Source organism: Ranitomeya imitator, chromosome 3 (genome assembly GCF_032444005.1).
Source record: "Ranitomeya imitator isolate aRanImi1 chromosome 3, aRanImi1.pri, whole genome shotgun sequence".
Lineage (NCBI taxonomy): Eukaryota > Metazoa > Chordata > Amphibia > Anura > Dendrobatidae > Ranitomeya > Ranitomeya imitator.
The window spans coordinates 725,640,015-725,712,103 of record NC_091284.1 but is presented as its reverse complement, the minus strand read 5'-3'; the positions used below and the strand labels follow the sequence as shown (position 1 = coordinate 725,712,103).

The following is a 72,089-nucleotide window of genomic DNA, read 5'->3' as shown; positions in this document are numbered from 1 at the left end:
TGCCAAACAAAGCTTCGTATTGCCCTTATAAAGTCCTTTGTATCCTTAACAAAGGACGGCATATCAGACAGGAGGGGATTGAGTAACCAATCCAAATAGCAAGAAAGCGGCTCTGTGACAGAGCCTACCCCTGAAACAATAGGGCGGCCGGGCGGCCTGCTCAGGGACTTGTGGATTTTGGGTATCTGATACCAGTGGGGTTGTCTAGGAAATTCTGGTAAAAGCTTTTCAGCCTGTCTCTGGGATAGAATCCCCAATTCCACAAAGCCCCTGAGCAAGGATCGTAGTTCACCCTTTATTTTGTTAGTTGGATCTCCCTTCAAAACTGCATAAGTGTTCCTATCAGAAAGTTGCCTTAGACATTCCGCCACATACAATTCGACCCTTATTTAAAAGAACTAGAGAGCACTTGTATTCTATACGTACCGGGAAGGGGGCTCCCCGTCTGATCACTCATGTCAGGCAGGTACATGCAGGGGACATAAATACGTTACGTTTTGCAGGACTAGAACGAGTAGATACACCACGCCACGGAGGAGACTGGCATCGGCTTCTCTTGAGAAGAGAAGCCAGGTGGATATTACGGACTAATGCCGCTGGACCCGCTGGGCTCAATGATAAAATCAATATGGCGTTTTTTTTGTAAAATGGTGATTATTATGATGGTCTTTTTGTACTCCTGTAATTTGTCTTTTTGTACTGTTGATTTTATTGTTTTTTAAGTCACATGTAAATCGCTCTGTTAGGCGGAGCTTTTGGCTATGATGCAGGACGTGTGGAAGTTCACCTTGAGCCAGCACAGGTGAAAAGGGATCTCCCCGCTTCCTGTTATCAGGACCCGTAGAAGCGCTCGTCAGCGTGAAACGGCCGTCGTCCGTCATCCTCCACTCCCCTCCCTGCTAAATTTGTCCATGCTTGAATAAAGGATTGGATTTTACCTGATCGGTGAGTGCGTTCCTCTCTCTTCTTCTGCATTTGGATATTTATCGTCTTGTTTTCTTGCATACTGCACCACCGAGGTTGTCGGCAGGAACCTCTAGCATTACCTGGCTATCTGACATGGCGATCTAAGTTGTTGCAGCTGTGCGGAGGTGCTTTTTTCTTTTTCTTGGATGCACTGGGGAGATGGCTGTCATTACATCTTCAATAAATGCACAAGTTTATGTTGATATTTTGGACACTTTTCTTATCCCATCAATTGAAAGGATGTTTGGGGATGATTAAATCATTTTTCAAGATTATTATGCATCCTGCCATAGAGCAAAAACTGTGAAAACATTCCTTGTAAAAAGACACATAAGGTCAATGTCATAGCTGCAAATAGTCCGGATCTCAATCCAATTGAAAATCTTAGGTGGAAGTTGAAGAAAATGGTCCATGACAAGGCTCCAATCTGCAAAGCTGATCTGGCAACAGCAATCAGAGAAAGTTGGAGCCAGATTGAGAAAGAGTACTGTTTGACACTCATTAAGTTCATGCCTCAGAGACTGCAAGCTGTTATAAAAGCCAGAGGTGGTGCAACAATATACTAATGATGTTTTGGAGTGTTTTTTTTTTTTTTTTTGTTTTTCATGATTCCATAATTTTTTCCTCAGAATTGAGTGATTCCATAATTTTTTCCCTATGCTTGGTTAAAAAAAAGTAACCATTTCTGACTAACACATTTTTTGTTCTTGATTTCTTTTAGTGCTTCTTACAGCCAGAAAGTTGCCATTTGAAATTACTTTAGTTTTGTGCCATGTCTGATCTGCTTTTTTTTTTCTACAAAATTAAACAACTGAATGAACAGCCTTCAAGGCCGGTGATTCCATAATTTTTGCCAGGGGTTGTACATGCCTCACACCGAGGCGTGTACAGCGCCCCCCGAGGAAGCAACTATTGCGAAACGCGCGTCGGGGCTCCCTCTTCCACGCATGATAGCAGCAGGTTGGTATATGCCTTAACCCCATACTGGCTTAGTCTTCTCCTTTTGCATGGGACTTCCCAGGATTACATGTGGTACCTGATAGATTATTACTTTAGGAGTTTATAGACTCACACGCCATACTTGTTGGATTATATAGACTTTTATATCCTGTGGGATTTACTTTTGTGCACTGTGCTTTTAGGGGATCTTCCCATATAGTAGTCTATACATATGCATGTTCCTCCTGCTGCCTGGCTAGTAATTTGGAGCTTTGTCATTTATCACTACTTATGTAGCTGTCACGTTTACTTATTTTTAGGTCTTATAGCCTACTATTCTTTACTATTTTGTCATCTCGACTACATTTGTATGGCCTTCTGACCTTATAGCTACTAATGACTTGCCCTGGAGTGCACTTTTATATCAGTGCGTGGTACTAGGTTCGCCTCTATTTTTATCTATTGCATCTTTTGTGTCTTACATATGGTATTTTGCATATATTTATTGTTGTTAGTCCTTATTTGTTCTTAATAAAGTTGTTTATCTTGTTACTTTGAGCTCTTGTGTCCATTGTTTTCTCGGTTTTCTTATATTATATTATGGTGGAGCATTTATATTAATTTGTCTGCCCTCCCTGTAGGTTTATTAATGCCTCACACCGAGCCTGTTCTATAGTGGGGGCATCGTCTTTCTCCAGAGTGTTGCTTACTGCTTATGACTGGGCAACGTCAAAATCAGGAAGAAGTACAAACCCCTAGTAAAATCTCTCTGGTAATGCCCACTTAGACAATTAACTGTTTAGTTCAGGGGTGTCAAACTGCATTCCTCGAGGGCTGCAAAGAGGTCATGTTTTCAGGATTTCCTTGCACTGCACAGGTGATAATTTAATCACCAACTCATTATTTGTGTAGATGATTAAATTATCACCTGTGCAGTACAATGAAATCCTGAAAACATGACCTGTTTGCAGCCCTTGAGGAATGTAGTTTGACACTCCTGGTTTAGTTGCTGAATACTTTGATCGCTAATCTCTCTGCAACAAAGAGGCGAAATTATAAAAAAAAAAAACAACAACTAAAAAAACGAAAGTCGCTTTATTCTGGTCAGCAGCCTCTATTACATTGTGTAGTTCAACATGAACAATTTGGTGAAAGGTCCTCTTTAAATGTAATGTCCATACATGGTTCATAAAAACTAATAATAAAATATTTTTCTCTGTAGTGCATCAGTCTTATTTTTATTGGGTGCATTTATCACACCTCCCATTTTACATTTGTTTTGTGTGTAGTTTATAGTATTTCGGCGTGTGCACCTCGTTATACCTTTTAACTAGCCTATTTTTGGTTTCAATTTTCTTTAAAACATTCAATAAGCGGTCAAATGATCATCTAACTTAATGCTATCTCTGACTCCATAATACAGAGAAATGCTCTGCGAGCGCTCCTGTCCTCTTTATGAGAGCAGCTGTCTATAGAAAAGGTTTGCCTTTTAAAATTCAACAGTCGGGAGGCTCCCGATACACATTAGTCTGTCATCGGACTCTGCCGATGTTGTTGGTTTTGTCCAACTTTAGTCTAATGTGTATAGGAACGTGTACACATATCAGCTCACAGTGCCAGAAAAGAGTTTTGAAAACTAAGAAATTTGGTTTTGGGGAAACATAAATGTTTTGACTCCTCTGCATTTCTTTAGCTATTACTTTTCTATGTTTACCTTACTACTGTCCTATTTACATTGTGGAAAAAGGTGCATATAAGTTGGGGTTCTATATGTAATTTTTTTATAATGAAAAAATGTATGAAAAACATTTTAATGCAGTTTATTGTAACTGACCTGATACATTCATTAAAAGGTGTGAAGAGCAGAACAAAAATGATTACCTCAATGAACAAAAATAAAAAAAAAGAATTTGTGATAAATATTGACCTGTCCATTCAAGGACATTTTAGCTATAGTATGAAATCCTGTTTTTCTTGTCTGTGGAATTGCCTTTGTACTGTTTGTTGTGAAACTGCCGCCCACGAAACTGTTTTCTTTTCTTTTCTCTTTCTTTCCTGTTTTGTCTCTTTGTTTAAACATGCAAAACTTGTATAACCACTAAACCTACTGAAACAACTATATAAAGAAGGGATAGCACTTTGAAGGCAGGCGTGCTTCAGAGACTTCCCAGTGATACACTATACAAGACGTGTCTTGTGTAGTGTTGAGCGATACCTTCCGATATCGGAAAGTATCGGTATCGGATAGGATCGGCCGATATTCAAAAAATATCGGATATCGCCGATACCGATACCCGATCCCAATGCAAGTCAATGGGACCAAAATATCGGAATTAAAATAAACCCTTTCTTGCCTTGTAGGTTCATTCTACATGAAGGAAAACAACTAAGAATAATGTAGGATGTATTGTGGGAGGTGGCGGAGACATTAAAGGCAATGAGGTTTAGCCCAATCAAATAGAATAGCATGTTTTTTTTTTTTTTAAGACGTTCAGAGTGAAAAAGATATTGAGTATGTAAATTTTTTTTTATTTTGTCAGATATTGATGTTTCACTATTCCACGCCCTTCCCCTTCTTTTTTTTTCTTTTTTTTTTTTACTTTTCCCACACTTTCATCTTCATCATCATCAGCATCTTTGACATCAACTTCTTCTTCACCTTATTCATCTTCTTCTTCATCTTCTACCTATTTTTTTTTTTTATTACATTCTTCATATTCATTTTATTCAACTATTATTATTCTTCCTATTCTACATATTCTTTTTATTCCACTGTTATTATTCTTCCTATTCTACTTCTTCATCATATTCTCATTTGTGACAGGCATTCCCGTAGTTGTTATCTATAAAAGTTGGAAGATTACACCTTCCGTTCTGCCAGTCACAAAAGTTACATTTGTCCGCATTCAGTTTGGCCTGCAGCATCAGGCTTTATCCAGGGGCACCACGAGGAGGAACGGACTCACCCCCATACACTGCTTAGTCTTCTTCTGCATATAATTTAGATAATATCTTTTGCTCTGATATTAAGTCTTATGCTTAATGTTCTTCTGCTCTTTGTTCTGCAGCCTCTTGTTCTTCTGCTTCTCGGTCTTCCATGTCGTCGTCTCCAGGGTCGTCGTCTCCAGTGTCGTCATCTCCGCCGTCGTCGTCTCAGCCGTCGTCGTCTCCGCCGTCGTCGTCATCGGGGTGGTCTTCCGGGTCGTCGTCGTCGTCATCGGGGTGGTTTTCCGGGTCGTCGACTTTAGGGTCTTCAACTTGGAAATGTAGCAGAAGGTACAAGAAGGCTGAGAAAATGCCAAGAACCAGCTGATGGAACTGGAACTCGGATGGCTACCCGAAGGTTCAAGAGCCTATGGAACTACCGAGGACCAGCTGACGTTACTGGAACCCGGTTACTAAGCAGGAGGTACCCGTGCTAAAAAGCACTACCAAGGATCGCCTGACGTTGGCGGAACTCGGATACCCAGAAGGAGGCACTTAAGCCAAAGGCTCTGCCCGGAACCAGCTGACGGTACTGGAACCAGGATGGGGAGCAGAAGGTACAAGAGCAAAAGACACTGCCGAGAACCAGCTGACGGTGCTGGAACCAGGTGGTGGACCCCAAGGCCCACAGGAGAGGAGAGAACAGCTAGGCCGCGAGGCAGCCGCAGTTACCGAACCCCAACAGTCCTACAGGGGGAGCTGGGCCTACTGGCACTACAGAACCAGCCTTGACTACCAGTTCACGCAGCCCACATAGGAAGCTCCTAAACTGGAGGCACCCTGGAGTTGGCTAACCCGACCGCACCACGACGGGGCAAGCATAGGCGTCTCAGTGAGCTTGACACAACCCGGAAACAGCTGGCGGTGCTGAAACCAGGCTTGGCACGAGGGAGTACCTGTGACAAGAACACTGCCGAGAACCAGCTGGCGGTGCTGGAACCCAGATGCGTTGCCCCAGTGTGCAAGAGCCAATGGCACGACCGAGGACCAGCTGGCGGTGCTGGAATCCGGTTACTAAGCTGTAGGTGCCCGCGCTTAAAAGCACTACCAAGGACCGCCTGACGTTGGCGGAACTCGGATACCCAGGAGGAGGCACCTAAGCCAAAGGCTCGGCCTGGAACCAGCTGACGGTGCTGGAACCAGGTGGTGGACCTGAAGGTCCACAGGAGAGGAGAGAACAGCTAGGCCGCGAGGCAGCCGCAGTTACCAAACCCCAACAGTCCTACAGGGGGAGCTGGGCCTACTGGCACTACAGAACCAGCCTTGACTACCAGTTCACGCAGCCTACATAGGAAGCTCCTAAACTGGAGGCATCCTGGAGTTGGCTAACCCGACCGCACCACGACGGGGCAAGCATAGGCGTCTCAGTGAGCTTGACACAACCCGGAAACAGCTGGCGGTGCTGAAACCAGGCTTGGCACGAGGGAGTACCTGTGTCAAGAACACTGCCGAGAACCAGCTGGCGGTGCTGGAACCCAGATGTGTTGCCCCAGTGTGCAAGAGCCAATGGCACGACCGAGGACCAGCTGGCGGTGCTGGAACCCGGTTACTAAGCTGTAGGTGCCCGCGCTTAAAAGCACTACCAAGGACCGCCTGACGTTGGCTGAACTCGGATACCCAGGAGGAGGCACCTAAGCCAAAGGCTCGGCCCGGAACCAGCTGACGGTGCTGGAACCAGGTGGTGGACCCCAAGGCCCACAGGAGAGGAGAGAACAGCTAGGCCGCGAGGCAGCCGCAGTTACCGAACCCCAACAGTCCTACAGGGGGAGCTGGGCCTACTAGCACTACAGAACCAGCCTTGACTGCCAGTTCACGCAGCCCACATAGGAAGCTCCTAAACTGGAGGCACCCTGGAGTTGGCTAACCCGACCGCACCACGATGGGGCAAGCATAGGCGTCTCAGTGAGCTTGACACAACCCGGAAACAGCTGACGGTGCTGAAACCAGGCTTGGCACGAGGGAGTACCTGTGTCAAGAACACTGCCGAGAACCAGCTGGCGGTGCTGGAACCCAGATGCGTTGCCCCAGTGTGCAAGAGCCAATGGCACGACCGAGGACCAGCTGGCGGTGCTGGAACCCGGTTACTAAGCTGTAGGTGCCCGCGCTTAAAAGCACTACCAAGGACCGCCTGACGTTGGCGGAACTCGGATACCCAGGAGGAGGCACCTAAGCCAAAGGCTCGGCCCGGAACTAGCTGACGGTGCTGGAACCAGGTGGTGGACCCCAAGGCCCACAGGAGAGGAGAGAACAGCTAGGCCGCGAGGCAGCCGCAGTTACCGAACCCCAACAGTCCGACAGGGGGAGCTGGGCCTACTGGCACTACAGAACCAGCCTTGACTACCAGTTCACGCAGCCCACATAGGAAGCTCCTAAACTGGAGGCACCCTGGAGTTGGCTAACCCGACCGCACCACGACGGGGCAAGCATAGGCGTCTCAGTGAGCTTGACACAACCCGGAAACAGCTGACGGTGCTGAAACCAGGCTTGGCACGAGGGAGCACCTGTGACAGGAACACTGCCGAGAACCAGCTGGCGGTGCTGGAACCCAGATGCGTTGCCCCAGTGTGCAAGAGCCAATGGCATGACCGAGGACCAGCTGGCGGTGCTGGAACCCGGTTACTAAGCTGTAGGTGCCCGCGCTTAAAAGCACTGCCAAGGACCGCCTGACGTTGGCGGAACTCGGATACCCAGGAGGAGGCACCTAAGCCAAAGGCTCGGCCCGGAACCAGCTGACGGTGCTGGAACCAGGTGGTGGACCACAAGGCCCACAGGAGAGGAGAGAACAGCTAGGCCGCGAGGCAGCCGCAGTTACCGAACCCCAACAGTCCGACAGGGGGAGCTGGGCCTACTGGCACTACAGAACCAGCCTTGACTACCAGTTCACGCAGCCCACATAGGAAGCTCCTAAACTGGAGGCACCCTGGAGTTGGCTAACCCGACCGCACCACGACGGGGCAAGCATAGGCGTCTCAGTGAGCTTGACACAACCCGGAAACAGCTGACGGTGCTGAAACCAGGCTTGGCACGAGGGAGTACCTGTGACAAGAACACTGCCGAGAACCAGCTGGCGGTGCTGGAACCCAGATGCGTTGCCCCAGTGTGCAAGAGCCAATGGCACGACCGAGGACCAGCTGGCGGTGCTGGAACCTGGTTACTAAGCTGTAGGTGCCCGCGCTTAAAAGCACTACCAAGGACCGCCTGACGTTGGCGGAACTCGGATACCCAGGAGGAGGCACCTAAGCCAAAGGCTCGGCCTGGAACCAGCTGACGGTGCTGGAACCAGGTGGTGGACCACAAGGCCCACAGGAGAGGAGAGAACAGCTAGGCCGCGAGGCAGCCGCAGTTACCGAACCCCAACAGTCCTACAGGGGGAGCTGGGCCTACTGGCACTACAGAACCAGCCTTGACTACCAGTTCACGCAGCCCACATAGGAAGCTCCTAAACTGGAGGCACCCTGGAGTTGGCTAACCCGACCGCACCACGACGGGGCAAGCATAGGCGTCTCAGTGAGCTTGACACAACCCGGAAACAGCTGACGGTGCTGAAACCAGGCTTGGCACGAGGGAGTACCTGTGACAAGAACACTGCCGAGAACCAGCTGGCGGTGCTGGAACCCAGATGCGTTGCCTATTAAAGATTGTCTTCCTAGAGCCCCAACTAGCGGTGTTGGAGCTAAGGGTAAGCAGGGGGAGCAGAGTGTAGGCCGAAGCCTGCACTGGAGGCAGCTTTGTGTCTGCGTTGCGTTTGAAGGACACTTTGCCGGCTACACAGTGGGGGAACAGCTGGCGTTGCTGAACCCCACTAACACATTGACTGGTGTTTTTCTCTGTGCAGCTAGCAGTTCCGGGCAAAAACTAGCGGTGTTTGAGCCCAGGGTCAGCAGGAGGAGTAGAGGAGCAGAGTGTAGGCCGAAGCCTAGTTGAACCAATTTCAAAGGTTACCTTTAACCCCCCCCCCTCAGGTGTTGCAAGGTACAAGAGCCACACCTTGAACAGCATTAATGATGCACAAGTCAAAGGCTGCTCTATTTAATTTTGCTCCTTGCACACGCTGAATAAAACACGTACACTATTTAGCCCATTATACTGTCAAACAGTAGTGGAGGCGTGACTACTAGTCTTTTTAAGGAGATGCAGCACAGGTGTCAAAATTTACACCTAGCTGCTGTGCGCAGATTCCTGAGCGTTGTTATTTGCTGTACAGGAGTCTGCACTATTGGGATCCCTTGGCCATGCGCTGTGAGCGCTTCCTGTCTTCTGACCTCATTTAATGTCGGCCGTTACGGTTAGCGATGGACATGAATACCAGACCCACAGTGTGTTTTCAAAAAATCACACTGCGTGGCTGGGATTCGTGGCCTTGTTCAGTAAATATGTTCGCCGCTCACACATGTCCTTACACGTGCTTCAGACTGGGCGGCCTCAGCTGATCCCTTCTCGCATGCCGCGGCCATGAGGCTGCACAGTCTGAAGAAGGCGGAAGGAGATGAGTTAAGACAGGTGAAGATATGCACTGCTCGTGCCCATCAATCACACCCTCGCAGTCAAAATAAGACAACGAGGAGCATTGTTTCAGGCAGGGCGGACGCACAGGCGCAACAAGCCAACCAATGATGTCAGAAGACGGGAAGCGCTACCAAGGGGGGTGCTGCGTATCATTAGAAACTAAAGTCACACCTCAGGGACAGTGGAATGGTCTCAATGAGACACATTTTGTACGTTTTGAGTTCCACGTGGGCAAGGACAAAAAGTCAGCCACCTTGTACAAATGCAGCAGTACTGCTGTACAAGGTGGCTGTTATACATAGAAACACCTGGGGGTGGGGGGCAGGCTCCCTTCAATTTCAGTTCATGTGCCTGCGTGGCGTTTGCAGGACACGTTGCCAGCTACACAGCAGGGGAACAGCTGGCGGTGCTGAACCCCACTAACACATTGGCTGGTGTTTTTCTCTGTGCAGCTAGCATGTCCGGGCAGAAACTGGCGTTGTTTGATCCCAGGGTCAGCAGGAGGAGGAGAGGAGCAAAGTGTAGGCCGAAGCCTGCACTGGTGGCAGCTTTTGTTCTGTTGTGCCAGCGTGGCTTGTGCTGGACACGTTGCCGACTACACAGCAGGGGAACAGCTGGCGTTGCTGAACCCCACTAACACATTGACTGGTGTTTTTCTCTGTGCAGCTAGCAGTTCCGGGCAAAAACTAGCGGTGTTTGAGCCCAGGGTCAGCAGGAGGAGTAGAGGAGCAGAGTGTAGGCCGAAGCCTAGTTGAACCAATTTCAAAGGTTACCTTTAACCCCCCCCTCAGGTGTTGCAAGGTACAAGAGCCACACCTTGAACAGCATTAATGATGCACAAGTCAAAGGTTGCTCTATTTAATTTTGCTCCTTGCACACGCTGAATAAAACACGTACACTATTTAGCCCAGGGCCGGCGTCAGCACCCGGCACAGCGGGCAAATGCCGGGGCCTTGGGAAGAAAGGGGGGCCCACTAGCAGCTGGGAGAGCAGAGTAGGAGATAACATGCTCTCTCCGCCCACAAAGTCACTGCTGGCTGCGTTCTCTTAACCCCTATGTGCCAGCTCTGACACAAGCATCTTCTCACTCAGTCAGTGCAGCCAGGCAGGCACACATAGGGGTTAAGAGAAGGCAGCCAGTGTGACTGTTTGTGGGCGGAGGGAGCAGTTCTCTGCTCTGGCCCCTGGCTGGCTGCAGACAGTGCTGCTGAGCTGAACTTATCAGGAAGATTCCGGAGGAGCTAGTCCTACCAGAGTGCAAAGGTATCCAGCAATAATTGCAGTTGGTCCTGTGGCTCAGTCTGCTGCTGTCTGTCTCTGCTGCCTAAAAATGTGGGTGATGTCTGGAGGAGCAGCTGGTGGGGTGCAACCTGCAGCCACCCAGCTCTCCCAGAACCCCAGAATACATGCATGCTGCACCAAACCTGCACCAGTGGGGTAGGAAGAAGCTTAACCCCTTCCCATCTGTATGAAGGTTATTGCTAAACCTTAAATATAACAATCTGACCCGCATAAATGGGGTTAACCAGATGCCAGGAGGAAGGGGAGCTGCTGCCATGTGGGCTGTATGTTGGGGCCCCGTGGCCCCAGGCTGGTGACTGGAGGGACTCTGCCCAGTGCTGGCATGTGGGTGATTTCTGCTCCGGAGTCTCAGCTTCTCTCCTCCAGGTCACACTGTGCAGTCACAGCAACATTGGTTGTGTCTGTCCAGGTCCCAGCAGCTGCCACTGCTCCCACCAAGGACATGGCATCACTTAACCCTTCCCCTGCAGCCACCGGCAACAAATCCACATTATTCCTTGATTAAATCAGGTTCCAACCCAATAGAGGAACAGACATTTCCTGCTGCCATTAGGGTCCGGGAGGGGGTGACATTGGCTGCCCTGCTACTCTGTAGTGGGGGGTGACAAGTGTAACATGGGGTAACGATGACGGAGAAATGCACAGGATAATAGTGAGAGCGACAGAGGGCAGTGTATGGTATGGAGCACTCAGGGGGTGGGCTGCAGGATCCCCCCATACTGTACATGACTGCTCGGGACAGGGAGGCGTTTAATGAGCTTCTAATGACAGGGCACTAATTGGGTCATTAGGGTTTGTGGAAACGATTCAGCATCAGGTCCCTCATTAATGCCCGAGCGATGTTACTTTGTAGCACAGATCTGTTAGGGCCGCAAAACCAAACAACGTTGTTTATGTAGAAAAGTCTTTGTTTCATAGAAAAACTCAAAACAGAAAAGATTTTCTGATACAACAACGCCCTGCTCACGACACTGCACAGCACCTCTCCTGTATATATACACTGCACAGCACCTTTCCCCCTGTATATATACACTGCACAGCACCTTTCCTCCTGTATGTATACATTGCACAGCACCTCTCCTGTATATATACACTGCACAGCACCTTTCCTCCTGTATATATACACTGCACAGTACCACTCCTCCTGTCCTGTATATATACACTGCAGAATTTACAATAGCTGTCACTCATGTAAGAAGTGAAATCTGGCATTGTACTATACATTTCTCTGCCGTATCTGTGCATCATAAATCGGGTATGTGTTAAAGGGGGGGGGCCCACTGAGACTCTTTCGCCCGGGGCCCTCAAAAACCTGGAGCCGGCCCTGATTTAGCCCATTATACTCTCAAACAGTAGTGGAGGCGTGACTACTAGTCTTTTTAAGGAGATGCAGCACAGGTGTCAAAATTTACACCTAGCTGCTGTGCGCAGATTCCTGAGCATTGTTATTTGCTGTACAGGAGTCTGCACTAGTGGGATCCCTTGGCCATGCGCTGTGAGCGCTTCCTGTCTTCTGACCTCATTTAATGTCGGCCGTTACGGTTAGCGATGGACATGAATCCCAGACCCACAGTGTGTTTTCAAAAAATCACACTGCGTGGCTGGGATTCGTGGCCTTGTTCAGTAAATATGTTCGCCGCTCACACATGTCCTTACACCTGCTTCAGACTGGGCGGCCTCAGCTGATCCCTTATCGCATGCCGCGGCCATGAGGCCGCACAGTCAGAAGAAGGCGGAAGGAGGGGAGTGAAGACAGGGGAACATATGCACTGCTCGTGCCCATCAATCACACCCTCGCAGTCAAAATATATGAGACAATGGGGGGCGTTGTGTCGGGCAGGGGGGACGCACAGGCACAGCCAGCCAACCAATGATGTCAGGAGACGGGCAGCGCTAACAATGGGGGTGCTGCGTGTCATTAAAAAGGAAAGTCACACCTCAGGGACATTGTAATGGTCTGTAATGAGACACATTTTGTACTTGTTGAGTTCCACGTGTGCAAGGAGAAAAAGTCAGCCACCTTGTACAAATGCAGCAGTACTGCTGTACAAGGTGGCTGTTATACATAGAAACACCTGGGGGGGTGGGGGGCAGGCTCCCTTCAATTTCAGTTCATGTGCCTGCGTGGCGTTTGCAGGACACGTTGCCAGCTACACAGCAGGGGAACAGCTGGTGGTGCTGAACCCTACTAACACATTGGCTGGTGTTTTTCTCTGTGCAGCTAGCATGTCCGGGCAGAAACTGGCGTTGTTTGAGCCCAGGGTCAGCAGGAGGAGGAGAGGAGCAAAGTGTAGGCCGAAGCCTGCACTGGTGGCAGCTTTTGTTCAGTTGTGCCAGCGTGGCTTGTGCTGGACACGATGCCGACTACACAGCAGGGGAACAGCTGGCGGTGCTGAACCCCACTAACACATTGACTGGTGTTTTTCTCTGTGCAGCTAGCATGTCCGGGCAGAAACTGGTGGTGTTTGAGCCCGGGGTCAGCAGGAGGAGGAGAGGAGCAGAGTGTAGGCCGAAGCCTGCACTGGTGGCAGCTTTTGGTCGGTTGTGCCAGCGTGGCTTGTGCTGGACACGATGCCAACTACACAGCAGGGGAACAGCTGGCGGTGCTGAACCCCACGAACACATTGACTGGTGTTTTTCTCTGTGCAGCTAGCAGTTCCGGGCAGAAACTAGCGGTGTTTGAGCCCAGGGTCAGCAGGAGGAGTAGAGGAGCAGAGTGTAGGCCGAAGCCTAGTTGAACCAATTTCAAAGGTTACCTTTAACCCCCCCCTCAGGTGTTGCAAGGTACAAGAGCCACACCTTGAACAGCATTAATGATGCACAAGTCAAAGGTTGCTCTATTTAATTTTGCTCCTTGCACACGCTGAATTAAACACGTACACTATTTAGCCCATTATACTGTCAAACAGTAGTGGAGGCGTGACTAGTCTACTAGTCTTTTTAAGGAGACGCAGCACAGGTGTACAAATTGACACCTAGGTGCTGTGCGCAGATTCCTTACCGTTGTTATTTGCAGTACAGGAAACTGCGCTCTTGTGCTATCCCTTGGCAATACCCTGTTAGTGCAGGCCGTCTCATGACCTCATTTCATGTTGGCCGGTGCGGTTAACGATGGCCATAAATCCCAGACCCACAGTGGCTTTTCCTAAAGTCACACTGCGGTGCTGGGATTCGTGGCCTTGTGCAGTAAATATGTTCGCCGCTCACACATGTCCTTACACCTGCTTCAGACTGGGCGGCCTCAGCTGATCCCTTATCGCATGCCGCGGCCATGAGGCCGCACAGTCAGAAGAAGGCGGAAGGAGGGGAGTGAAGACAGGGGAACATATGCACTGCTCGTGCCCATCAATCACACCCTCGCAGTCAAAATATATGAGACAACGGGGGGCGTTGTGTCGGGCAGGGGGGACGCACAGGCACAGCCAGCCAACCAATGATGTCAGGAGACGGGCAGCGCTAACAATGGGGGTGCTGCGTGTCATTAAAAAGGAAAGTCACACCTCAGGGACATTGTAATGGTCTGTAATGAGACACATTTTGTACTTGTTGAGTTCCACGTGTGCAAGGAGAAAAAGTCAGCCACCTTGTACAAATGCAGCAGTACTGCTGTACAAGGTGGCTGTTATACATAGAAACACCTGGGGGGGTGGGGGGCAGGCTCCCTTCAATTTCAGTTCATGTGCCTGCGTGGCGTTTGCAGGACACGTTGCCAGCTACACAGCAGGGGAACAGCTGGCGGTGCTGAACCCCACTAACACATTGGCTGGTGTTTTTCTCTGTGCAGCTAGCATGTCCGGGCAGAAACTGGCGTTGTTTGAGCCCAGGGTCAGCAGGAGGAGGAGAGGAGCAAAGTGTAGGCCGAAGCCTGCACTGGTGGCAGCTTTTGGTCAGTTGTGCCAGCGTGGCTTGTGCTGGACACGATGCCGACTACACAGCAGGGGAACAGCTGGCGGTGCTGAACCCCACTAACACATTGGCTGGTGTTTTTCTCTGTGCAGCTAGCATGTCCGGGCAGAAACTGGCGTTGTTTGAGCCCAGGGTCAGCAGGAGGAGGAGAGGAGCAAAGTGTAGGCCGAAGCCTGCACTGGTGGCAGCTTTTGGTCAGTTGTGCCAGCGTGGCTTGTGCTGGACACGATGCCGACTACACAGCAGGGGAACAGCTGGCGGTGCTGAACCCCACTAACACATTGGCTGGTGTTTTTCTCTGTGCAGCTAGCATGTCCGGGCAGAAACTGGCGTTGTTTGAGCCCAGGGTCAGCAGGAGGAGTAGAGGAGCAGAGTGTAGGCCGAAGCCTAGTTGAACCAATTTCAAAGGTTACCTTTAACCCCCCCCTCAGGTGTTGCAAGGTACAAGAGCCACACCTTGAACAGCATTAATGATGCACAAGTCAAAGGTTGCTCTATTTAATTTTGCTCCTTGCACACGCTGGATAAAACACGTACACTATTTAGCCCATTATACTGTCAAACAGTAGTGGAGGCGTGACTACTAGTCTTTTTAAGGAGATGCAGCACAGGTGTCAAAATTTACACCTAGCTGCTGTGCGCAGATTCCTGAGCGTTGTTATTTGCTGTACAGGAGTCTGCGCTAGTGGGATCCCTTGGCCATGCGCTGTGAGCGCTTCCTGTCTTCTGACCTCATTTAATGTCGGCCGTTATGGTTAGCGATGGACATGAATCCCAGACCCACAGTGTGTTTTCAAAAAATCACACTGCGTGGCTGGGATTCGTGGCCTTGTTCAGTAAATATGTTTGACGCTCACACATGTCCTTACACCTGCTTCAGACTGGGCGGCCTCATCTGATCCCTTATCGCCTGCCGCGGCCATGAGGACACCCAGTCTGAAGAAGGCGGAAGGAGATGAGTGAACACAGGCAAACATATGCACTGCACATGCCCATCAATCACACCCTCGCTGTTCAAAAAAATAAGACACCGAGGGGCGTTGTTTCGAGCAGGGCAGACGCACAGGCGCAGCCAGCTAACCAATGATGTCAAAAGACGGGCAGCGCTAACAAGGGTGGTGCTGCGTATCATTAGAAAGGAAACTCACACCTCAGGGACAGTGGAATGGTCTCAATGAGACACATTTTGTACGTGTTGAGTTCCACGTGGGCAAGGAGAAAAAGTCAGCCACCTTGTACAAATGCAGCAGTACTGCTGTACAAGGTGGCTGTTTTACATAGAAACACCTGGGGGTGGGGGGCAGGCTCCCTTCAATTTCAGTTCATGTGCCTGCGTGGCGTTTGCAGGTCACGTTGCAAGCTACACAGCAGGGGAACAGCTGCCGGTGCTGAACCCCACTGACACATTGACTGGTGTTTTTCTCTGTGCAGCTCGCATGTCCGGGAAAAAACTGGCGGTGTTAGAGCCCAGGGTCAGCAGGAGGAGGAGAGGAGCAATGTGTAGGCCGAAGCCTGCACTGGTGGCAGCTTTTGGTCAGTTGTGCCAGCGTGGCTTGTGCTGGACACGATGCCGGCTACACAGCGGGGGAACAGCTGGCGGTGCTGAACCCCACTAACACATTGGCTGGTGTTTTTGTCTGTGCAGCTAGCACTTCCGGGCAGAAACTGGCGGTGTTTGAGCCCAGGGTCAGCAGGAGGAGGAGAGGAGCAGAGTGTAGGCCGAAGCCTGCACTGGTGGCAGCTTTTGGTCAGTTGTGCCAGCGTGGCTTGTGCTGGACACGATGCCGACTACACAGCAGGGGAACAGCTGGCGGTGCTGAACCTCACTAACACATTGACTGGGGTTTTTCTCTGTGCAGCTAGCAGTTCCGGGCAAAAACTAGCGGTGTTTGAGCCCAGGGTCAGCAGGAGAGGAGCAGAGTGTAGGCCGAAGCCTAGTTGAACCAATTTCAAAGGTTACCTTTAACCCCCCTCAGGTGTTGCAAGGTACAAGAGCCACACCTTGTGCAGCATTAATGCTGCACAAGTAAAAGGTTGCTCTATTTGTTTTGCTCCTTGCACACGCTGACTAAAACACGTACACTATTTAGCCCATTATACTGTCAAACAGTTGTGGAGGCGTGACTTGTCTTTTTAAGGAGACGCAGCACAGGTGTCAAAATTTGCACCTAGGTACTGGGCGCAGATTCCTGAGCGTTGTTATTTGCTGTACAGGAGTCTGCGCTATTGTGATCCCTTGGCCATGCGCTGTGAGCGCTTCCTGTCTTCTGACCTCATTTCATTTCGGCCGTTGCGGTTAGCGATGGACATGAATCCCAGACCCACAGTGTGTTTTCAAAAAATCACACTGCGTCGCTGTGATTCGTGGCCTTGTGCAGTAAATAGGTTTGCCGCTTACACATGTCCTTACACCTGCTCCAGACTGGGCGGCCTCAGCTGATCCCTTATCGCCTACCACGGCCAGGAGGCCGCACAGTCTGAAGAAGGCGGAAGGAGATGAGTTAAGACAGGCGAACATATGCACTGCTCGTGCCCATAAACCCCACCCTCGCTGACAAAATAAATATGACAACGAGGGGCGTTGTTTCTAGCAGGGCGGATGCACAGGCGCAGCCAGCTAACCATGATGACAAAAGACGGGAAACGCTACCAAGGGGGGTGCTGCGTATCATTAGAAAGGAAAGTCACACCTCAGGGACAGTGGAATGGTCTCAATGAGACACATTTTGTACGTGTTGAGTTCCACGTGGGCAAGGAGAAAAAGTCAGCCACCTTGTACAAATGCAGCAGTACTGCTGTACTAGGTGGCTGTTATACATAGAAACACCTGGGGGAGTGGGGCCAGGTTCCCTTTAATTTCAGTTCATGTGCCTGCGTGGCGTTTGCAGGTCACGTTGCCGGCTACACAGCAGGGGAACAGCTGGCGTTGCTGAACCCCAGTAACACATTGGCTGGTGTTTTTCTCTGTGCAGCTAGCACTTCCGGGCAAAAACTAGCGGTGTTTGAGCCCAGGGTCAGCAGGAGGAGGAGAGGAGCAGAGTGTAGGCCGAAGCCTGCACTGGTGGCAGCTTTTGTTCTGTTGTGCCAGCGTGGCTTGTGCTGGACACGTTGCCGACTACACAGCAGGGGAACAGCTGGCGGTGCTGAACCCCACTGACACATCACCTAGTGTTTTTTCTGTGTAGACAACACTTCCAGGTGGCAACTGACAGTGTTGAAACCCAGGGAATCAAAGAGGAGCAGAGTGTAGGCCGAAGCCTGCAGTGGAGCAAGTTGAAAGGGAACCTTTAACACCCCCCGCCCCCCCCCAGGCATTTGTTGCTGAAAGAGCCATCTTGTACAGCAGTAATACTGCACATGGAAAATGGTGGCTCCGAAAATTATGCTCCTTGCAAACGCTGAAGTACACACTCATATAATGTGTCCCCTCACACCGTCAAACCATCCCGGAAGTGGGACTTTCCTTTGTAATGTGACACAGCACAGCCGTCATTCCAACCCCCTTGGTGCCGGGCGCCACCTCCTCAACGTTGTTTGGTTCTGTCACGGAGCCCGCGCTGTAATGTTATCCCTTGGCCATGCACAGTTAGCGGTGCCCATCTTCTGACATCATGTAGGTGTCAGGCTGGCAGTGCCTGTGCGTCCAAGCTGCCCGAGATCCAACCTTGCAGTGTCATCTAATGTAGTCCCACTGCGGGCCAGGGATCCATGGGCATGCGCAGTGCATATCATCGCCTCTCACTCACCTCCTTCCTGCTTCTTCAGACTGTGCGGCGTCACGGCCGTGGCATGCTATTAGGGATCAGCTGACGCCGCCTAGTCTGAAGAAGCGTGAAGAAGGGGAGTGAGAGGCTAGTATATGCACTGCGCATGGCCATGGATACCAGGCCCACTGTGGGATCACATTAGACGACACTGCGAGGTGTGATTTCGGGCAGCGTGGACGCACAGGCGCAGCCAGGACGACAACAAATGATGTCAGAGGACGGGCAGCGCAAACTGTGCATGGCCAAGGGATAACATAACAGCGCAGGGTCCATGACGGAATCAAACAACGCTAAGGAGGCAGCGCACGGTGCCAAGGGGGTAGCAATGACGGCTGTGCTGCGTCACATTACAAAGGAAAGTCCCACCTCCGGGACGGTTGGACGGTGTGAGGGGACACATTACATGAGTGTGTAGTTCAGCGTTTGCAAGGAGCATAATTTCAAGAGCGACCTTTCCCTTGTGCAGTATTAGTGCTGCACATGGTGGCTCTTTCAGTAACAAACGCCTAGGGGGGGGGGGGGACAGGTCCCCTTACATTTTAGTTGTGCCAGCGTGGCGGTCGCATGACACGTTGCCGGATACACAGCTGGGGATCAGCTGACGTTACTGAACCCCAATAACAGAGGAGCGACTGTTGACTGTGCACACAGCACTTCCAGGCACCAACTGGCGGTGTTAGAGCCCAGGGACAGCAGGAGGAGCAGATTGGAGGTATTGCCGCACACACAGCTGGGGATCAGCTGACGTTACTGAACCCCAATAACAGAGGAGCGACTGTTGACTGTGCACACAGCACTTCCAGGCACCAACTGGCGGTGTTAGAGCCCAGGGACAGCAGGAGGAGCAGATTGGAGGTATTGCCGCACACACAGCTGGGGATCAGCTGACGTTACTGAACCCCAATAACAGAGGAGCGACTGTTGACTGTGCACACAGCACTTCCAGGCACCAACTGGCGGTGTTAGAGCCCAGGGACAGCAGGAGGAGCAGAGGAACAGAGTGTAGGCCGAAGCCTGATTGGAGCAAGTTGAAAGGAAACCTTTAACCCCCCCCCCCAAGACGTTTGTAGCTGAAAGAGCCATCTTGTGCAGCACTAAGGATGCAAAAGGAAAAGGTTGCTCTTTTAATTATGCTCCTTGCAAACACCGAAGTAAACACTAAAAATGTGTCCCTTTATACCGTTAAACCGTTCCGGAGGTGCGAATTTCCCTCGTAATGGGACACAGCACAGCTGTCATTCCTATCCCCTTGATGCCGTGCGTTGCCTCCTCAGCATTGTTTTAAGCTGTCACGGAGCCTGCGCTGTTCTGTTAGCCCTTGGCCATGCCCAATTAGCGCTGCCTGTCTTCTGACATAATTTGGTGTCAGGCTGTCAGTGCCTGTGCGTCCACGCTGCTCCAGATCCCACCTCGCAGTCTCGTCTAACGTAATCCCACTGCGGGCCTTGGAACCATGGGCATGCACAGTGCATAACCTCGACTCTCACTCCCCTCCTTCCCTCTTCTTCAGACTGTGCGGTGTCACGGCCGTGGCATGCTAGGGATCAGCTGACGGCGCACAGTCTAAAGAAGGCGGAGGGAAATGAGCGAGAGCCCGAGGGGAAGATATGCACTGCGCATACCCATGGATCCCAGGCCCGCAGTGTGACTCAATCAGAAGACACTGCGAGGCGGGATCTCGGGCAGCGCGGCCGCACAGGCGCAGCCAGCCTGACACCAAATTATGTCAGAAGACAGGCAGCGCAAATAGGGCATGCCCAAGGGATAACAGAACAGCGCAGGCTCCGTGACAGCTTAAAACAACGCTGAGGAGGCAGCGCATGGCACCAAGGGGGTAGGAATGACGGCTGCGCTGCGTCACATTACGAAGGAAAGTCCCAGCTCCGGGACGGTATAACGGTATCAGTGAACACATTTTATAAGTGTTAAGTTCTGCGTGTGCAAAGAGCTAAAAAAAAAGAGCTACCTTTTCCTTGTGCAGCATTACTGCTGCACAAGATGGCTCTTTCAGTAACAAACGACGGGGGGGGGGGGGACAGGTTCCCTTACATTTAGGTTGTTGTGCCAGCGTGGCGGTCGCAGGACACATTGCCGGCTACACAGCTGGGGATCAGCTGACGTTACTGAAACCCAATAACACTGGGTCGTATGTTTTTACTGTGCAGCCTGCACTTCTGAGCCGCAACTGGCGGTGTTGGAGCCCAGGAATAGCAGTTCATGTGGTAGAAAGATGACCACAGCAGGAGACCTGGATGACACCCAATTACTTAATCAGGCAGAGGAGTGGCAAATTCCTGCGAGATCCAGGCCTGGTTCATTTTCAGGAAAGTAAGCCGGTCAACGTTATCGGAGGATAGTCGCATGCGACGGTCTGTTAGTACACCACCTGCGGCACTAAAGACACGTTCCGATAAGACACTAGCCGCAGGGCAAGCCAGCACCTCCAATGCATACTGGCTTAGCTCTGGCCATGTATCCAGCTTAGAGACCCAAAACTTGAACGGGGAAGAGCCGTCTGGGAGTACAGTAAGAGGGCAAGCCATGTAGTCTGTCACCATCTGACGGAACCGTTGCCTCCTGCTGACTGGAGCCGCCGGTGATGGTGTAGACATTTGGGGCGGGCACACAAAAGTGTGCCAGAGTTGTACCATACTGGGCTTGCCTTGGGCAGAGGCACTGCTTCTGCTCCCTCTTTGGGCAGAGCCTCCCCCACTGCCTCGACGCACTGAGCTGCTTTGTAAAGCACTAGCAGCACTCCTCTCAGTTGGACAGGAGAAGATGATGGAATTCACCAGTGTGTCGTAGTACTCCCGCAATTTACGCTCCCGGGTCAACGCAGGGATGAGGTTTTGGACGTTGTCCCGGTAGCGAGGATCGAGGAGGGTGAACACCCAATAATCAGGCATGTTGAGAATGTGGTCGATGCGGCGGTCGTTTCTCAGGCACTGCAGCATGAAATCCACCATGTGCTGCAGAGTGCCAACTGGCCCAGAAACGCTGTCCCCTGCTTGAGACATGATCTCTGCCCGCTTGTCATCACCCCACCCTCGCTGTACACACTGACCACTGGACAATTGTGTCGCTCCCTCCTCTGGACGGAGCTCTTCCTCCTCCATTGACTCCTCCTCATCCTCCTCACAAATTGGCCCCTGCGTACCCCTTTGTGAGGAACCACGTGGCGCTGACTCTCCAGAAGCTGATGGAAAAGGTGACTCCTCATCCTCCACCTCTTCCACCACATCATCCCTTAACCCTTGCAAAGTTTGCTGAAGCAGGCAGATAAGGGGGACAGTCATGCTGACTAGTGCATCATCTGCACTTGCCATCCGCGTGGAATAATCAAAAGGACGCAAAACCTGGCAGACGTCCTTCATAGTGGCCCACTCTGTGGTTGTGAAGTCTGATCGGCGCTGACTGCGACTTCTTTGCGCCTGATGCAGCTGGTACTCCATAACTGCTTGCTGCTGCTCACACAACCGCTCCAACATATGTAACGTGGAATTCCACCGGGTAGGTAGGTCACATATGATGCGGTGTTCCGGAAGGCGGAATCGGCGCTGCAGAGCAGCAATGCGGGATCTGGCCAAGCTGGAACGCCGCAAGTGAGCACACTCTAGGCGGACCTTGTGCAGCAGGGCATCAAGATCCGGATAGTCCCTCAGAAAACTCTGCACAACCAAATTGAGCACATGTGCCAGACATGGGATGTGAGTGAGGTTGCCAAGGGCCAAAGCTGCCACCAGATTTCGGCCATTGTCACACACTACCATGCCTGGCTGGAGATTCGCTGGCAGTAACCACACATCGCTCTCCTGCTTGATGGCATTCCAGAGCTCCTGCGCTGTGTGGCTTCGATGCCCCAATGAAACTAGTTTCAAGACGGCCTGCTGACGTTTGGCCACGGCTGTGCTCATGTCGGTCATAGGTAAACGTTCACGGGTCCATGTGGAGGTGGACTGTGACGGATCCTGCAGAGAGGAATCAGAGGAACTGGTGTAAGAGGAGGAGTCGATGCGTACAGACTGGATTCCTGCAATCCTTGGAGTGGGCAGGACACGTCCTGCGCCACTCGCACGATCTGTACCTGGCTCAACAACATTAACCCAATGGGCAGTGAGGGAAACATATCGCCCCTGTCCATGCTGACTGGTCCACGCATCGGTGGTGAGGTGGACCTTGCTACTGACGGCGTTCAGTAGCGCATGTTTTATGTTTGCCTCAACATGCCTGTGCAGGGCAGGGACAGCCTGCCTGCTGAAGTAAAAGCGGCTGGGCACCTTGTACTGTGGGACTGCCAATGCCATCAAGTCACGGAAGCTGTCAGTCTCCACCAGCCTGAACGAGAGCATTTCCAGGGACAACAGTTTGGCAATGCCTGCATTCAGAGCCTGTGCTCGGGGGTGGTTGGCCGAGAATGCCCGCCTTTTCTCCCATGCCTGGACTACCGATGGCTGTAGAGTAGACTGGGAGTGTGAGGATGACTGGGAAGATGGTGCTGTGGGTGGAATTACACAAGGTCTCTGGACAACAGTGGAGGAAGAGGCAACACGAGATGAAGAGGTGGTAGCTGCCGCTGTTGGTTGGCCTACGTCTTCACTGTGTTTCTGTAACTCCACCGCGTGCCTGTTCCGCACATGTTTCCACATATTTGTGGTATTGAGGTTGCTGACACTTTTACCTCTTTTTACTTTCTGATGACACAGCTTGCATTTGACAAAACAAATGTCATCTGCAACTGTGTCAAAAAAGGACCAGGCACTGCAAGTCTTGGGAGCGCCCTTTTTGGCTTTGGAAAGAGACAGGCTCCTAACAGGTGCCAAAGTGGAGGCTACAGGCTCCGCAGTCTTCCCCCTCCCTCTCCCTCTTTGGCCCGTAAGGGGAAGCTCTTCCTCAGAGCTGCTCCCACCACCTTCCTGTTCCTCACGCCACGATGGGTCAAGGACCTCATCATCTCCACTACCCTCTGCCACCAACTGCTCCTCCTGGGTAGTCTCGGCAGCACAGTACGCATCAGAAAGCGGCACCTGAGTTTCATCATCAGATGCGTACTGCGCTGTGGTCACCGGAGGCACTGGCCCACCTGCCTCTTCAGAGTCAGAGAGATAAAGCTTTTGGGCATCACTGCACACTGCCTCTTCTTCCATTTCTCCAATGCTGCTTGGCTGGCCCCCTGTTTCCAAGCCAAGAGATTCAGAGAACAGAAGTAGAGACGGCTCCTGTCCTGGGCTCTCTGACTGCCTGGCCAATTTGGCAGGTGGTGAAGAGACAGATGGCTGCTCTCCAGTGCTCTGTGCCTGAGAGGATGTGGCACTAACTGAAGTCGATGCCGAGGCGTTAGCTGCCATCCACCCGACAACGGCTTCAATTTGGTCTTCACGTAGCAGCGGTGCACGGCGCTCTCCGACAAAGCTGCGCATGAAGGACTGTTCCCTGCTGAAACTGAGTGACGACGAGTCACCGGCGCCCGCAGCAGGCACAGAATCACCACGTCCTCTCCCTGCTCCTCTCCCTGCTCCGCGCCCACGCCCACGTGCCTTACTCCCTGCCCTCTTCATCTTGGTTGACAGATAAAGATAAGCAGAAAAGTACTAAGGCCTTAGTGTGCTTATTCCTGAAATGCTCCTCCTAACAGGTGTAAGAAACACTAATGTTGTAAATTGTGGACTAAACTTTATTATTTTTCAAATGTGGCCTACACAAGTGTTAAGTTGTGTTTGGTGAACTTAACTTTTTTTTGGTGCAGATCGGGCTACAGAGCTAGTTTAAATCACACGGAGACCGTGTAGACAGCCGTAAACGGCGCTGCAAGGCCAAAAAACCCTCCTCTCGGTTATCCTATATAGTGTTTTTCCACTATTTAGCTGGATACGAGTGGAAAGACACTAATAGGAATTTTTTTTTTCAAATTTTAAACAGGCTGCACTATTAGAAAAAAAGTAAAATTTTTCTCAAGGTATGAGGCAGTAACGAACCCTGAGCTGAATTCAACCGGCTATGGCTGCACACAGACTACAGGGCGAGCTGGGCTCACACGGAGACCGTGCAGACAGCCGTAAACGGCGCTGCAAGGCCAAAAAAACCTCCTCTAGGTTATCCTATATAGTGTTTTTCCACTATTTAGCTGGATACGAGTGGAAAGACACTAATAGGAATTTTTTTTTTCAAATTTTAAACAGGCTGCACTATTTGAAAAAAAGGAAATTGTTTTTCAAGGTATGAGGCAGTAACGCACCCTGAGCTGAATCCAACCGGCTATGGCTGCACACAGACTACAGGGCGAGCTGCGCTCACACAGAGACCGTGCAGACAGCCGTAAACGGCGCTGCAAGGCCAAAAAACCCTCCTCTAGGTTATCCTATATAGTGTTTTTCCACTATTTAGCTGGATACGAGTGGAAAGACACTAATAGGAATTTTTGTTTTTCAAATTTTAAACAGGCTGCACTATTTGAAAAAAAGTAAAATTTTTCTCAAGGTATGAGCCAGTAACGAACCCTGAGCTGAATCCAACCGGCTATGGCTGCACACAGACTACAGGGCGAGCTGGGCTCACACGGAGACCGTGCAGACAGCCGTAAACGGCGCTGCAAGGCCAAAAAACCCTCCTCTAGGTTATCCTATATAGTGTTTTTCCACTATTTAGCTGGATACGAGTGGAAAGACACTAATAGGAATTTTTTTTTTTCAAATTTTAAACAGGCTGCACTATTTGAAAAAAAGTAAAATTTTTCTCAAGGTATGAGCCAGTAACGAACCCTGAGCTGAATCCAACCGGCTATGGCTGCACACAGACTACAGGGCGAGCTGGGCTCACACGGAGACCGTGCAGACAGCCGTAAACGGCGCTGCAAGGCCCAAAAACCCCCCTCTAGGTTATCCTATGTAGTGTTTTTCCACAATAGAGCTGGAGACTGGTGGAAAAACACTAATAGGAAATTTGAGAAAAAATGTGCAGCAGGCTGCACTAAGAGCAAAAAAGGACAACTGTGTGAGGCAGTGTGAACCCCCCCTGAGCTGAATACAACCGGGTATATGGCTGCACACAGAGACCTTGCAGAATGCTGTTAAAACAGCGCTGCAAGGCAAGAGCAAGGTGAACAGTGAAGAACACACAGCGTTTTGCTAAATTAGCCTTTGGAAAGGAAAATAAAGCAATTAGCTAGCTCGACTGGCCCTCAGTTAGAACACAGCGTCCTGTCCCTAACTGAAATCACAGCAGAGTGACCGCAAAATGGCGGCAGCGTTTTTTATAGTGCAGAGTGACATCATTTCAGCAGCCAATCCAAGCCTTGCCAGTACTTACATGCCCACCATGCTAAACAGGATGTGCCCACACTTCCAATCATTCCTCATTGGCTGCTGCGTTCAGTTTGAATTCTGGGAACTTCCGATTCCGGTATCCGATACGCGGGAAGTATCGGAATTCGGTATCGGAATTCCGATACCGCAAATATCGGCCGATACCCGATACTTGCGGTATCGGAATGCTCAACACTAGTCTTGTGTATTATTTCTGGGGATTCCCCACTTCCAAAGGCTGCTCCGACTGAGTGTGATCCCGACATTTCCTGGCGCCCAAACAGGGAGCCGAGGTCTGTGTATTCCTTCAAGAACACCGGCAGAATACGAACGAAAAGAGAATCTGGGATAATGGACGGCAGATGAACAAAAACCTGGCCAGGTAAGAGACACTGTTAGATCTCTTATATCTGCCCTGCACTGTCCGTAAGATTTTCTGTGTCGTGTTCTTTAGCGGGTAGTTCTAGTAGAGGAGGATACCTATAGCTCGGGTTCTTGAACTATTTAGGAATTGATCACCTCACGGAGTACGGCATTGAATGAGAGTGAATGTGAATAGAAGGTGTGTGGAAGTTGGGAATAGCCCTATAAGCCGCCCAGGGGGTTGAAACAGAAGAAGTGACTGTCCCACTGGGCAACGTGGTTGCGTCCTTTCGGGGAGACCTCCGCGCCTATGTTCAATCTCTGATCCTGTCTTTGACAAAAACCTGGTGACGGATAAGTGTATGATAGTATGAGCCCAGGACAGATAAATTAGCCTGGGACAAGAATACGTTGTATGTGATAGTATAAGCCCAGGACAGATAAATTAGCCTGGGACAAGATACGTTGTATGTTCTTTTTCTTTTTCTGTCTGGTTGCATTTGTGTTGTTTGCTATAGGTGTAGGAATCAGGATTTTCTTACATCAACACAGTTTAAACATCCTAGCTCCTTAGGAAGAAGGTAACAAGGTATTCTCATACCCAAACGCCACCTAGGGCAAGAAAAAGACATCCTAGCTCCTTAGGAAGAAGGTAACGAGGTATTCTCATACCCAAACGCCACCTAGGGCAAGAAAGCTTAGGATAAGAAAATGGGGAATAAGCAAACAAAGTCGGAACCAGAAGAATTAGATATCTATACTATCATAAAGGAGAGAAGTGGTGAAGATGCCACTAAGGGGCTGAAAAAGATTTTTAGTAAGTTTGGAGTTACTAGGGCAGAAGCTTTTAGTAGAAAACTATGGGAAGGAATTCAGGAAAGGAAAAAAGGCATAATCAGAGACAAGAAATGGATAGATCAGATCCAAGCATTGATTGATGTCTCTAGGGTAGCAGAAAATGAGGGATGGACATATAATCAACAGAGTAAAAAGTGGTGTATTAGACCCACAGGTTGTGGAGAAAAACAAAATGTGGAATCTAAAAATACCCCACCCCCATACCTTAACCCACATGCCCCATCTTTTCTCCAAACACCACCTCAAAGTTTAGCCGGACCAGGAGGATGGGTATGTCCGCACTGTGGACAACAAAATCCAGACTGGAGAAATGATTGCCTAGCCTGTGGTACACCTAGACATGGCGCTGTACTTGCCCCTGTTAGGGTAGTACCAAGACCCTTTAGGGAACCTGGTGCTGACGGAGTAATGGGAACTAGATATCACCAAACTCGACAATATTTCCCTTGGTCCCCCGCTGAAGGCATGTCTCTCTTGCATAACGCACCAGATCCCACCCAGTGTCCAGTTAGATTTGCACAATATATACAGCAAATTATGCAGACTCACGCTGGAGTTTGGGCAGATGGAGAAGAATTATGTAGAATGAAAATGACTCCTGGACTCTTCCAGGAGCTATTAGCAAATCTACAGGTACATAGGCCCCAAGCAGGAGATGGTGCCTTACAAACGATAGAATCAGGTACACAATTTGTAGATCACTTAATGGTTTTCATGAGGGAGAGACAGAGGCAGAGAGGAGGAACAACGGGAGTGGTGGCTCAGAAATCTGGACAATCAGTAGACGAATATTATCTAAGTGTAGAAAATAATTTCAGAGATGAAGGCATGGATCTAACCGCTCCAGGAATGATGAGGTTAGTTACAAAAACCTTTATAGATGGATTGTCTCCAAAAGTGAAGGAAAAGCTTAAGGCCACAACCCCTGATTGGAGAACCTTGGAAGACCCACACCTGGCTAGACAGAAAGCTGTAGGGATAGAAATGGACTTAAGAGAAAATTCTAAGCCAGTAAGAATTGCACAGGCTAATACTGGCTCTGCTAATCAAAAGTTTACTTGTCATTACTGTAAGAAGCCAGGACATTTCCAAAGGGAATGTAGGAAGAGAAAAGCAGATATAGATTCAGGAACCTTTGTACCCAAAAATAGGATAAATAACCCAGTGCCTGATCAAACAGACAGCTCAGAATGACTGAAAGTTATGCAGGTCTCTCTTCCTTCTAGAAGACCAATAATACAAGTTGAAGTTGAGGGTAAAAATGTACCTTTTCTGATAGATACGGGAGCAACATCCTCCATTTTAAATTAGGACTTTTTACCATATCCTGACAATATATCCTCAAAGGTTACATATGCAGAAGGGTATGATGGTAAAATTCAGGCGTTGCCCTTTACAAAACCTTTAAATGTGAGCTTTGGCCCTAAAACTTTTGTATCCAAATTTTTATTTGCTAAAGGTGCACCTACCTGCTTGTTGGGTACTGATGTCTTAAGTAAAATGCATGCAAACATCCATTTTAGAGAAGATGGCACAGTTATGCTGACCATCCCTGAAGATGCGGAAACTCTGGAACCATATGTTAGAATACAGGCAATGGAGGATTTTCCCGAAATTTACACTCAACAAGCAAAAATTGACTTGTCTCGGGTTCCTGACAGCCTATGGGCAAAAGGAGACACTGATGTAGGATTTTTATCAGTAGCTCCTATACTGTTAGAAACTGCCCCGGGAACCGTATTACCTCAGCTTAGGCAATACCCCATCAGCGCCCAGCAAGAACAGGCGATTTCTCAACAAATTCAGGATTATGTGTTACAAGGTGTTTTGGTAGAAATCAGGTCACCCGCCAATACACCCTTATATCCTGTTAAAAAGAAAGTGTCCTCCAAAGAAACTATGGTGAAATATCGCATGGTGCACGACTAACGGGAAATCAATAAGGTTTTGGCACCGGTCACCCCTGTGGTACCGAATCCTCATACCTTACTGTCTCAAATTCCCAGCACTGCTGCATATTTTACGGTAATTGACTTATCAAACGCATTTTTTTCTGTGCCACTACATAAGAACTGTTGGCATTTGTTTGCCTTTACATTCAAGGGTAAACAATTAGCATGGACAAGATTGCCACAAGGTATGGTACACTCACCAACTTTGTACTCTGAAGCAATGCAGACCGTGCTAAAAAATTTCATCCCAGAACCAGGAGTAGTCATTCTACAGTATGTAGATGACTTACTTATTTGTTGCCCTGATGAGCAGACGGCAGTTACCTCAACTGTTAATTTCTTAATTTTCCTAGCGCAAGAAGGCTGTAAAGTAAATAGACAGAAACTCCAGGCTTGTCAACAGTCGTGTTTTTAGGTCACTGCATATCACAGGGCATCAGACACCTCACACCTCAACGTACGGAAGCCATACGTAACATGCTTGAACCCAGGAATCACAAACAGCTGCGTGCTTTCCTAGGTATTGTTTCACACTGTAGACAGTGGATCATACATGCAAGTCAACTCATGCAGCCTTTATATGACTGTATTGCCAACACACCATATTCACTCAGTGAAGAGGCTAAACAGTCATTTTCCTCTTTGAAAACAGCACTGGTATCAGCTCCGGCTTTGGGACTCCCAGACTACACTAAACCTTTTCAATTGATGGCAGCTGAGATATCCTCACATGCTACAGGGGTGCTCACACAAAAACATGGAAACAAACAGAGACCTGTGGCATACATATCAGCTCATCTGGACCCTGTAGCTAGAGCCGCACCTTCTTGTGTAAGAGTAGTAGCCGCAATTTCACTGTTATTAGATAAAGCTTCTGAGATTGTTCTTGATCACCCACTTCTAGTTCAGACCACTCATGATGTACATGGCATTCTTAACCAGGTCCAACCTAAACATATTTCAATGGCCAGACACCTCCGTCTCCAATGTTCCCTACTACTGCCGCCCAACATTTCCTTTGCCAGGATTCAGACTCTTAATCTCGCGTCTTTGCTCCCTTTAGAGTCTGAGTGGGGTACCATACCTGAGGAAACTGCACTCTCCAACTCCTTTGAAACTGCACTCTCCAACTCCTTTGACCCATCAAAGTCAATGCATGATTGTGTACAATTAATGGAATAAGAGACTCAGGGCTTATGTAATGTACGTGACAAGCCACTCTGTAATGCTACATTTGAACTTTTCATAGATGGCAGTAGATATGCAGATATGAATGGACAATTTCATACAGGTTATGCGGTAGTAACTCAGCATGAAGTGCTGAAAGCAGAACCTCTCCCTGCTAATCAGTCTGCACAAGAAGCAGAACTTACGGCATTAGTTGAAGCTCTAAAAATAGCCAAAGATCAGACAGCAAACATATACACTGATTCTAGATATGCACATGGCATTATTTTCGATTTTGGCGTAATATGGAGAGCCAGAGGTTATATGACTGCTTCAGGCCAACCTGTTAAACATGCCTCCCTCATTAGACAGATTCTGGAGGCAGCACAAGCAGCAAATTTGGGTTGTTATTTTCCACAACAACTGATGTTGAATACTGAGACTTTAACTGCTTATGTACAAGAATTACAAAAACGTTTAACTAAAGTGCATTCGCAAGTTTTTGCTTCCCTTCCAGATCCAGAAAATCTCGAAGGAGGCCACAAGTTGGAACCTGGTGATCAAGTCTACGTGAAAAGACACACCAGAAAGACTCTGGAACCGAGATTTGACGGACCTTTCCAAGTCCTGTTAACAACTCCAACAGCAGTCAAGCTTGAAGGAAAGGCATCATGGATACATGCAAGCCATTGCAAAAAAGCAGTATAAGACTCATGATATTGATGTTAATAATGTTAACCTCAACGGAGGCATGGGAAAGACTGAATTCTCTAGCCCCTTTGAACAATAGATTCGTACAACATCATAGAAAATTAGTGCATGACTTGTTAAATAATACGCAACCCCTGGCAGATTGTTGGATCTGTACCCATTCACCAGTATCAGCCACAAGTATACCTTTTCTAGCAGTTCCCGTGTCAGCTGAAGAAATATTCGCTTGGCCTAATTGTTCAGACAACCTGGCCAACAACCAACCTGGCAATACTAGACTATGGAATACTACAATCGCCATACCAATTGTGGGATGGGTAGAATTTCCTTGGTGGCAGGGCAATCTTACAGGAAAAATAGACAACTTACAATATTTAGCATTCAAGGGAGGAAAATGGGTACCTAGGAATAAGACTGGATTAACTGATTTAGGACAGGTCCCCACTGAAAATCTACAGCTCAGTTTCAGTACAACCACCCCTTCCTCTGATGCTTTCAAACCTACAGTATTGGAAAGATACATACATAATAGAAAATGGGAACATTCTGAGTTGTTCCCCCAAGGTGATGCAAACAGTTGTACAAGTAAGCCGGGGAACCTGGTTTGTAATGAATCCAATGAGTATGTCAACGGAATGCATGTATGTGGGAATCCCGCAGCCGGGTACTGTAGCCCCTTGGGACAAAAACCCTCTTGGTGTATGCTTCAGAATGTATCTAGTTTTGTGGATTTGGCTCACAGATTGGTATTGCAGCACTCAGCTTTGTGGGATCTGCCTGAGGGTACATTTTGGATATGCGGAGAAGGAGCATATAAATGGCTTCCCGTAGGTATAAAGGGTACTTGTACATTAGGACGCCTAACCCCGGCTACTTTCATAATTTCAAATAAACAAGTGAATATGCAAGCCGTGCCCAAGCACACACTGTATAAAAGAGCTGCAGATAACTCACCACGTCCCTCGGGGAGGCCGCATATAGTACAAATGGGAATTCCCAACAAAATTGCTAGTACCATTTTTATTTATCCTATGTTAACACAAATGTGGGATAAATTAGTTAGAGCCACGGATTATCTAGATGATCAGATTTGGGATATATTGGACATATTAAATACTAGTATAGCTGTACAGAATCAGCGTATAATAGTCACTAACCAACATACCCTGGTATTGGATTACCTAACTGCCTCACAAGGGGGTATGTGTCAAATCATCGGACCCACCTGCTGTCATTATATAGACCCGAATAGTACTATGAGTATGAGATTTAAATTAAAAGACGTACAACGACTCAGGGATCAGTATGACAAAGACAATGACCAAAATAAGGATAGCTGGTGGTCAGATACCTTTTCTTTTCTTAACCCGGCCAATTGGTTCAGAGGGATCGGTGGGTGGGTTACCGGGATTATGCAAAGCCTAATACATACAGTTATGGTTATTGTAATTATATATGCATTATTCAAGGTTGTACTCAAGGGTATCTCGGTATGCACAAATAAATTTTGTGTAATGGATGCGAGAATATAAAGTTTTTTTTTTTTGTAATATCACAAAAAGAATGACTAAAATGATCGACAAGGTTTTGAATGGAATATGTCAAAGGGGGGATTGTGAAGAGCAGAACAAAAATGATTACCTCAATGAACAAAAATTAAAAAAAAGAATTTGTGATAAATATTGACCTGTCCATTCAAGGACATTTTAGCTATAGTATGAAATCCTGTTTTTCTTGTCTGTGGAATTGCCTTTGTACTGTTTGTTGTGAAACTGCCGCCCACGAAACTGTTTTCTTTTCTTTTCTGTTTCTTTCCTGTTTTGTCTCTTTGTTTAAACATGCAAAACTTGTATAACCACTAAACCTACTGAAACAACTATATAAAGAAGGGATAGCACTTTGAAGGCAGGCGTGCTTCAGAGACTTCCCAGTGATACACTATACAAGACGTGTCTTGTGTATTATTTCTGGGGATTCCCCACTTCCAAAGGCTGCTCCGACTGAGTGTGATCCCGACAAAGGATTGTTAGGAATATGAAGATATCAAACTTGTCTGTTTTCCATTATTATTTAAGACAATGTCTTAGCCATGAACTGCGACCCCAAACTACTAAATTGCTTCAAAGCCACAGATTCCAAATGTTTGCCCTGGCTAGTGTTCCCCAACAGTATGCCCACAAACAGTGTGTGATGTATGGAGAGTCATACCCCAGACTTCTAAGCTTGGTTAAACAGTTGAGCGGAAGATGCTTCATTCGCAAACAGAAATGCAAGTAGAGGAGCTGCGTAGACACCATCACGTGTTTCTCAACGCAGGCAGTGAATAGCCAGGCCTTTCACCGGGAAGGAACAACCACGGGAAGGGCAGCATCCAATAAAGGAAAACATCCAATAAAGGAAAACCACCTATGCCAAGCATGGTATCCATCCACAGACAGCTGTTTCGGGATTTTTTCCCCCTCATCAGTGTGGAGTAGGAAACTGGCTATCAGGAGCAGTGCCTAGTAGAAAGTCTATAAAGGCATGGATGATTGACTGCGTTGAGAAACACGTGATGGTGTCTCCGCGGTGTTGGATGTTTCATTCGCAAACAGAGCACGGGCAAACACAAAAACTAAATTTTCAGGATTTGTGTCATTTTAATCTAATAATTGATTGCAGTATTTTAATGTTTTTCCTTTTTCGACCGATTCCATTTCAGCAGCAATTGTGTTTTTATGGTGGTTACCCCAAAACCTCCTATGTGAGCATTTTTTCTCCTCAAGTAGGGTCCCCCTTTTGTGTGCAATTTTCTTTCTACAGCATCTCCTGAATATACACTGATCATGTCAGGTCATGCACTTGATTACTGGATGAAAATTGCCAATTGAAGTCAATGAATACCAAAAAAATTGAATCTGTTAAATGGATAAAAAACCAACCAAACAAAAAAAAATAGAGCCATTTGACAACCCATATATTAAAATGCTACTATGAATGAGGAGAAGAGTGCGTGACATATTGGTGATGAGGCTTCTGAACCCAAAGGTTGGAAGAGCAGCGGATTGAATGGAAAGTCACTGTCAGAAAATAGTGTAGAGATTAAATCGCGTGACCATCAGCAAGATGGTGACTTACAAGCAAGAAAGGTGATAAAAGCTAAATACAAAAATGATCGATTGACTGCAGCTGTTAGGACAAAAGAGGATGTTATAAAGTAGTGGCTAACTCGTTTAAGCGATCTATACACCTAAAAAGGAGTTATTTGCTACATTTATTTAACATAAAATATTCCCATGGTGGCCCTAACATAACAAATCCTACAGAATCAACTGTAGGACAAACCGCTCCTCTGTACTTCTGCTTGTGTCCCCTGTGGGCTTCCTTCTTTTTCTTCTGGTTGGAGCATCAGATGACCGCTGACACAAGTCAGCAACCACTGCTCAGCTGCAATGGTCACATTCTGTTCGAGCCAAAAGAAGATATATTATATTATTACTTCCACCTGATAAAGACGGGGTACCGTTGAAACGCGTTGTGGTTTACACCAATATTTTTGTCCTGGCTTCATTTCAGCGCTCCTGTGACCGTGCTTGGTTTTTCAAGGAAGAAGAAGATAGGTTGCATTGGCCACAATACATCTGGCCCAATCAGTGGCCACTCACTGGCTGCACTGCTCAACTAAGGGAAGAAGAGCCTGGTGGGGTCCACTACTAGTGATTAATCCCTTTATATAGCTGTCGAAAATGGGGGGGACCACACACCGTTTTTTAAATTATTTATTTAAATAATAAAAAAAACCAGCGTTAGGACCCCTCTATTCTTGATAACCATCCTTGCTGAAGCTGACAGATGAGGTTATAGCCCCCAGCTGTGAGTTTTGCCTGGTTGGTTCAAGAAAATAGGGGGGAACTCACGCCGTGTTTTTCATTCATTTATTTAGTTATAGCGCTGGCGTCGGCTGAGGAATACCCCGATCATCCGCTCCTGCTGTCACTGTTATTAGCGGCAGCAGGTGTCGGTTGATGGGAGTAATAGTCCCAAAAGCCCCACCTGCTGTCATTGTTCTGACTTTAATATAACTCTCATCATTCTTCTCTGCTTGCGCTGATCGCCGGCAGAGCAGGGGAGAATGATGATGAAAGCCGTCTTCAGCACCTGCCGCCGGGGATCAGCGCTTACCGTAACGCTTCTTCCCCGGCAGCCTTCCGTGTGGTACTGATGCGGCACACGGTTGCCACACGTGTGCCGCAAGTATTACACACACGGACACGGACATCTCCGGTACCGGTTTTTCTGGTACTGGAAATAAGCGGACGTGTGAAACCGACCTAAAGCAGATTTATCACCATAATTGACAATACAAAACAATAGCTATTCCTCACGATCCCCCTACGTGCATGTGAGCTTGTCCTGGCCAGGTGCATGTTTATTTCAATGGGAACAGAGGAATAAGTGGGGCCAAACATCTTGTCTCACCTCCCATGATGTTCTCCTGACATCTGCTGTCAATGCATTCTGGATAGTGGGCTGGTTTTGCCCCATTCATTTCTTATATTTAAAAAAAACACGACTAGACTCCCACATACCCAACATCTCGCTTCTTGACTATTACAACATAAGCTGTACTTTACCTGTAGCCTCAGACTATGCTGTGATATGGTGGCGATTGTTGGGTTTTTCTTTGCGGATTTGCTATTGGAACAATTTATTCTTCTTGTCTTCCTGCAATGTGTAAAAATAAATGTAAAATAAAGATAATGTGAACTGACAATGAGGCCATGTTCATATTTCACAGTATGATAGTTACATAGGTTGACAAAAGATCTAGGTCCAGCAAGTTCAACCTTTCTCCACCAATACAAGACAAAGCTGCAACAAAATGACACTGCGCACTGCAGAACTGTAAAATAAACAGATGAAGCTCCTTTTCGAAAGGACCTTTTACACTGTAAATATTATCCCAAGAGTCGTGCAGTTGAAACATGCTACTGATTACCCTACAAAAGAGCAACACGCTCGCTCGTCGGGTGAAATGTTTGTTTTGGGGTCTTTTTTAGCTGGCTTTAAAGGAATTGGTCGCAAGATCTTCAGTATCCCATCTGAGAGGAGCATGATGAAAAGACAGAGACTCTGATTCCTGCGATGTGTCACTTACTGGGCTTCTGGCTGCAGTTTAAATTAAATCACTGTTTTCTCTGCTCAGGTCTAGCAGTTCTCTGAATGCAGAGCCTGTGTAACCCCGCCCACGCTACTGATTGACAGCTTCGTGTACACTGTGTGTAGGCAGAAAGCTGCCAATGATCGCTGACTATGAAGCATGTTGCTGGTTGGCAGTTATTTAATGCACGTTCTGCAGTGTGGATGGACCCCAACGCTCTCCGGATCCCGTCAGTCTCTGCACTTCCTCTTCTGCCAATAATTGACTGCGGCGGTCACAAGACTGGGATTTACAGTCTCTGTACTGGAGGACTGGTACGATGCGTTATTTTCCACTATGCAGGAGGGTTCTGAAATGTTTCATGTGTAGATAATTATGTAAATTAGATAAAAATAAGTATGCTTCCATAAGGGCAGAGACAGACGGCCGTATAACTCGTGCGAGGGTCGCATGGTACTGCACGGACTGGCCGCCACCTCTGCTGACCTGAGCCAAACAGTATGATGGATTACTATGCAGCTGTCAAGCTCAGGTCAGGAGAGCGACAGCCAGTACGAGGTTTACGATTCGATTCTCGCAGAGAAATACGGCAGTCTGTCTCTGCCCCAATGTGGAGAGGCGCCTGCCTCATCTCTGCTCGGGAACATCTTATAGACGATGGTTCCGGAAGAATCCGCCGCTCTCCTTCCTGAAGCTGATTCACTGGCGCTTTTTCTGTAGTCTTTGTGGCGGCATCTATTTTCTAGAATTTAGCAATGAATGTGCTGCTTTTGTAACCGTTTCATTGTTTCCAAATCCTGAAGTGGTTAGAACTAAGGAAAGGCCGAACACGTGTGCAGCAATGGCGTTTTTACATTGCGATGTTACTTTTTTGCAGCAGTTTTTTGTCGTTTTCTTAGGCCATGTTCACAGGTTCAGTATTAGGTCAGAATTTTACCTCAGTATTTGTAAGTCAGTATCAGGAGTGGAACAATCAGAGGGAAAGTATCATAGAAACATATGCACCACTTCTGCATTTATCACCCACTCCTGGTTTTGGCTTACAAATACTGATGTAAAATACTGACCAAATACTGATAGTGTGCAGGGACAAATACGCAAGAAAATGTTTACCAAAATCCATAACAGCAGCAAACCCACGACATGACCTTACACAGACCAAAGTGAAACTACATAAAAAAACAGCATAAAAAATAGAAAAGCTTCTTTTTGTAAGTGCAATTACATGACACAATGAGACGAGCATCAGTGGCTGTTTCTGCTGTGTCATCATCACGACAGCCCGGTCATGTGTGCGCCAGAAAGACGCTGCTGGGTGACGACTGTCACTCCTTCCACGGGAGGGGAGAGGTTAATGCTGCTCACACTGCGGTACAGATAACCTGGGTGTGTCACGAGGTCAGGGGGCGGCACCTACTGCTGGGGCGGGGCTTCTCAGGGAGTGACGAGACACAGAGTCCAATCAGAGGCAGAGCTGCCGAGTGGGCGTGATCGTAAATAAAAAATAGTCCAAAGTCTCCCGGAAGAAGACAAAATAAGCGACGAGCGAGAGAAGCTTCTACCTGACAGGTGCGTATCCCTGCGCTCCCGTGTCCTGTATAGCCGCGGGTGGGTCACATGACTGCGCTATACCGCTGACCCTATAGATGTGCATTCCTCCGTTCACATCTCCCCGCTGCGCCATGCAGTTCTTCCACCTCCTGGTAGCTGCATCTCTCACGTGATAGTGCAGGACAGAGATGTCAGGACCTTTTTCTCCCAGATAATGATGATCACTAGTGATCGTGGATAAATCTACGGTTTATAAATGACTGGGTCCCTTTAACTGTCCCATCAGCAGCAGTGACCCCCTCAGGCCTGTGCCAGTGGCGGGTGAGGTGTGCCAGGGGTGTGCGCCCCTTCTGTCTGAGTGTCCTGTCGGGCTGCCACTGGTCTATTGATTGAGGTAGCGCTAAGTGCTGGCACAGCCTCAGTGATCCACGCCGTGGTGTGTGCGCTGACCCTGAGCCTGGTTGTGGGCCATCAGAACCAGCACAGAGCCCAGTACTCTGCGGGCACACGGGTGGCGCAGACACGGTGTGCGTGTGCCGGGGTCCAGCTCTGCCACACAGGCCGTAGAGTCATGGTGTAGTGATTACTAGTACCCCACATACTATTGTGCAGCCATATAGGGGCCCAGGAGGTAAAGGGGCCACTACCGATCCGCTTCTGCCATAGACACATTATTGGACTGTAAGCGGCCCACGTACTGTTCTTGGCCCTCTTGTCTGTGTCCGCCCCAGGGCAAGGCTTCGCAAAGGTTGACCAGGAGGCTTGAAGGGCTCAGATACGCCCAGCGGAGACTTCAGCCTTCATTTGGGGCAGGACTTTTCTGGTTCTCTTTATAAGATATGCAGTGGTAAAATTGACTAATGGATGTGACTTTAGGAAGGTCTTTACAGGTCGGATATGGTGGTGGCAGCGGTTTATAGGTCAGCCTTGATTCTCCTTAAAAGGGACACAACTGCCGGGAGCCTTAAAAATTGCTAAATTGAAGGGACGGCTCCTCTGAGCGCCTCAGGGATAATTGGCCTAGAGTTCTCCACTGATCTATCCTGTGAACAGTATAAGAGTGGGGTTTGAACAATTCGATAGGCATCTTATTAGTAGAAGTGACTGCACTGAAGCTATAGGCCATATGTGTGATCACTGTCTATTAAAATGCTTTGGAGATGTGAGGCCACCCAAGCAAGGTCCCATCAGGTTGGTTCCTGGTCTGGGACCATAAAAGATGACGACAGTTTCTGAACTCTAGATGGTTAAAGGGTATTCCCAATGTGCCCCAGGGAATTCTGCTGTAGATCTATACATTAGTATTGCTCACACGAGCCTATACATCGGATGGGTGGGATCCGATAGCCTCGGACCAGTGTTATTCTTTGGGGCAGTGCTGATCAGCGCTTTTTTTTCTTATGCTGATTCTGCATATGAAAAACAAACAAACAGTATGCTACGCAAATCTGAACCCACTCCCCTGTTCAAGTCTATGGATGTGTGGAAAACCTCAGACTGCACTTGGATGACCTGAGTGCAGTCCGATTTCCGCTTACTTACAGAATGGAGAAGTTGGAGAAATCTTGTTGTCCATCTTCTCCCTTGAGCTAATACTCTGATCAGAGTTTGAACCCAGTGTCATTTACATAATCGACCAGATTCTCTCGCATGAGGGAATCGACGTTCGTGTGACCCCGGCCTCACTTGTATTGGAGTCATGGAAGCTGCCAAGCCCATAGAAGGCAATGCTTAACTGTATAATTGACGTCATTTTATGGCATAAGTAGTAGTAAATCCAGCCTGTCACTTCCTCATAAACCCCATCTACTTTTTTAGAAAAGTGGTGAGGGGGGGAGGTTTAAAAAGTTACCCAGGTATGGCTTTGGGTATACTACATGTCTGATGCAGGGCCCTATGTACCGTAAATGTCCTTTATTATTGCATAAGTCCTAAAAGTTCTAGGAAGTTAGAAGGGTCTGCTTTCTCCCCAGAAGTTGTCCCACCTTTGTGTGTGGGCATAGTCACTTGCCTGAGCTGTAATACCTGGGCAGCTCATAGACAAGCGTTGCTGGACATAAGAAAACGCAGAACTCTTTCTAATCTTGTACAACGATGTTAAGATTTTTCCTTCCCAAGGCTTAAGGTTACACATTACAGAGTGACTCATAGCCGTATCTTGGGCTACCGAGGCTCTGGTTAATGTTCATAGTATAATTACTCCTCTCCTGGCATTGTTAGGACCCCACCCTTCTCTTGTACTGACCATACGGCCAGTGTTCAGCTCAGGGAGAGGCTTGGATACACAGGATACACTTGGATACACAGGGATAGTCTACCAGTATGATCAGCAAGGATTCCTAAGAATCTGAAGACTGGGGCTCAAAGGCGTCATATCACTTGTGATGCCATCTTGTGTGAGATTACAGCACAATCTGTCCTGTGAGGTGGTAGAGGAGCAACGACTCTAAAGGCCCCCATATAGAAAGCTGTCGATCGACTGATCGTTTAGTTGGCAACTTCCTCACCCAGACCCTCCCATACATGAGAAAGCTCCTATGTTCTCTGTGAAAGTATCATAGCGTCTCATCTCTTTGCTGAACAAAAGGATCGGTCTTTGAAGTACCAATGGGTCGGACCTTTCTCTCCCCAGACATTGTCTGTGGAAGGAGAGCTGGGAGACCCCCAAACGTGAGATGGTAGGCCAATCACGCTGACTTATCTAAGGTGTATGGAGGCCTTAAGTGGCAGCTGTAGCCACACTGTGACAGCCACTGGGGTGGAATTGATTATTTCAGTCACACCCTTGGACAACTTTACACGGAAATGTTACCAGTCATTACCCCAGTCTCATTTACATGACGCAATACAGCGAGTCAAACAGTGGGTGCCTCTTAGTCAGTTTGGGACATTTTTCAGCTTGTATTTCCCATCACAAGAAATGTCCTACAGTGAGGGGGAGAATTGGACCATGCACAACCATAGATGTCTATGGGTGCTTGTGCTGTGGGATTATGTCAGACGCCGGTAGTGGAGAAGATGGAGATATTACTTTCTCCGTCTCCTCCGCACCTGTCTTATGTGAGAGGATCAGACTCTGACAGACTTTGAGCTGAGTGCCATTTCCATAATCGCCCGATTCTCTCTGGTCAGCGGGGGCCAGCCTCCATGACCAGGCAGCTCGGTCTCCTGTGAAAAGCTTTCTGTAAAAGACCACGGGGTTTCACGGTAAAATAAAGATATCTGGAATAATGGAGCCGATCTCTGATTCATACTGTCCATGGTTCTGGCAGCAGGAGGCACCAAACAGGTTCTAGCATTGACACCTGGAATCTAATTACGGTACACGGCTGAATGTGTTTTTAGGGCCACGTGCACACATAGAGTATTTAGTCAGTATTTTACCTCAGTATTTGTATGCCAAAATCAGGGGTAGAGGAATCGGAGGAAAAGTATAATAGAAACACGTCACCACTTCTGCATTTATCACCCACTCCTGGTTTTGGCTTACAAATACTGAGGTAAAAAAGCTCACCAAATACTGAACGTGTGCACGAAGCCTTAAGGATTTTTACATACAACTCCATTATAAGGTTTTTCACTTTTTGGAAATTCTGTCAAATGTCCATACTAGTGAGAAAGGTGTTCACTACTTGCTGACCAGTCCTGCTTGTCTGCCCACTGAGGCGCTTCGGAGATCCTGAGCCTTCCCTATATTCTCCCTCCTCCTCGCTGCTTGTGAATATTGTCACTTCCCGCATGTTCAGTGGATCTTTGTCACATGATTGCGGTCACACTCCGCATGCCCAAAGTCGCGGTATTCACAAGCAGGCGCGGGATTCAAAGTCCCGGGAGGAGAATGTGAGGACGGCTCAGGGGTCTCGAGGGGGGGGTGTGTTATGCTATCGGCAGGCTGGTCGGCGTGTAGTGACTTCCTTTCTGACTAGTCTGGACATCTCAATATGCAGCAAAAGAAGTGAGTATTACTATAGTTAAGTCCATATATATTCGGACAGAGACATTTTTCTAATTTTGGTTATAGACATTACAAGCAAATTACAAAATATCCGGATTGTGCAGAACACAGATTTTTGTAAAAATTTTAGTGGAATTGAAGTTGCCTGTCTCTAGTTATCACCTTTTTGGTGCAGATAGTGTAAATATTTACATTTTATTATGTTTTTTTAGGTGGAGAGGGAAGTATTAGGAAAATAAATTAATGAATTCAAAACCATTATTTGATGCTCGTGCATTCACATATTATCTATGTTACGTCAAGGTATCACGTCCTAAATAGACTGTGGAATCTGAATGGTTGAACACTTATTATAGGGGAAACCAAGAGCATGTGACGGTGCAGGTGGTGAGGGAAACTACATCTCCCAGCAAGTCCTGAAGGTATACAGGGATCAGTGAATGCTTGGACTTAAAGTTCCCAGAAGTGAAGAGGAAGGCTATCACGGGTTTGCATCCAATCAGTGGCCGCAATGTGAAGATTTTGTCACTGATGGGGCCACAGATTGACAGCAGCCATCACATGACATTCAAGTGATAAGAGAAAGTGAGGACACCAGAGGAACATGGGTAGTGGTCCGGCAAGCTGCAGGGGCTGTGTAGGTAATTTTAAGTTCCAAGAGCCAACTTAGTAACATAATGATATTTTTTTATTTCTATAGCCCCAATAAACCATTACATAAAAGCTTATTTATTGCGTGACGCGTTGTAGTTTTGAAGTAACCTCATTCATTACATTCATTACATACAATGTACTGGAAAATGGGGTGAAAATCCAATTTAATAGAAATTGAAAAAATACAAAAACTCCACAACTTCGCTATTGTTTTTGCACTTTTGATTTTAGGTCATTAATTGTGTGGTAAAAGTGATTTGGAAGTATGATCCTCCAGGACCGCACAATTACCGTATAATACTAATCCTGTTCTAAACTTTAAAAAAAGAAAAAATGGCAAGATAACTTTTTTCGGCATGTACCATGATGTAATTTTTAGATTTTGATGATAAATCAAACTTTTCCTGGACATGATGCCAAATATATTATTTATGAAGGAATAGATTGGTGTGATACATTCCTGTAGGTGACCGTTCCTCCTGTTCTTTAGGTTTCAACCTGAAGACTGTCAGTGGGTTTTGGAATTGTTACATGTTCCAATGTTTAACTACAATTAACAATTAATGTACAAACGAAGTTATGCTGACTGCTTCAGTCCCTTGTTGCTCCAGTACCGACTTCTCCGGTAGTCCTTGCCTTGACCATAAGTGATGGCGTCCCATTCAGCAGTGACCTATAAGTGCAGTTTATGGCAGCAGCAGTCAAGAGACTGGAATGTGTCATCATTGAATGGCATCCTATTCTAGTTAGCTGGCGGTGAAATTTAGTGTTACATGACAATTATTCAGAAGGGTTTGGGGGCCATCTTACGTAACAAAAAAGAAAAGCATTACTGCAAAAATACGCACTCCATCAAAGAATACAAACAAAATAAATAAATAAGATAAATAGACTGATTTTATTAACAGATCAAAAAAACACACTACAAAACGATAAAAACACAATTAAAAACAAGTAGACAACATCACAACAACACAGGTGATAAAGACCATACCTAGATGTAATAGGCGACTAAACACAGACCAATTGGCTCATGGGGTATATGCGCTAGTAATGCCTAGAAAAAATCAAAAAATCGTGCCATTTAGGTCTGGCTTCTCAGCCCTTTCTTTGGCTCATATCTTGCCTATTTTTATTGTTATAGATTAAATCCTTGTGCCTTATTTTTTTTTTTTTTTGGATTGGTTCTTTAGGGACCTATATGGCACGATTTTTTGATTTTTTTCTAGGCATTACTAGCGCATATACCCCATGAGCCAATTGGTCTGTGTTTAGTCGCCTTATTACATCTAGGTATGGTCTTTATCACCTGTGTTGTTGTGATGTTGTCTACTTGTTTTTAATTGTGTTTTTATCGTTTTGTAGTGTGTTTTTTTTGATCTGTTAATAAAATCAGTCTATTTATCTTATTTATTTTGTTTGTATTCTTTGATGGAGTGCGTATTTTTGCAGTAATGCTTTTCTTTTTTGTTACATGGTTTATGTTTATTGCTGCTTCCGCACCCTCATAGTTTTGTATCTATTGGCATTTGTTATTAGCAGTGCGCTCGACTCTTTTGCTTATTGGGGGCCATCTTACCACTTGGCTTTCTGCTCATAGAGGGGGCCCTAAGTGTTTTCTGTGTTTCCAATGCATATGAACAAATGTAGAGATGAGAGCATTCCCCTAAAACCAACATTACTACCATTCAAAATTTGTCAGTTGGAGCCCACAATTTGATGCTATAAAGTCACCACGGCATTTTTTCTTACATCTTAATTGGACCTGATTTGGCCACAATACACATTAGGGTACCGTCACACTATACGATTTACCTACGATCACGACCAGCGATATGACCTGGCCGTGATCGTAGGTAAATCGTAGTGTGGTCGCTGGGGAGCTGTCACACAGACAGCTCTCCAGCGACCAACGATGCCGAGGTCCCTGGGTAACCAGGGTAAACATCGGGTAACTAAGCGCAGGACCGCGCTTAGTTACCCGATGTTTACCCTGGTTACAAGCGTTAAACTAAAAAAAAACAAACAGCACATACTTATATTCTGGTGTCCGTCAGGTCCCTTGCCGTCTGCTTCCCGCACTCACTGACTGCCGGCCGTAAAGTGAAAGTGAAAGCACAGCCGCTGTGCTCTGCTTTCACTTTACGGCCGGCAGTCACAGTGCGGGAAGCAGACTGCAAGGGACCTGACGGACACCAGAATGTAAGTATGTGCTGTTTGTTTTTTTTTAGTTTAACGCTTGTAACCAGGGTAAACATCGGGTAACTAAGCGCGGTCCTGCGCTTAGTTACCCGATGTTTACCCTGGTTACAAGCGAACGCATCGCTGGATCGCATCGCTAGATCGCTAGATCGGTGTCACACACACCGATCTAGCGATGACAGCGGGAGATCCACCGATGAAAGAAAGTTCTAAACGATCTGCTACGACGTACGATTCTCAGCAGGATCCCTGATCGCTGCTGCGTGTCAGACACAGCGATATCGTAACGATATCGCTGGAACGTCACGAATCGTACCGTCGTAGCGATCGAAATGTTATAGTGTGACGGTACCCTTAATTGAAATTTTGCGGAACATGCTGGTTTCAGTGGGGATCATAAGATGTGAATATAGCATCCTGTTGATTCTCCCCAAGAGCTAATGTTGCATTTTAAATGCCTAATCCTTTTGTTTTCAGAGAAGATAAGCTGATGCCAGATATATCTGGGGGCGGCTTTTTCCTCTATCGCCGATGAAAGCAAGCCAATCATTTGTGTCTATGGGGGGAGTTGGAAGAACACAATCTCATGTATATGGCCAGGTTTAACGCAACACCCCCCCCCCCCCCCCTTAGTAACCAGACAAAAAATTTTAAATCTGACCAGCATCGCTTTACACCATGTTCCAAATTATTGTACAAATTGGATTTAAGTGTCATAAAGATTTAATTGTTTTGTTTTTCAAATAAACTCATGGATGGTATTGTGTCTCAGGGCTCAATGGATCTCTGAAATCAATCTTAAACACATGTGATAATTAGTTTTCCAGGTGACTATAATGAAAGGAAAACTACTTAAAAATGATGTTCCACATTAGTAAGCAGACCACAATTTTCAAGTAACATGGGAAAGAAAAAGGATCTCTCTGCTGCCGAAAAGCATCAAATAGTGCAATGCCGTGGCAAGGGATGAAAACATTAGATATTTCCCGAAAACTTAAGCGTGATCATCGTACTGTTAAGAGATTTGTGGCTGAATCTGAGCACAGACATATTCGTGCTGATAAAGGCATAATGAGGAAGGTTTCTGCCAGGCAAGTTCATTGGATTAAGAGATCAGCTGCTAAAAAGACATTACAAACCAGCAAACAGATATTTGAAGGTGCTGGTGCCTCTGGAGTCCCTCGAACCTCAAGGTGTAGGATCCTTCAAAGGCTTGCTGTGGTTCATAAACCTACTATTCGGCTACCCCGTGTTCACAAGCAGAAACGGTTGCAGTGGGCCCAGACATGCATGAAGACTCATCAGTAAACAAGACTTTTTGAAAATTAGTGTCCAGCAACCCTGGATGGTCCAGATGGATGGTTGGTTGATGGCTACCTTGACCCAACAAGGCTGCGACGTCAGCAAGGAGGTGGAGGAGTCCTGTTTTGGGCCGGAATCATGGGGAAACAGCTGGTAGGGCCCTATAAGGTTCCTGAAGCTGTGAAAATGACCTCTGCAAAATATATAGAGTTTCTGACTGACAACTTTCTTCCATGGTATAAAAAGCAGAAACGTGCCTTCAGGAGCAAAATCATCTTCATGCATGACAATGCACCATCTCATGCTGCAAAGAATACCTCTGAGTAATTGGCTGCTATGGGCATAAAAGGAGATAAACTCATGGTGTGGCCACCATCTTCACCTGACCTCAACCGTACAGAGAACCTTTGGAGTATCATCAAGCAAAAGATCTATGAGGGTGGGAGGCAGTTCACATCAAAACAGCAGCTCTGGGAGGCTATTCTGACTTCATGCAAAGAAATACAAGCAGAAAGTCTCCAAAAACTCACAAGTTCAATGGATGCAAGAATTGTGAAGATGATATCAAAGAAGGGTTCCTATGTTAACATGTAACTTGGCCTGTTAGGATGTTTTGGAGTTAAATAGCTTTTTTGTTCAGTGAATGTGACCTCCTAATGCTGCAAATTCCACCAATGAGCATTTTAAGCTACGGTAGTTAAAACATTTCAAATGTTGAGAAATTCTACTACAGGAAAGATATATATCTTGGTACCGTGTTAGCCAGTGGATAGAATAATATTTAGAACCGAGAGCCCTCAGTGGTTGATGGATTAAATGCCTGCAAATTCTTCCTGGAAAACACAGGGACTGATGCAAATTCTGTGGTGAAACTTATAAATTTCATCCTCACCCACAATTACTTTGAGTTTGACAAGAAGATCTATCTACAGGAGACTGGCACAGTAATGGGAAGTAAAATGGCCCCACAGTATGCAAATCTTTTCATGGCCAAGCTTGAAAGCGACTTTTTGTCCTCATGTCCCATCAGACATCTGGCGTACTACCGCTACATTGATGAGATTTTAATCATCTGGACGGAGTCTGAGCCACAGCTAAAGACGTTCCATGAACAGTTTAATCAATTTCATCCTACCATCAACTTGACACTTAACTCTTCCTGCACTGAAATTAACTTTCTGGACACCATCATTAAGCTGCAGAACAATAAAATAGAGACATCCCTGTATCAGAAGCCAATCGACCGTCCAACATACCTTAAATGGGACCGTTTCTATCCAAAACGCACAAAAAACTCTATTGTCTACAGCCATGCCATCAGATACAATCGTATATGTTCCAACCCAATGGATAGGGATGAACGCCTTGGTCGCCTCAGAAAGACCTTTTTGAATCAGGGCTACCATCCAAGAACAATTGAAAACCAGATTACAAGAGCCACCAGAATATCAAGGAATCACCTGCTACCTTACAAAGCTAAAGAAGAAAATAACCGGGTGCCTCTAGTAGTCACCTACAATCTAAATCTGGAGGTGCTAAGGGGAGCTGCACGGAAATTACAACCTTTACTGCAAAAAGATGCCCGCTTACAATCCATTTTTCCAGACCCCCCCACTACTGTGTTTTAGGCAGCCCCCAAATCTAAGAAGCATCATTGTCAGAAGCTCCCTGTCCTCTCCAACAGCTGCAGGTACCTTTCCTTGCAATCAGAATTCAGGATTCGGCCGACCGCGAACAATTAACGAAGCGTGGTTCAAATCCCGCGCCAATTTGCGTCCGGACTGCGCCTGTCGCTGATTGTTCACGGCCAGCCACGTAGTATATAGCAGCTCACGTAGTATATAGCGTAGCCACGAAGTATATGGCGTAGCCACGTAGTATATGGCACAGCCACGTAGTATGTAGCACAGCCCACGGAGTATAGAACAGCCCACATAGCATATAATACAGCCACGTAGTTTAAAACACAGCCCACGCAGTGTATAGCACAGCCCACGCAGTACATTGCACAGCCCACGCAATATATAGCACAGCCCACGCAGTATATTGCATAGCCCAGGCAGTATATAGCAATGTGGGCATCATATCCCTGTTAAAAAAAATAAAATAAAATAAAAAAATAGTTATATATTCACCTTCCGTTGGCCCCGGATCCAAGCGAAGCGTTTACCGATGCTCCTCGCACGCTCCGGTCTAAAGACTAAAGAGTGCATTGCGGTCTCGCGAGATGATGATGTGGCGGTCTCGTGAGACCGCTACGTCATCTTTTCGCGAGACCGCAATGCATGGAGCGCTCACCCGGGCGTCGCGAGGAGCGGGAAAGGCCTGTTCTGGATCCGAGGGGCCGACGGACGGTGAGTATATAACGATTTTTTATTTTAACATTAGATCTTTTTACTATTGATGCTGTGTTAGCAGCATCAATAGTAAAAAGTTGGGGACACACAGGGTTAATAGCAGCGGTAACGGAGTGCCTTACCCGTGGCATAACGCGGTCTGTTACCGCTGGCACTAACCCTGTGTGAGCGGTGACTGGAGGGGAGTATGCGGGCGCCGACAGTGACTGCAGGGGAGTAGGGAGGGACTCAGCGACGCGGGATTTCCGTTACGGAAGTTGCAGACAGAAAGACGGAAGTACCCCTTAGACAATTATATATATATAGATCATTGGGAGGTTTCTTCAATAAAATTCGATGTACAGTATAATCTAATGGGTGTTGACTTTTATTAGACTGACTGTCATTTGCACTGACCATTTAAAATCCTCAAAATGCATGTTGCGTTCAGCACAGCTTCAAAATGATGCATGTGGAGGCATCCGCATATATTCGCATGGCCTGCGTACACAATGTTAAAGATGGGTACGCAGGTCGCATGCCGACGTAGGCGGAGCTGAATGGAAGAGGTGCGGCAGTGGGCGGGGCTTAACAGAGGAACTACACAGCCCTCCGCAGCTCTGCCCAGCGCAAGTGTGCAACCAGCCTAAGGGGTTAACCACTGCATCAAATATGCTGCTTCCCTTGTAGTTACACCCTTCTGAGAGAAGACCATGATGTTATATTGACCCTCATCGAGATCTTAGTTTCCATACGTCCTAGGACTGTTCATACTACTCTATTGAATAGCATTGTCTATTACGCTATTCCCTATACCAAAAAATTACACCAATATATAACGGCCCATACCTGTGTCCTTCATTAGGTGAATGGAGCTTTTTGGATACATTGGGCTGTGCTCAGTGATCTCTGGCCGTCCCACCCCTGCTCCATTCAGAGGGGTCCCCTTCTCTGGAGATGCCAGCGGTCCAACAGGAATTAACTGCTAGACCGATCATATCAGTCGGCAATGACTTTCAATAACTGGAATACCCCTTTCAATTCATGGTTTGTGGATGCGGGGGTTGTTATACAGAAGTAATGCCTGTTTGGTTGTCGGGTGCATACCGGACAGCTGTACATATACTGTATGTGTGCTTACTGTGTGTCTCTGTACGTCATGTGACCATGTTAGTTAACTATTGTCTCTTGAGCCTGTAGATTGATGTATTATAGTATAATAATAGATCTGATCATTGCCAGCCTCTGCCCGCTTCCTGCCCTTTAAAAGCAGGTGCAGGTTGCACATATTGCTGATTTTAGCACATTATGCAAAGTACCATATGTTCAGCCAGAGGACAGTGAGGATGGTACTGGCCCTGTGCCATCCTCAGCCGCGATATGCATCATTCTGATAAAGCCGTGCCCTAAGGGATCTACTGCTCTCTTCACCAGATTCTCTTTGGCATCCTCAGCAAAGAATAAAAAAAGTGTCTGTTATTCCAGAAACTGTCCGAAACCTGTCCGAGGGTTTATCTCTATTAGCATGCGTGAAGACAAGCTACAATATCTGACGGCCATAGAGAAGCGTGCAAGACTGGCGCTGTTGATCCAAAGAATCTTTTTATTAATCCGGTGAAAACACCTTGTCGCCTATCCTCTAGATAAGTGATCACTTGGTGACCGGCGGAGACACAAACCGATCGCTAGAGCTTATGTGCACATATTAAGTATTTGCTGCATTTTTCCCAGTTTTCTTTTTTACTGCACAGGTTTGTCACAAAAACTGAAGGATTTCCTAGTTCCAGAAAAGTGAATGAGCTTCCCGAAATCTGTTGTATATGCTGCTTATTTTTTTTTGCTTGCAGATTTGAAGCAGTGTCAACTACGCAGCATGTTTCAGGGATTTGGCAGCATTTTTCACCTATTCTAATAAATGGGGAAAACATAAACACATGCAAAAAAAACCCCACTTTAAAAATGAACGTATTTTATGCTGCATCTTTCCTATCAATACATCAATATTTGCAACTAATTTTCTGCTGCAAATAATAAATGTGTGTACATACCCTCACTCTGCCCCATTGGGAATGAATGGAGCCGTTGTCAGACCTGACATGCCATCTTACAACTGACATAAAAGTTGCCCAATGTGCCAATCGGTACGAGCCCCACCGGTGTGACCCTCATGATCAATAAAGTTATCACATATTTAAAGCTCTGCTCTAGATGTATTTCCCTCCTGAGCTGTATACAGAATGAGCACATTTATATTTTTGCTTTTTTTTGCTTTTTTTTTTTTAATTTACCTTTTCTAAGAGCAATCATTTAATGTTTCCATCAACCTAGCCATACATAAGTTGTTTTTTTTTTTTGTTTTTTTTTTTTTTTGCAACTCAATTTTTTATTTTTAAAGACATCTTTTGTTTTAACATATAGTGCACTGGAAAAACAGTATTTTTATGTGCGGTAAAATGATCTGGCAACATGATGCTCCATGTCAGTATGGTTTGGGAGATGGCAAACTACTTTTTTTTTTTTTTTTACACCGTTGCTACGCTCAAAGGGGTAATATTTATGATGAAAATTTTCAACAGAAATTGACTTGCTGTGACTTTTGAAATCCACCCCATGTCCATTTAGGTCAAGTGCAAACGGGCGTATTTCACGGTCTGTATACGGACAAGTCTCCTGATCCAAAACATTAGCCTGATAGACACATATGAGGCAGTAAGTTCCGGTTGGAAGGCCCATGGTCAGTTTAGGCCTCGTTATCTGTACAGGGCCCTCTTCATCTCAATGCAACAATCCACCCATTTCAAATCCTGAGACCCCAGCTGCAAAGCAATAGTGCTGGCCATACCCCGCAGAGCTCACAATCTAATCCCTCCCCCCCATCTTGGACACACTCTGGAGCCAGTCCTATGGGACACCAATCCTATCCGTATGTTTTGGATTTGTGGGAGAACCTGAAGACCCACCTCTTCCGGCAAGCCTACAACCTGCAGTAATCACCGATTGACCAAACCACTGCACGACCAGCTCTATCCTCGCCTACTGTATCCTCACCCATCCCTTGTAGATTGTGAGCCCTCGCGGGCAGGGTCCTCTCTCCTGTACCGGTTGTGACTTGTATTATTCAAGATTATTGTACCTGTTTTTATTATGTATACCCCTCCTCACATGTAAAGCGCCATGGAATAAATGGCGCTATAATAATAAATAATAATAACATACAAAGCCCAGATCCTTGGTTGGAGTCGAACTCCGCACCCCAGTGCTGCATGATGGCTGTCCTGCCCAAAGAGCCGAAACCAGACCCTGCCTATAAGGGCGCTCGATAATACACAATGCATATGTGTTTGATAATCCGTCCCTTGTGCCTTCTTAGTTATTTGATGAGCTGTCATTTTTCTGGACTTTGCCCAGATAACAGCCCACGTTTACAGTTCTGCCTTTTACCATAAATGTGTCTATCTAGACAACCCTGACAAGTGATACATTTCTAGTTACTTTTCATTTGTTGGTGTTACAAATATATTTTCTTTGTTCCTATGTGTCACAGTTGCCTTTCTAGGGGATTTCCAAAATGTGAAAAAAAAAAAAAAATAGCCAGGAGTAATGATAAAATAGGAAAAGCAATCTGGTGTCTCTGGTCCTACTCCTAACGCTCCTTCTCTTATCAATGCGATCAGCTTTATCGGCTGGATGCCGATACAGTTGACCCTGTGATGACTGGCGGGGGCCCACTGCTGGCACCAGACAAGTGCTACTTTTGCCAAAATGTACATGTATTTGTTGCATAAAAAAAGTGTTTGTTTTTTGTAGTGGGGGTGGAGCAGTAAATAACCGGTGAATAATTACCGATTGACAGTTGCTTAATAACCTGTTTACACAGGCAGACCACAGTTATCAATGCGCACTGAACGATCTACAGTATAACAGATGGCTCAGTGAGCACAGGCTGCCATTATTCTCGGTAGCACAAGTCCTGTTTATACAGGACAATGTACTACCGAGTGATTCTTTTGTTTAACACAAAAGATTACTTTTGCTGATGAATGATCTTTTTCCTCTTCATTGGGTGATTGGAAGCCTGTTTACCCTTCAAGATTATCATGAAATGGGCATTCCTATGGACGCTCGTTCACAATAATCTTTGAGTATAAATGTAGCTTAGGTGAAGTAATATAGCAGATACAGATACCAGGCCAATAATGTGCTCAGCAGGCGATCATCTGTCCTTTTTATACTTATATTGACCATATATTGTATCATATTAAAGACCCTAATCTTTCTTTTAGCCATTGGGGTAAAGGATAGCCTTATGACACATTAGGCATAGCTGTTGTAACCTGATAGGGCTTCCAGCGTCTTGCAAGATACATGACTGAACATAAAGTATTTCTGCTATAATTATCTCAGTTTTGTTTTCTTGTTTGTCTAGAAAGAATCATCTGCAAGAAAAACCATGTGGAATCCTAACGCTCCGGGTACGTAGCCTGCTGTCCGTATATAATAATCCACAGATCTTTTGGTAGGGCCTTTTTTTTTTTTTGATCCCATCTGTAATATATATACATTATTGGCATCTGTCAAAGGATAAATAGTATATAAAGGCACGGATGATTGACCTCGTGGAGACCAAAACATCCAACACCGCGGAGACACCATCACGTGTTTCTCAACGCAGGCAGTGAATAGCCAGACACGTGATGGTGTTGGATGTTTTGGTCTCCACGAGGTCAATCATCCGTGCCTTTATAGACTTTCTACTAGGCACTGCTCCTGATAGCCAGTTTCCTACTCCACACTGATGAGGGGGAAAAAACCCCGAAACAGCTGTCTGTGGATGGATACCATGCTTGGCATAGGTGGTTTTCCTTTATTGGATGTTTTCCTTTATTGGATGCTGCCCTTTATTGGATGCTGCCCTTCCCTTGGTTGTTCCTTCCCGGGGAAAGGCCTGGCTATTCACTGCCTGCGTTGAGAAACATGTGATGGTGTCTCCGCAGCTCCTCTTCATGCAAAGGATAAATAGTAGGCAGCACCGCCGACTTCACTGAATCAAAATACCTAACACGCAGTGTGCTCATTGAAGCTTAAAGGGAACCTGTCACCTGAATTTGGCGGGACTGGTTTTGGGTCATATGGGCGGAGTTTTCGGGTGTTTGATTCACCCTTTCCTTACCCGCTGGCTGCATGCTGGCTGCAATATTGGATTGAAGTTCATTCTCTGTCCTCCATAGTACACGCCTGCGCTGTGCAAGATTGCCTTGTGCAGTCGTGTACTATGGAGGACAGAGAGTGAACTTCAATCCCATATTGCAGCCAGCATGCAGCCAGCGGGTAAGGAAAGGGTGAATCAAACACCCTGAAAACTCCGCCCATATGACCCAAAACCAGTCCCGCCAAATTCAGGTGACAGAGTCCCTTTAACCTCCGGATCTCGGGTGCTCCTCTGAAAAAACATTGAAATGCAGTCCATGTAACAAAGAGAAGGCAGCACTCACCGATCCTTAAAATGGTTTGTCCTTTATTCAGTCACAATATATATACCTTCATGGCTCGGGGGTGTGTGAAGATAGGAGTGTGCAGGCTCTGACGACGGCCGTTTCGCGCTGGTATAGCGCTTCTACGTAGTGCCTTCAACTGATTGGCTGATTCTTAGCACTGTTGACGGTCCAATGCCTGAAGGGCTGCGCCGGTCCACCAAGCACCGAATCCCCTTTAGGCCCAACGCTGCACTTTTGGTAGTGGGATGTCCCTAGCACTTCAGCTCAGTACTATTTAATTGAAAGAGATTTGGCAGGAGTTTTCCCATGAATACATTTTTGAAGCCCCTGTTGGCTGGCTCAACATAAAATTAATAAGCTATACTCATTGACCACTACTTCATTGCTGACTCTCCACTGCTGCTCCTGGTCTTTGACAGGCCACAGCGACAACATATTTAAGACTACAGCTCAAGTGACCCCTGCAGCCAATCACTGGGCTGGAAAGTGGAGAGCCGGCATTGAAGCACAGGTCAATGAGTATAGCTGATCTTATTACTTTTATGTAGAGCAAGCAAATGGGATTCAATGGTACTGATGGAAAACCCCTTCCAAGTGGTTGTCACGCCCTATCCTTGGGGTAGGTGATCAGTATTAGACTGGTTTGTGCCTGGCTTCGGGCAATATAATAATAATCACATTGATGGTTTACTATAAGGATAAGTCATGACTACTCCTGAAATAGAGTTAAGAGTTAAAAATGTATTAATGAGAAATCCATCTCCTTGCTGTACATAAAAGTAAAAAACACCAAAAAAGGACACATTCAAGAAAAAACACCAAAAACAGGCAAAGATGCTTACCTGTCTAAACAGGCCTCAATACAAATGCACAAGCAGGGTGCAGCGGACCCAAACAAAATAGCAAATGCACAGGTGCGATACCTAATGAAACAGCCAGCCTTCAATAAGGGTTTGGCCGTGTGGTACACCAATGCACTAAGATAAAATACTCTGTATGTGGCGTGTTCACACAAGGAATGCAAAGCGTCTGGCTGCAGCCTATTAATGACGCCATATGGCGGGCTGCCCAGTGCTAAAATGCATCCTGTGTGAACAGAGGCCACAGTGTACAGAACAATTCGGGCCCAGCTGCACCCTGCAAAAAATATACGTGCAAAAAAACATATAAATATATGTAAGGTCTTAGTTGATATTAGGGCCATAATATGGAAGCTGGCAACCCACGCCAAGGGTCCTTACGTATTGCCAGTCCTACTCTAACATGAAAAACACCAAAAAAGGACACATTCAAGAAAAAACACCAAAAACAGGCAAAGATGCTTACCTGTCTAAACAGGCCTCAATACAAATGCACAAGCAGGGTGCAGCGGACCCAAACAAAATAGCAAATGCACAGGTGCGATACCTAATGAAACAGCCAGCCTTCAATAAGGGTTTGGCCGTGTGGTACACCAATGCACTAAGATAAAATACTCTGTATGTGGCGTGTTCACACAAGGAATGCAAAGCGTCTGGCTGCAGCCTATTAATGACGCCATATGGCGGGCTGCCCAGTGCTAAAATGCACCCTTGGCGTGGGTTGCCAGCTTCCATATTATGGCCCTAATATCAACTAAGACCTTACATATATTTATATGTTTTTTTGCACGTATATTTTTTGCAGGGTGCAGCTGGGCCCGAATTGTTCTGTACACTGTGGCCTCTGTTCACACAGGATGCATTTTAGCACTGGGCAGCCCGCCATATGGCGTCATTAATAGGCTGCAGCCAGACGCTTTGCATTCCTTGTGTGAACACGCCACATACAGAGTATTTTATCTTAGTGCATTGGTGTACCACACGGCCAAACCCTTATTGAAGGCTGGCTGTTTCATTAGGTATCGCACCTGTGCATTTGCTATTTTGTTTGGGTCCGCTGCACCCTGCTTGTGCATTTGTATTGAGGCCTGTTTGTACATAAAAGTAATAAAATAAGCTATACTCGTTAATTGTCGGTATCTGTCACATGCACTGTTATCGCCACTGTAACCTGTCAAAGACCGACACAGCGGTGAAGCTGGGGTAAAATAGCTAATTTTATTTTTATGTATAGAAAGCCCATGGGATTCATAATGCATTCATAGGACTTTTCCTTTTAAACTGGTTGTCTATCAAAGATTAATAATTGGGAATGACTGTATACAGTGTCTCTATACACTATGGTCACTGTGAAAGTAGTTTCTACACTGAGCAAGTAGTTACCAATACCCCTTTTGTTTCTTAAAAAAATCCATAGCCAGTGGCTTCTTTCTAGAAGCCCTGTGATACTGAGCCCAAGTACAATACCTGTATCCTGAGCCCCTACCACCGGGACCACCTCCACCACTGTGACCCTCCAGTCCCCATATCTGGGTACAAGAAACTACACCTGTCATAAAGTGATTTGAGCGTTATGTTTTGTGACACCAATCTGGTGTGAGCCTCTGGATGAGATGTTGTCCAACTAGTCAGGAGAAACCGACGCTCCGAAGGGAGAAAAGCAGCAATGTGCAGGGCAGATTCACATCATGTCTATGTGATGTTAGCGTTTGAGGTGAGTTCTTGCTCTCTTGAGTGGAAAAGCCACCCTTAGGACATCTTTCTTTCAGGGGGATTTTCCTATACTTTTCTATGACCAATACATCTAAATAGGGTGCCAAACTAGTTTAATAGAGGCCGATTTAGGAATATGTAACCCTGATTTCCTTTCTAACAAGAGGTGAATGATGAATTGTTAGGAGATTCTCATCTAGGCAATCATCTTTTCGTAATTAATTTTGTCTAATTATTTTTTTCAATTCCTAAACAGGACAACCTGCTTACCCACCAAATCCAGCATATCCACCATCCACTAATCCTGCACACCCTCCAGTTCCACCCCTACAGCCTGGTTATCCAGCAGGCCAACCAGTCTATCCCCCAGGTCAGCCTGCGTACCCTCCTGGTGGGCCCGGATATCCTGCAGGACACCCATCTTATCCTGGGCAACCCGGTTACCCTCCTCCACATTCTGGTCCTTACCCACCAGGTGTGCCTGGGTATCCAGTGAACCCAATGATGCCTGGTTATCCTATGGATAAAAAAATGAGAAAGAAAATGAAGAAGGCACACAAGGCAAACAAGCATGGGCATGGGTACGGGAAGGTGAGTATCGGATGTATTATGCACTGTGATATATACTGCATCTTATTCAGGCTGTAGTATATCCCAGTGGTCAGTGACAGTTTCTACATGTTTTATGCTTTTTTACACTGGTGTTTGTCTGTTCTATGGTATTTGCAGTATAACATTAAGGGTCTGTTGCCTGTAAGCAGATCGCAAAATGTTCCCCCCTCCTCCCATGCTAGGTCCATCAGCGTTCAGCCATAATCAATGGGAAAAGTTCTCAGTCAGTGTTTAATTTACCTGCAGCCTGATTATCCATCAGGACAACCAGTATACCCCTCAGGTCAGCCTGCGTATCCTCCTGGTCAGCCTGGATATCCTATAGGACACCCATGTTATCCTGTGCAACCTGGTTACCCTCCTCCACATTCTGGACCTTTTCTACCAGGCATGGCTGGGTATCTTATGGATAAAAAGATGAGAAAAAAGATGAAGAAGGCACACAAGCATGCGAGGGTGAGTATTGGATACACATACGACATGCATATACTCATCTTGGGCTGTTTTTTTTTTTTTTGTTTGTTTGTTTGTTTTTTAACCTGGGTCAGGTCTGACCGATTTGTTTTCAAGCCTGAGACAGATACAACTGGTGCAAAGATGTGGACTCGATGGACCAGTCCAGCATTCGTAGCCGGGTCGGGCAACATTTTCTGATCCGGCTCTAAGACCAATCCAGTGCAAAAAGCGTACTTGGAGGTGCTGGTAGCCAGCGATATCGCAACTGAAAACTTAAACAATCCCTGAATTGACAATTAGACAATTGCAAACTACTATCTGTTCTTCCCAGCGATGGTCTCTGCCGGCTCAGATCAGAAATCAACTGCTCTTGCTAGCGATTTTGCTTTCCGTGACGTCAAATCGACAAAGCAGATTCTTTTACCCTCTGCTCTGTTGATGTCATGATTATTGACAGCCGGCTCCCTGCTACCAAACTGCGGGGAGCTGGCTGTAAATCAGCATGACCTCAGCACTGACACTGCGTCAACAGAGTAGACTGGAAAGAAAAAGCTGCTTTGTTTACGTAGGGTGAAAAGAAGCAGGAGAATCACCGGTCCATAACCGCTGTGGGCTTGCAGAGATCGTCGCTGGGCAGAACAGGCAGGTACTGTAGTTAGCAACTACGTGCTAGTATGTTCTTAAGGTACCTTCACACTCAGCGACGCTGCAGCGATATAGACAACGAGCAGATCGCTGGAGCGTCGCTGTAGAGATGTCAAACACAGCAGCTCCAGAACGATGCAGGAGCGATCCAGTGACATAAGGGTTACTCACTTATCGTTCTCACAGGTCGTCACAGGTCGTTAGCTCCATGTAAATCATTGCAGGCATCTTTGCTTTTGCTGTCAAACACGAGGATACACGCTGATCTGACGACCAAATAAAGTTCTGGACTTCTAGCTCCGACCAGCGATATCACAGCAGGATCCAGATCGCTGCTGCGTGTCAAACACAACGAGATCGCTATCCAGGATGCTGCAACGTCACGGATCGTTGTTGTTCTCGTTGTAAAGTTGCTGAGTGTGAAGGTACCTTTAGGCCCATATGTAAAAATTGCCATTGTCCCAGATAATTCTTTTAAACATTATAGGGTTGGTCCCTTTCTCTGTAAGTGCATTTAGGCATTATTAGGTGAAAAAGCATTGAATGAATTGTCAGTCAATATAAGCCAGGTCATTAGTGATAACACTCTCTACAATTTTTTCCAAATTGATAAGAGTAAATCGTGGCTATTACAACCCCTGTGGGAGTTTTTCAGAAGATAATTCTGAGTGGCTATGCTTCAATCCTTTATTTGCTCTCATTAAAGTGAACCTGTCATTTTGCTAAGGAAACTTTAGGCTTTTTCATGTTGGCATTGTTACACTGATTAAAATGATACCTGGGATGAAGAAATCCATGTTGTTCATGTGTAATCAGTGTTAGAAGTTTTGAGTTGATTAGATTCTCGTGCTTCGGGGCGGGACTGTGTGTGGATTTTATTTTTTTTTTTTTAATTTATGCTCTGGCCTCATTGTCATTATGGCTTAAACCTGCCAGCTATTTGAAAGCCAAATTTTTTTTTTATTTTTTTTGGGGGGGGTGAGGGGGCTTTAACAAAATTTCAGTGCATGCACAGTAGTATCTCCTGGCATGCGATGATTTCAATCTGCACAAACCTCACCCACCAGTGAGCGGGGCTTGCACAGACTAAGAGCATCACTTGCCATGAGATGCTACTACACGTGTTGCCCTAGGAGAAAAAGAAAAAAAAATCGGCTTCAGCAAAATGACAGTGCATGCGCAGTAGCAACTATCGGCAAGCCATTATTTATTTCTTCTTTTTGCAAAATGCATCATTTACATCATTTTTTTTACAAAATAGAGGGCAGCTCACTGAAGGTTCCGTGACCTGTCATTTAAGCCAGAATGATGACGATGAGGCCAGAGTATGAAAAAAAAAAAAAAAGACCTGCCCACAGGCCGCCCCAGAGCACGATAATCTCATAAACTCAAAACTTCTAAGGCTGCCGTCACACTATCAGTATTTGGTCAGTATTTTACATTAGTATCTGTAAGCCAAAACCAGGAGTGGAACAAATAGAGGAAAAGTATAATAGAAACATATGCACCACTTCTGTATTTATCACCCACTCCTGGTTTTGGCTTACAAATACTGATGTAAAATACTGACCAAATACTGACCGTGTGACGGCAGCCTATCCCTGATTACACAAAAACCACAAGACTGATTTCTTCAACCTAGGTATCATTTTAATCGGTATATCGGCGCCGACCTGACACTGTACTTGGCAAAATCCTGATGACAAGTTTGCTTTAATACTCCTTTGCCTGCCATCTCAGCCCTTTGGGAATCTAGAGGAACCACATATTGGTGAAAGGTAGCCATTGTTATAGATGTATTGTTATAGCACCAATATATTCGGTAGTTATGTGCATCAGATCTGACAACTGGCATCACGGTCTGCTCCAGTTGAGGCTTATCTGCCTATCTCCCCTGGACACACACTTGAGTCATTTTCATAGGAAGCAAAATTTAGCATCTGAGAGAAACCCTGGCAGGCACAAGGGAACTACAAAGAATAAAAGTGTGATCCAGCTGACCCACATTAAAGTAGTCAGCAAATCCTCCGCTCAGATGAAAAACCACTCCTGCTCGGTGGTAGCAATAGGCAACGGTAATGTTTTTTTGGATTTAAAAAAAATTGTTATTGAATAAAACAGAAAATTCCCAATACTGTAGAAACAAATGATAAATGTGCAATAGAAAAACTCCGGCACACAAGAGAATATAACTGATGAGAAATTTATTACAAAGTAAATTCAAAGGATCAGACTCCATTAAATAAAGAAAAAATATTTGTTGATGTTTCTTCAGACACATTAAATTCAACATTTTGGCTATTTAGCCTTTTTCAAGAAATGTCTGTTATCTGTAACATATGTAAACATCATTATATTAACATTAGATTTGTATCATGAGAAATTCTTTACATACAGTATTCTAATGTGAGACATATAACTAAAGACAAGGGGAGGGTAGAAAATTTATGAGCACCTACTACCCTATTTATGGCTGAGTCTGTCGGCCTTTTCCGGAGTATTTCGCATGACGCATGCGCACATTACACCGCTCTTGTTAGAGATACCTCGGCCTCTTCCGGACTATCTCACGATGCATCTACGCAGGCGCACAGAGTGGACTTCGGCTCCTCACTATGGGATTCGGCTTTTTTCGTAAGGCACATGCGCTTTAGCGCATTAACTTTTTCCTTTCCCACCGGAAGCCTCTCAATACCAGAAACGGGCCCCTCGCGTCTTCCTCCATCAGACTCACCACTGATTCACCGCCCACGTGTCTTCTTGGACCCCGCAGTCCTTACCACATGGGCACTCTTTTGGCTATGATCACCAGGTAACTTTATTATGACATTTTGCGTATCTTTCCTTAGACCATACTAGCGGCACGGACCGCTCCTCATATTTTGTTTTATCCCACAGTGTGACTATTTTTTTTCTCCTAAAGCGGAGTAAACACACGTAAAGTATTATATTTTTATTTTTTCACTTAGGTGGTATACACCTTCTTCGTATCACTTATGTTGGTCCAGACTTGCAACAGGTTTTTTCCATTGTGGTCTCTGTCATAATTAACCCCTTAGTGACCAGGCCAATTTTTGCAATTCTGACCACTGTCACTTTATGAGGTTATAACTCTGGAACGCTTCAACGGATCCCGCTGATTCTGAGATTGTTTTTTCGTGACATATTGTACTTCATGTTAGTGGTAACATTTATTCGATATTACTTGCGATTATTTATGAAAAAAACGGAAATATGGCGAAAATTTTTAAAATTTTGCAATTTTCAAACTTTGTAATTTTATGCCCTTAAATCAGAGAGATATGTCACGAAAAATAGTTAATAAATAACATTTCCCACATGTCTACTTTACATCAGCACAATTTTGGAAACAAAATTTTTTTTTGTTAGGGAGTTATAAGGGTTAAAAGTTGACCAGCAATTTCTCATTTTTACAACACCATTTTTTTTTAGGGACCACATCACATTTGAAGTCATTTTGAGGGGTCTATATGATAGAAAATAATGAAGTGTGACACCATTCTAAAAACCACATTCAAGAAGTTTATTAACCCTTTACGTGCTTCACAGGAACTGAAACAATGTGGAAGGAAAAAATGAACATTTAACTTTTTTTTGCAAACATCTTAATTCAGAACCATTTTTTTTATTTTCACAAGTGTAAAAACAGAAATGTAACCATAATTTTTGTTATGCAATTTCTCCTGAATACGCCAATACCCCATATGTGGGGGTAAACCACTGTTAGGGCGCACCGCAGAACTTAGAAGTGAAGGAGCGCCGTTTGACTTTTTCAATGCAGAATTGGCTGGAATTGAGATCGGACGCCATGTCACGTTTAGAGAGCCCCTGATGTGCCTAAACAGTGGAAACCCCCCACAAGTGACACCATTTTGGAAACTAGACCCCTTAAGGAACATATCTAGATGTGTGGTGAGCACTTTGAACCCCCAAGTGCTTCACAGAAAATTATAACTTAGAGCCGTGAAAATAAAAAATCGCTTTTGTTTACACAAAAATGATCTTTTCGCCCACAAATTCTTATTTTCACAAGGGTAACAGGAGAAATTAGACCAGAAAAGTTGTTGTGCGATTTCTCCTGAATACGTCGATACCCCATATGTGAGGGTAAACCACTGTTTGGGCGCACCGCAGAGCTTGGAAGTGAAGGAGCGCCGTTTTACTTTTTCAATGTAGAATTGGCTGGAATTGAGATTGGACGCCATGTCGCGTTTGGAGAGCCTCTGATGTGCCTAAACAGTGGAAACCCCCCACAAGTGACCCCATTTTGGAAACTAGACCCCTTAAGGAACTTATCTAGATGTGTGGCGAGCACTTTGAACCCCCATGTGCTTCACAGAAGTTTATAACGTAGAGCCCTGAAAAAAAAAAATTGCATTTTTTCTACAAAAATGATCTTTTTTCCCACAAATTCTTATTTTCACAAGGGTAACAGGAGAAATTAGACCACTAAAGTTGTTGTGCAATTTCTCCTGAGTACGTCGATACCCAGTATGTGGGGGTAAACCACTGTTTGGGCGCACCGCAGAGCTTGGAAGAGAAAGAGTGCCGTTTTACTTTTTCAATGTAGAATTGGCTGGAATTGAGATCGGACGCCATGTCGCGTTTGGAGAGCCCCTGATGTGCCTAAACAGTAGAAATCCCCCACAAGTGACCCCATTTTGGAAACTAGACCCCCCATGGAACTTATCTAGATGTGTGGTGAGAACCTTGAATGCCCAAGTGCTTCACAGAAGTTTATAATGCAGAGCCGTGAAAATAAAAAATATTTTTTTTTTCCACAAAAAAGATTTTTTTAGCCCCCAAGTTTTTATTTTCACAAGGGTAACAAGAGAAATTGGACCCCAAAAGTTGTTGTCCAATTTGTCCTGAGTATGCTGGTACCCCATATGTGGGGGTAAACCACTGTTTGGGCGCACGGCAGAGCTCGGAAGGAAGGAGCGCCGTTTTGGAATGCAGACTTTGATAGAATGGTCTGCGGGTATTATGTTGCGTTTGCAGAGCCCCTGATGTACCTAATCAGTAGAAACCCTCCACAAGTGACCCCATTTTGGAAACTAGACCCCCCAAGGAACTTATCTAGATGTGTGATGAGAACTTTGAATGCCCAAGTGCTTCACAGAAGTTTAGAATGCAGAGTCGTGAAAATAAAAAATATTTTTTTTTTCACAAAAAAGATTTTGTAGTCCCCAAGTTTTTATTTTCACAAGGGTAACAAGAGAAATTGGACCCCAGAAGTTGTTGTCCAATTTATCCCGAGTACGCTGATGCCCCATATGTGGGGGTAACCCACTGTTTGGGCGCACGGCAGAGCTCAGAAGGGAGGGAGCACCATTTGACTTTTTGAGCGCAAAATTGGCTGTCGTGTTTGGAGACCCCTTGATGTACCTAAACAGTGGAAACCCCCCAATTCTAGCTCCAACCCTAACCCCAACACACCCCTAACCCTAATCCCAACCTGATCCATAATCCTAATCACTAACCCTAACCATAATCACAACCCTTACCCCAAAACAACCCTAATGTCAACCCTAACCATAACCCTAATCAAAACCCTAAATCCAACACACCCCTAATCCTAATCTCAACCCTAACCTCAAACCTAACCCTAATCCCAATACACCCCTAATCACAACCCTAACCTTAACCCTAATCCCAAACCTAACCCTAATCCCAAGCGTAACCCTAATGCCAACCCTAATCCAAACCCTAACCCTAATCCCAGCTCTAACCCTAACTTTAGCCCCAACCCTAGCCCTAACTTTAGCCCTAAGGCTACTTTCACACTTGCGTCGTTTGGCATTCCGTCGCAATCTGTCGTTTTGGACAAGAAACAGATCCTGCAAATGTGCCCGCAGGATGCGTTTTTTGCCCATAGACTTGTATTGCCGACGGATCGTGACGGATGGCCACACGTCGCGTCCGTCGTGCACTGGATTAGTTGTGTTTTGGCGGAGCGTTGGCACAAAAAAACGTTCAATGAAACGTTTTTTTGTACGTCGCATCCGCCATTTCTGACCGCGCATGCGTGGCCGTAACTCCGCCCCCTCCTCCCCAGGACATAGATTGGGCAGCGGATGCGTTGAAAAACTACAGCTGCTGCCCACGTTGTGCACAATTTTCACAACGTGCGTCGGTATGTCGGGCCGACGCATTGCGACGGCCCCGTACCGACGTAAGTGTGAAAGAAGCCTAACCCTAAATTTAGCCCCAACCCTAACCCTAAATTTAGCCCCAACCCTAACCCTAAATTTAGCCCTAACCCTAGCCCTAACCCTACCCCTAACCCTAATTTTAGCCCCAACTGCTGTTCTCCTGCCGGCCGGCAGATGGAGACAGATGGCGGGCACACTGGGCATGCGTCCGCCATGTTCTTCTGCCGGCGGCCAGGAGGAGCAGCAAGAGGATCCAGGGACCTAGGTGAGTATGCTAGGGTCCCCGAATCCCCCTATTTCTCTGTCCTCTGATGTGCGATCACATCAGAGGACAGAGAATTACACTTTACTTTTTTTTTTTTTTTGCGGTCGCCGGTAAACAGTTAATTACCGGCGATCGCAAAACAGGGGTCGGTAATACCGACCCCGATCATGCTCTTTGGGGTCTCGGCTACCCCCGGCAGCCGAGACCCCAAAGATTCTCCCGGTGCCGGCCGGCGGGCGCACTGCGCATGCGCCCGCCATTTTGAGGATGGCGGCGCCCTCCGGGAAACACGAGGAGCATCGGGGGAGCTAGGTGAGTATTGGGGGGCCACCTGGGACCCCTTTTTCTCTGTCCTCCGATGTGCGATCACATCGGAGGACAGAGAAATTAAAAAGAGATCGCCTTTTTTTTTTTTTTTTGCGATCGCCGGTAAACGGTTAATTACCGGCGATCGCAAATGCGGGGTGGGTTAAAACCCCCCGAATCATGTTCTCTGGGGTCTCGGCTACCCTCGGCAGCCGAGACCCCGGAGAAAATCGGCCTCTGGGGGGCGCTATTGACTTTTTCCACAGCGCCATTAATTAACGGCGCTGTGGTTTAAGTACCCTTAGCGGCCGCCGTTAAAAGGCGTATCGGCGGTCGCTAAGGGGTTAAACACACGGGATGTATGATTATCATTAGGGTATCATAAGATATAGATTACATACATTTTCTACCCTCCCCTTGTCTTTAGTTATATGTCTCACATTATAATACTATATGTAAATAATTTCTCATGATACACATCCAATGTTAATATAATGATTTTTATTTATGTTACAGATAACAGACATTTCTTGAAAAAGGCTAAATAGCCTAAACGTTGAATTTAATATGTGTCTGTAAGAAACATCAACAAATATTTTTTCTTTATTTATTGGAGTCTGATCCTTTGAATTGACTTTGTAATAAATTTCTCATCAGATCTATTCTCTTGTGTGCCGGAGTTTTTCTATTGCTTGGATCTATTTTCTCCAGAGCACCACCTATAGCAGTGAAGCACCCCTATAATCTTATTCCTATAAATTATAAATGTGAGCTTTTCCAAAGCGTTTCGTACTTATCCATGAGTAAGGACATAGTTTCAGTTTGAAACATTTGGGAAAAGCTCTCACTTTTTTTTTTCTCTAGCACTGGGAATGTTCTGTTTTTACTCAGTTCTACAATAAAACATTTTTTTCACCCTTCCAAAAATACCTTTCCCCTAGCTTAAATAAGAAGTGCAGCCTCTGAGCCACCATGGATCAATAAATGAGTGTATTAGTGGTGTACGGTATATATTTAATACCAAAAGGGACTGATTTGTGCGGGTCCAACTGCTGGAAACCCCAAGAATATTTGGGTTCTTTTTTCATGAATAAGGATTAGTATCCACATACAGAAGTACAAATACCCACAGATGGTATAAAGTTAAGAAATCTTCTTTCATCCTAGAGGTAACTGCACTGCATCAGGGCTTGTTCAGAGGAGCGTATCTTCAGTGTGCGAGTGCCTAGGACTGCACAGAGGTCAGATATAAGTGGAGGATGCACTCTTCTGGTCGGATTTGTAGACTATTATAATGTATGCAATGTAAAGGCGGCTCTGGCACCTGTCTGTGATGCAAAGGAGCGCACAGTGCTGCACATGGAGCCAGTCACGTTCACAATTTGCGGATGCTACTAGCCCTTTTTTCAATTCAGCTGTCTGCTCTTAGCCTAACGCTGATGCTTTTTTTCTGTCTTTTCTCCAGGGATATTCATCCTCCTCTTCCTCCAGCAGCGACTAAATCCCTTTCCCAATAAATGAAAAAGTCCTCAGGATTAATCCCCTGCACCAAAGTGTAGCATGCACAAATTGTCATGGAAGAGGAGCCTGCTGCAGACCCAAGTGTCTTATGTTATTATCCTGGATGATTGTAATTGTTCCTGACGTGTTCTCTGCAAGAGCGATAAGACATTCCTGCTGTGATATATATTTATATACAGTATGTGTATACATATATCATCGTTGTGAGAGAGACTTGATTCCAAAACTTGCTTCTAAAAATAAAGTTTTAATTTGCTATATGATTAACCTTCATTAATAATCCAAAACCCACGAGACTTACTTTTTTATTTATTTATTTATTTTTTTAAGTCAGGTGCTCATTTCACTGAGTGTTGTGTGACTAAAGCATGGACGAGAAATGGTAAAGAGAAGGGCTCAATAGTTACCAAAATAACAATTAGTTTACTGCAAGGTAAAATACTCACCTTTTACACAATGTGAGTATGCATAACACGTATAGTAAGTTTGAGAGGATGGCTGCAGATGGTACCGGACCCGCAAAGGATCTTCAAGAAATTCTGGATAGGTCATAGCCATTGGCTATGTACCTGAGGAGGTGGACAGGACGTCCACGAAACGCGTAGTTTTATAGCCCAGAATAAAGTATGCAACTCTTCTAAACTCTGATTCCCTTGCCCGATTTTGGAGGAGCGCTAAATTGTCGGCACCTTGAAAATCCTATCCATAAAGCATGGACGGTGACACTTGATGCAGCCTTTGGGGCTCTGGACATATGTCAATTGGTAGATCATTATCTTGAGCGACTTTGATTACAATTCTAAAGATGACCGAGCAGAACATTTCTATGAAAAGATAAATGAGCCCAGTAATAATGGGGATAAAAGTCTTAATTATCGTTCTTGTTCTTGGTGATCAGATGGCTATGGCCGGGATCACACTTGCGAGTGCAATGCGAAGAACTAACTTGCACGAGTCTCATCAGTATCCGGCACTGCCACCGGCACTCGGTACCAGAGCGTGCGGCTGCATGTATTTCTATGCAGCCGCACGCTCCGGCGGCAGTGCCGGGTATTGATGCGAGAGACACTCGCGAGTTTCTCGCGTTGCGCTCGCAAGTGTGACCCCAGCTTAAGAAAAGGGCATTGGTGGCAAAAGTAGACATAGCTAATGCAGGCTATTATACAACAATTAATACTAAATAGTGGCTTGCCTACACTGTGTAGTCAAGCCACTATTTAGTATTGATTGTTGTATAATAGCCTTGTGTGGTGGTGTCCCCTACGGTTAATTTTGCTTTTTTATTCAAGTTATTTTAATAAGTATTAATAAACATTGGTTTTAATTTATATGGGATCTCTTCTTCTCACATGTAATGATGTGGGATTAGTTATGTATAGTATTGTGAAGTGCCCTGGTGCTGTTTAAGATAGGTGTTGAATTAGCCCCCATAGAATATAATGTAACCCCGAATAGAATAGAATACAGCTCACCTCCCCATAGAATATAATGTAGCCCCATTAAAGAGTATGATGCAATCCTCCCTCATAAAATCTAATACAGCCCCCATCGAATATAATGTAGCCCCCCATAGAATATAATACAGCCCTCCTCCCCATAGTATATAATGTAGCCCCCCATATGTAACACAGCCTCCCCCATAGAATATAATGTATGCCCCATAGTGTATAACGCAGCCTCTCCCATAGAATATAATATACCCCCAATAGTATATAACAACCACATAGTATATAACACAGCCTCCCCATAGTATATAATACAGCCTGCATAGTATATAACAGCCCGCATAGTACACAGTCTGCATAGTATACAGCACAGCCCGCGTTGTATATAGAACAGCCCGCATTGTATACAGCACAGCTCGCATCTTCCCCCATAGAATGGCCCCACAGTCGAGTTAGTACTCACTGTTTAAAAAAAACGAAACAAAAAAACACTCCACCTCTCCGTGCTCGCGCTGCTCCCTGATCCTGTTTGTCTCAGCGGCTGCGCTGCACTGCCTGGCACACAGTGAGTGCGCGCATGTCAGAGGCACAGCGGGGAATGATGGGAGAGGGAGCGTCTGCTGATGCTCTCTCCTCCATCATTGCTTTGAACTGTACTGGCAGACGCCGGTATAGTTCAATGCGGCGAGGGAGTCAGTGCTGGTGGCAGGCGGGCCCCCCTGCCTCACAGGGGCCTTATAGTGGCTGCGTGATTTTCCGCTACCTGGGGGCTTCTGGTGGAGGGGGACCCTAGGCAGCTGCCTGCCTCTAACGCCGGCCCTGCCTGCAGGGGCCCCCCAAAAGCCTCTGGGCCTCGATGCAGCCGCAGCGGTTGAACCGGCGGTATGTCCGCCCATGAGCCATGACCCATCTTCAATGCTCTTACTGAGGGAAAGAGGTTGTTGGCTAAAATCTCTCGATACATGATACATCCATCCTTCTTTCAATATGGTGCACTCGTCCTGTCCCCTGATCTTCAGAAAAACACCCCAAAGCATGTTTCTATGCTTCATGGTTGGAACTGTGTTCTTTTGGTTGTACTCATCCTTCTTCTTCCTCTAAACATGGCGAGTGGAGTTGATACCAAAAAGTTCTATTTTGATCTTATCTGTCCACAAGACTTTCTCCTATGCCTCCTCTGGATCTTCCAGGTGGTCATTGGTGAGCTTCAAACGGGCCTTGGCATGTGCTGGTCTGAGCAGGGTGAATTTGCATGTCCTGCAGGATTTGAATCCATGACCGTGTAGTGTGTTACTAACGGTAATGTTTGAGACTGTCGTCCTGGGCTGATTCTTGACCTTTCTCAAAATCATCCTTACCCCACAAGGCGAGATTTTGCATAGAACCCCAGAGCGAGGAAGATTGACGGTCATCTTGTGTTTCTTACATTTTCAAATAATTGTGCCAACAGTTGTTGCCTTATATATATAACATATAATTATTTTTTTCCCTAACCTATAGACGTACATCAACAATTTTCATCAGAGAATCTGATCAATACCACGCATATCTCTGTGCTTTTGTGCAGACATTTGAACTACCCCATAACTCAGGGGTAAGTGATATCTGTGAAAAAACACAGATCGCACTCGTACTACTAACATCTGAATTATCCTTTAGTCTGAAGCTACATTTCGACTTGGGTGCTACAGTTTCCATGGCCAAAGATTGCCCTATGCTGCGACTATACATCTTTGCATAATACAAGTAATGAAGTGCCATATCAACCTGCAAGGTACTGGGCAAATGCAACCTGACCGGCACTTCCAGTTTTACCGTGTATCACACAGCAAGGCACGTCAGCATAGCCACCATTTCTGAAATATGCATGTAATGCTTTCATACTGATCTGCTGCCACATACTGGCACCCTTGCAGTTACACCGTATTTGCTTATTGCTGCCTGTTCTTCTCGTCCGGGGATGCAAGGATAAGATGGAATATTGATATAACACTTTTATGTTAATTGACTTGCCAAATTATGTCACTGGCATCTTTGTCTCTTCTTCTACATTGCTTTATTTTATAATGCAGGTGGATGATGTTGCATCGTGACACGCGAAGTGCTGTGACTAGTTTTGAGCGATACCTTTCAATCAGGGCCGGTTTTAGACAAAGGGGCCCTAGGCAAAAATTTAAAGTGGGGGCCCCAAATGATAACATTGCACTCTGGCCCCCATATTTAGGGGCATTTTATCGGCCAACGGGTCTGCCACTATTAGCTGTACGCAAGGGCGTTGCTAGGGTTAGAAATGATTGGGGGCCCAAGACAGAGTTGCCCCCAACCCCCTCTTAATTTTTTTTTTTAACTCTTCAGATAAGGCCGGTTTTACACGTTCAGATAATTCCAGTACCGGAAAAAAATCGATACCGGAATTATCCGTGTCCGTGTGCCCCTACGTTTCTGTGGCACATCAGTGTGGCACACGTGTGCCGCCCGTGTGCCCACTGGGTACCACACGCACCGTGCTGGGTACCACACTGTCCCCCCCACTGGTGCTGAAGCCGTGATTCATATCTTCCCTGCAGCAGCTTTTGCTATAACAGAAGAAAAAAGAAATCCAGCTCACCACAGTAACAGTCCCAGGAGGCTCGGAGCACGGAAACGCTGTGTCAAGGTGTGCGGAACCAGGAAAAGAAAAAGGAATTCCAGCTCAACGAAGCGGTGAAAAGTAAAAACTAAATACTTTATTCACTTCATATAAGAAGCAGAGGATAAAACATCAGCACAATATAGGTAAAAACACTACGCGTTTCAGGTGACGCAGCACCCTTAATCATGATACGTGTGCCGCCCATGTGCCCACTGGGTACCACACGCACTGTGCTGGGTACCACACTGTCCCCCCCCCACTGGTGCTGAAGCCGTGATTCATATCTTCCCTGCAGCAGCGTTTGCTGCAGAGAAGATATGAATAATAGTGTGGGGTGGAGCCGCATATTCATTACTGTAATCGGCGGCCCCACGTGACCGCATACAGGAGAAGATGCGGCCAGAACAGGAAGCAGCGACAGCCAACGAGGGAGCTGGGTGAGTATTTTCAGAACAGCGGGGGGGCGCACAGGGGGTGGGAGGGCGGGGGGCACATAGATCTTTATTTTAAACACTATTATTCATATCTTCTCTGCAGCAAACGCTGCTGCAGGGAAGATATGAATCGTGGCTTCAGCACCAGTAGGGGAGACAGCGCTTAATGTAGCGCTGTCTCCTGCACGGCACACGGACTGCACACGGACAACGTCCGTGTGCGGTACGTGTTTTACACGGACCCATTGACTTTAATGGGTCCGTGAAATACGTGCGCTCCCACGAACACTGACATGTCTCCGTGTTTGGCACACGGAGACACGGTCCGCAAAAAATCAATGACATCTGCACAGATGCATTGATTTTTTTGTGTCTACGTGTGTCAGTGTCTCCGGTACGTGAGGAAACTGTCACCTCGCGTACCAGAGACACTGACGTGTGAAACAGGCCTAAAACAGTGCTTACTCTCTGAGAACAGATAATGTAGTAGATGTCACCTGCAGTCCTATGTAACACCAGAGAGAGCGCAGTGAGCGCTGCCCGTCTGTCCTCATATGCAGTCCAGCTAACTGCGCCTTTGCGGACGCCCTGCCTGTGAATCCCAGCCCCACAGTGTCTTCTGATTTATTCATACTACAGGGCTGGGATTCACAGGCAGGGCGTCTGCACAGGCGCAGTCAGCTGGACTGCATATGAGGACAGACGGGCAGCGCTCACTGCGCCTGCCCAAGGCAGGAGAAAAGAGCGCAGGCACTGGCTCATTTCAAAACAGCTGTGAGGAGGCGGTGCCCGGCGCCAAGAAGATTTGAGTGACGGCTGTGTAGCGTCTGCAGCAGGGGGAAAGGCCTGCCTCCTTGACTGAAGAATAGGTATTTAGGACAAATTACAAAACTGATTATTTCGGCAGTTACAGCACCCAGAACTAAAAAAGCAACCTTGTCAGAATGCAGCATTACTGCTGCACAAGGTGGCTCTTTTAGTTAAAAACGCCTGGGACAGGTTCCCTTTAAACATGTACTGTAGACAAAATGCGTACTGTAAAAAACAAACCGCAAAAGCTCTAAGGCAGTGCTCCCCAACTCCGGTCCTCAGTATTGCCCAGGTGATGGAATTCTTGCCTTTCCAGGTAATGCAATTATCACCTGAGCAATACTAAGGAAATCCTGAAAACATGACCTGTTGGCGGCTCTTGAGGACCGGAGTTGGGGAACACTGCCCTTAGGGTATGTGTCCACAATCCGAAAACGCTGCAGGTCAGCTGCTGTGTACTTGTGCAGTGTCCAACCCGCAGCAGGCCAGATGTTACAGTATAGTGGATGGGATTTCAAGAAATTCCATCTCTACTATGCGTGCACTGACACCCGCATCTCACCTGCAGAGACGGACATGGGGCGCGCCTGTCCAGGCTGCAGCATGTCTATTTATATGGCGTAGACGCGAGTCTCCGCAAGAGAAATCTCACCCCTGTAATGTATAGAATGCAGGGATTCTGCACAGATCAATGAACACACGCGGAATCACCTGTGTTCAAAAGATGGCAGCACTTTGGACGCAGCACATGTCCACTGCATCCAAAGGGCTGCCATTTCTGGATCCTCTGAACATACCCTAAAAAATGGGTGTTTTGAAAACAGTGTTTTTACTGCCAAAAGAGCAGGCTTTGGCTGCA

General features: G+C 46.4%; 1 protein-coding gene across 3 annotated transcripts; it reads left to right on the top strand.

Moving 5' to 3' along the window:
* The first annotated feature begins 37,312 nt into the window (after nucleotides 1–37,312).
* Nucleotides 37,313–66,167, top strand: PRR13 (proline rich 13). Of its 3 annotated transcripts, none has more exons than XM_069758757.1 (5): nucleotides 37,313–37,429; nucleotides 52,287–52,332; nucleotides 56,185–56,519; nucleotides 56,787–56,996; nucleotides 65,854–66,167. In XM_069758757.1, exons 2-5 carry the CDS (start codon nucleotides 52,311–52,313, stop codon nucleotides 65,887–65,889), a joined length of 603 nt encoding a protein of 200 aa, XP_069614858.1. In that variant the 5' UTR covers nucleotides 37,313–37,429; nucleotides 52,287–52,310; the 3' UTR covers nucleotides 65,890–66,167. The 3 variants fall into 3 exon arrangements, with proteins under 3 accessions (XP_069614858.1, XP_069614860.1, XP_069614859.1); XM_069758758.1 differs by having other exon boundaries at nucleotides 37,357–37,429; nucleotides 52,265–52,332; XM_069758759.1 differs by lacking the exon at nucleotides 56,787–56,996.
* The last annotated feature ends 5,922 nt before the right edge of the window (nucleotides 66,168–72,089 follow it).

What these genes read in the sequence shown, in the direction of transcription:
- PRR13 (XM_069758757.1), top strand. Translation starts at nt 52,311, where the DNA reads ATGTGGAATCCTAACGCTCCGG. An exon ending in ATGGGCATGGGTACGGGAAG is followed by an intron (nt 56,520 to 56,786) that starts GTGAGTATCGGA and finishes ATTTACCTGCAG; the next exon opens with CCTGATTATCCATCAGGACA. An exon ending in AGGCACACAAGCATGCGAGG is followed by an intron (nt 56,997 to 65,853) that starts GTGAGTATTGGA and finishes TCTTTTCTCCAG; the next exon opens with GGATATTCATCCTCCTCTTC.